Source organism: Uloborus diversus, chromosome 8 (assembly GCF_026930045.1).
Source record: "Uloborus diversus isolate 005 chromosome 8, Udiv.v.3.1, whole genome shotgun sequence".
Lineage (NCBI taxonomy): Eukaryota > Metazoa > Arthropoda > Arachnida > Araneae > Uloboridae > Uloborus > Uloborus diversus.
The window spans coordinates 29,232,818-29,304,906 of record NC_072738.1 but is presented as its reverse complement, the minus strand read 5'-3'; the positions used below and the strand labels follow the sequence as shown (position 1 = coordinate 29,304,906).

General features: G+C 33.3%; 1 protein-coding gene across 1 annotated transcript; it reads right to left on the bottom strand.

Moving 5' to 3' along the window:
- Nucleotides 1-31,770: 31,770 nt before the first annotated feature.
- LOC129228060 (tenascin-like) lies at nt 31,771-68,637 on the bottom strand. The gene is made up of 14 exons (XM_054862695.1): nt 68,347-68,637; nt 54,070-54,183; nt 53,835-53,948; nt 52,079-52,192; nt 48,427-48,540; nt 48,195-48,308; nt 47,979-48,092; nt 44,713-44,823; nt 44,485-44,598; nt 43,323-43,436; nt 38,754-38,867; nt 36,877-36,990; nt 33,780-33,897; nt 31,771-31,923 (listed from the first exon to the last, which is right to left on the bottom strand). The coding sequence occupies exons 1-14, from the start codon at nt 68,462-68,464 to the stop codon at nt 31,899-31,901; spliced, it is 1,512 nt and encodes a 503-aa protein (XP_054718670.1). The 5' UTR covers nt 68,465-68,637; the 3' UTR covers nt 31,771-31,898.
- Between the last annotated feature and the right edge of the window lie 3,452 nt (nt 68,638-72,089).

Genomic DNA, 72,089 nt, shown 5'->3' with positions numbered 1-72,089 from the left:
GAGAAACGTACAAATTGTTCATTACTTTCAGTGAATTTCTAAAGTTTTCCAGAAATTAATACAAGGTAAGATAAATGAACCTCTTTCTTTGGAGATGGCACTATATGAGTTGTCGTGGAGATAGTACCGATCGATAGCTGGTGCCATTTGCTGCAATGGAGCGGCGCGGTTAGTACTTTCGTGTGCTCTGTAGGAGTATATTCGTAATAGTGGTTCTTTGAGAACTAATGAGCGAGCATTTTTAAATCGATTCCAACTTGGCTGAGGTAAATCTTTTCCAGATGGAAAATGTATTCAAGTTTGTGTATCAGCTTTTAGAGTCACAAGATCTGCACTGAAAACAAAAACGCATAGCCACCTCAAACAGTAAAAACGAGCTGATGTGTGCCTCACATGACTTCCTTTTACTCCAGTTTAATGTCATTTTCCCATTACTGGCAACTTTAATGTGATTCAATAGTTTACTTTCTAAATATCACCAACAGTGGCCAAATTGAAACAGATTAAAAAAAAAAAAAAATCCGCCAAATTTGTTGCCAAGTTGGCGACAAAACTTGGCGACCAAATGACTGGCGATATATCGCCTAGTGTCCGCCAAATTGTAACACCACTTGAGTTTACATCGAAATTAACAGTAATATCTCCCCAAAGACGGGCAAAAGACCCACTTAGAAACACCCGAATGCAACCAAAAGAAGAGGTGCACAACTAGACCCCACTAGGAGTCTACGTACCAAATTTCAACTTTCTAGGACATACCGTTCTTGAGTTATGCGACATACATAAGCACATCCGCACATATACATACGTTTTACATTTATACATTTATAATGCTATGACCACCAAAAATGGAATATGGTCTCAAAATTCGGGACGGATGGCCCCCGGAGACCTTCCTTTTCTAATTCAAAGTTTCATTTTTATCAAATAAGATGAGAAAAATTCATTTATTTGTAAATTTTAGTTGTTACTTTGGCGGAAAAAACCAATCAACCCTGTAAAAATATCGTTTTTCAATTGACTACTAATTTTTATCTCTGAAAAGTGAGGTGGCAAGGCCCCTTTAATTTTGAAAGTGAGGGAGCAGTTGCCCCTCTTGCCCTCTCCCATCCCGTACGCTCTGCCAATGCTCCAGAAAATACCTCACTGTAAAAATATTCCAAGATGTTACTGAGTATTTCCGTGTGACGTTTCGGGATTTCAACGGTGTTTATCTACTTCCTGGAAATATCAAGTACCATTGTCAAAAAGTTTCCTGAATTGCTACAAGTTGCACGAATGCAGGCTTCTCTCTGTAGCAAAAAATATTTATAGCTCCCAGTTGAAAGATTAACTGAGAGTATTTATAAGGTGTGTCGACTGTTCTTTACTTACGGCTCATCCTGACTGATTAAGCTCCCAAAGGGAGCGAATAAGTCTTTGGCCAACGTAGCTTGGCAAGAATTGCAATCAAGTAAGATGCTTGATACTTTCGTGCAGTTTTGGCTTAGCTTTGGCCAATTCACTCTGAAGTTCTACAGACACGACTGGCTTTAAGCGGGAGGATTTATGAATTTTTCAGGATAATTTCAAAAAGGTTGCTGAATTTTAGCGGTAAACATTCCTGTTTTTTGCGAGATATGTTACTGGCTGAAATTGGGCACATCAGCTGCCTATTATTTTCAAGAAACGTTTTTTACAGTGCACGACGATCCATCTCCAAAAAGAAACTAAGAGTCCTACCTAGAAAAAAGAAAAATACCTTGAAAATATTCCCCCCCCCCCCGCTGAAAAAAAAAGAAAAAAAAAATCAATGGCTCAGTCTGTGCCATGCATCTTCTGAGTGGGAACCAATGCTGATAAAAATGTAAGGTAATAAAATTTTGCATGTGAATCGTTTTTCCTGCCGATCAGGTTTATGTAGGCACGTCATTTCCAATTTTCCTGGGAGGGGGGATGGGATAGAAGGCAAAGGGTACTACTTAATGCTAAGTTTTGGAAAAACAACATTTTTATTGCCACTAATGTGAAAAAAAATAATTTTTCATTGAAGGGTCTGGGGAATTTCAATATTTAAAGTTTTGTATTGCTTGATTTGTCAGGTAAACCAATTGTCTGAAACTTCAGACACATCAAGTACCTTGATACGCAACGCTTCAGACGCGTCCCCTCGAAAACTTAAGGGAACCGGGACGTTTTATACGTTCAAAAAATCGATTTTTCAATTTTAGCTACATAAAATAAAGCACACTTTCCCAATTCTAAAAATGTATACATTGTGTGGGTATCAAATTCCGAAAGCTAATTAATTTACTATCTAAAATGTAAACAAAAAAGCCACGCCCTTTTTTAAGGGATAGTATCTGAATTGAATGTTGATACAAACCACTGTTTTCTTTCATCAAATATTTCATGATTCAGTTACTTTTACTCTTTTTTTCTATTTACATAACGTAAACTTAGAAAATGCCTCGGCGTAAGCAGTTTGGGAAGCGTATTGCAAGCTTACCAGCATTGTCAAGGTCAACACGTTTTCCCATTTTTCAGAAAACACATTTTTTTAAACTTTAGGTACGCTTACATAAAATTCATATCAGTGCATGATTATGAAACTTTGTATTATAACATATACAAGCATTTTGCATGTGTTAAACATATTTTTACTTTTGTTTAGGTACTTTTGTATTTTTTGGAGGCTAATTTTAGTGAAAAATATTGTACCTTTTCGGGATTTTATGGAATACTATATTTTAACATTTTTTGTGGTTTTTTAATTTGAAAGTAACTGAAAACTAATAGGTTCACTGTAATTTGTGACCTTTTGCCTGTATAGTACTGAAGTTTAGAGTGATTTAATTCAGAATTGTATTTGCTAAGCGTACCTATTTGCAGTCATAAATTTTCAAATTATCGTGCAACTATGTGTTTTCTATTTACTATTCAAAAATATACTCTTTAAGGAAAAAAAATATTTTTACTGGTTTATGATGTGAAGATTACATTCTTTCTATACACAATAGTTTTTAAGTCACACTTGATTTTCAAACGAATAAACACCTTGTGATTTGCAACTAAAAATTTGACTCTTTTCGTTGCCGAGAACGTCCCGGTTCCCTTAAGGCAATAAGAGCAAAATTTATAGGTCCGGGCCTGATTAAACTTGTACGCTCTACTGAGACTGGCAATGATCTCTTTGGTGCCAAATGTTGAAAAACATTCAAATGAAATGCAAGATCAAGGAAGTTATTGAAGTAAAAATGTGGCCATTATAGGAATGTTTAAAGCCCATGGACTATACAGGTGACAGAAATTAGTTTCACTTAGAACTAATTCACAATTTTATTTTTCAATTTCAATCGAACTCATAAATTATTATGGACGTTTTCTAGATACGGTCTTGTTATGCTGTTTGGATAACAAGACCGTTTGAAATTAAACTGGGAGGGGGGGAGGGATTTAAACATCATTGAACGTAAATTGAACATTGTTAATATTGAAGTGTAGTTTTTTATAGTTGTAATTAAATTTAGTGAAGAAAAGTTTTGGATTCATCTCATTTCACCTAATGCAATTGTTGTGAAAATGATATTTCACAGTAAGCAGTTTCAATTTAAACTATTCACAAAAATGTTCGTTTTCCAATTTCAATCTCATAGCAATCGAGCAACTCATGAATTAATGTGGACGTTTTCTATTATTTATTTGGATAACAAGACAGTTCGGAAATAAACTGCGTTTACTTAACATCATTGAACGTTAATTGAATTGATATGTAGTTTTTATAGTTGTAATTAAATTTAGTGAAAAAAGTTTTGGATTCATCTCATTTCACCTAATGCAATTGTTGTGAAAATGATATTTCACAGTAAGCAGTTTCAATTTAAACTATTCACAAAAATGTTCGTTTTCCAATTTCAATCTCGTAGCAATCGAGCAACTCATAAATTAATGTGGACGTTTTCTATTATTATTTATTTGGATAACAAGACAGTTCGGAAATAAACTGTGTTTATTTAACATCATTGAACGTTAATTGAATTGATGTGTAGTTTTTATAGTTGTAATTAAATTTAGTGAAAAAAGTTTTGGATTCATCTCATTTCACCTCACGTTATTGTTGTGAAAATACTATTTATCTCGTATGTTGTCCGCTTAGGACTGGAAGCAGTACCAAGTGGCCCCAAGTAATGAAAAGGGTAAGAAGCCATGATGTAAATATTAGTTACCGTTTTACATAGTTGTAATCTCTTGCAGTTTAAGCCATGTATGAATAGCATATGTTGCGCAAATAAATTCATTTTGTTGTCTTGAGTAATATTTATTATAATGTCATTTATTACTTACCTTAACAAATCGCTGTGTAACTACATCTAACAAAGACATGTAAAACTTGACATCTAAAAAAACCGCTCCCAGAAATTTCAGCGAAAATGTTTTTCAGTTCATTAGTTTAGATAATTCTAGCAACAGTGGTTGCTGGAATAATAGTTTCTAATAATGGAAGATGACATGGATGTCCCCACATTGTTACGCTTTTGTAGTAAAACGTTGTTTTGTTGAGATGCATTGTTAAAATGTATACTCGAACTAAGCTAGTACTTTTATTCCACTACATGAAATGAAACTGAGGATCCATTTTTTAATTCAAGGTCCGGAAGAGATTTTCGTAACATTTAGCACAAGCAGCTTCTAACAAATCATACACTGTAAAAATATTCCGAAACATTACTGGTTATTTTTGTGAAACGTTTCGAGATTTCACAAGTTTTCATCTATTCCCCCGTAAAATCAAGTATATTGGCAAAAAAGTTTGGTTTATTAAAATAACCAGCTTAAATTCAACTACGGCTCGTCCCGTTTGACTACGTTACCAGTGGAAGCGAATGAGTCATTTTATAGCTGCAGTTTTACAAGGGATTGGATCCTACCTGATATTCTCGCATAGTTTTGGTCATATTTGCTTAAATGCTTCTGGAGCTTTACTGGTAAATCAGGAAAGTTCTAATCAATCGCATTAAACTTACTTAGATTTTCTAGAAAGTTCTCGAGACCTGACTGGCTTTAACAGGGGAGATCTCCCAGTTCTTCAGAAGGGGAAAAGAATAATTTCAGAAAGGTTACTGACTTTTTGCGGAAAACATCCCTGGTTTTTTGCAAGATAGGTAGAATTACAGTAACCGGGTCGCGTTGGCGTATTTTTAGAAAACAGTCAAATTTGGCACCTAAGACTCAATGTAAACAAAGTACTACATTGTAAACAAAGGAAATCATCCAATGGGAATAGACCTAAAGAAAAAGGGTGGAGCTTTCAATGGCTCCAACTTTCACCTTCGTAACTAGAACTGTTTATAACTTTCTCCTTTCTTTGATCAAAGCCGTAAGGAAGCAAAAAAAAAAGTAAAATCTGTGACCTACTTCCCCCAATTAATTCTAATTTGAATTCCGAAACTTTGAATTCAAATTATGTTTTTCGCAATCACGAGTTGCGACAAGACCCTACTGATTAGAGTTATTGTTTCTAGAAACGGCTCCCCCCCCAAGCATATCCCTCCTCCTGGGTGGTTACGTGTGTATAGTTGTGTGTGTAGGCTTACGTGTGTGCACGTAGGCGTGTGTATGTGTGTAAAGGCGTGCGCACGTAGGGGAGTGTATATGAGCATGCGTGTGCAGGACATGGACGCCACCGCCCAGCAAAAGTGGATTCCGGTGGACAGTGCTCAGGACCAGCCGCGCCGCCGCCGCACAGTGGAGTATTTGACTGAAAATCCTGGCCAAAACTAGTTTGAAATTTTCACTCTTCTGAAGGCGACACCCTTGTGTGCGTTTGTGCGCTGTACGGCGAAGCTATTCCACTTATAGACACGAAACTTGGTATACAAGTTGTCTGAAATGTCTGATGTTACAATTTGAAACTCGATTTTTAAAATTTGAATTAGAAAATGAAATATTTAATATTTTATCCACGGTTTAGACTTTTTCATGTTTACGACCGTAAAAACGATCCTAGTAAACGTAGAAAAAAATCCAATGCATCACTAGATAGGAAAAATAATTTTCTTCAAGATTATGGTTTGTTTGAAGTTCTAACGTAATTAACCGAATTTCTAAGAATTTACAAAGGGAGGTCACTTTTTCGACTTTTTTTCAATTATTCAATCAATGTAAACTAAAATTCTTGCATCCAATATTCTAATAATGTTATGGCTCTGAAACTTTTTAAGGAAATAATATAAACACCTTACCTTCATTTACAGCGAAAACGGTGAAGGTATGTTCTTTCACTGATTTATAATGAATTTTTTTCAATGAGTTGAAATAAAAATTTTCAATAATTTTCACTCGATCCGAAATGGATGCCACGGTTGGCTCTTTGCCAATAATGCTTAGGCAAGTGATAAGTAAACATGTTCGATGCGAATGGCTGTTTTCCTTTGAAGGTATGTAATTAAGTGTACTGTTCGAGGGGGGGAAAAAAAGCAAAAAGCGGTTAAAAAATCCTAGTACTCTGTACAAAACACTAATTTGAAACCAAAAAAATAATCAATTTTATTCTTTTCGTTTGGTTTCAATCATTAAAACCCTGAGTTAATCATGCACAAAAAGAATTAAAGACAAGGGTTTCGGGGTTACAAAGAACCTTTTTTCTATTGAAAAAATGAATAAATAAATGAACTAGGATATTATAACTGTAAAAATACTCGAAAATGGATATTCAAAAGCTCTTTGTTTTTGAATTGTATGTATTGTACTCGTACCTTGGGTCGATCCTTAGTTTTACATCGCGTGATGTGTCCCGCTAAAAATTGTACGAACAAACTTGGAACTAAAATTTTATATAACTTTAATTCCACAATGAGTAGGTAAAATGTCTTAAATATGGATAGCTCGCTAGCGTGGGAACGTTAGGAGACAATTACAATTGTCTCCTAACGCTAGCAAGTAGGGAGGGGATTTTCCCCCTTTTCCTACGTATAAGGGGGAAAAGACCCCCTCCCCCGGCACATTATTTGCAACAATGATCTGAAACAAAAATAAATATTTATTTATCTTATCTAAAATCTATCTCAATTTTAAGGAAGAGCAAATTTTCTTAGCAAGATCACAAAATAATTTAATTTATTAACTCATTAACGTACATGAGAAAATTAACATCACTGAACGCAAACACATATTTTAGGGATGCAATGAATCTCTTTAGCGATGCATAAAGGTAAGCGTTTTCGAAATTAATTGGATGATTCTCATTCCATAACTTACAACTTTACACATTGATGAAGCGGTTTCTCGTAACCCTGAAACTCGTGTCTGAAATTTTATTGTTGTTTGTGCGCTCAAATATGTCGATCTTTTCATTCAGTAGTACTTATGATAACCATTTTACAAATTTATTAAATCTTTGTAGGTAAATTCAGTTTAAAATCATGACTTGTCACAAAAAGATCGGATTATGCACTTTTTTTTTAAAAAATCATATAAAAAAAGGGCAGTTGTAGGCGGAAGATTTTTTTGCTGAAATTAGCACTAGAGGCTTTGCCAAATACGATGCAACATTCAAAACAGCCCGACCAAGCCCGACACCCATTTAAAAAGCTTTCTCTGGTTATGAATTAAGGCGAAAAGCCTTTAAAAATCTCATGTACCAAGTTTTCTTTATTTTTTTTCACAAAAAGAAAATAAAAATATTTACTTTGATTTATTATTAGCACTAAGCCCTGACATTTCTTTATACCGTAAAATTGGTTTGGTTCAGTTCCATTCATTTAGAAAGCCACAAAAAAATCTACATTGAAACGTAATAATTAAGCTGAAACGTAACAAAAAAGCGAAAATTCTTATAGAAATCTCATCTTTCACCGAGGCTATGATCAATCGTATGTGACTCAAGTTTCCAAAACAGGTGCTGATCGATGCACCAGTTAGTCAACTATCATGGAATAAATTTTCATAAAAATCGGGTAAATTTTTAATTTTGGACTTTTGGCCAGGATTTTCAGTCAAATACTCCACTGTGCGCCGGTGGACGGTGGTGCTGCAGCCCTGGTCCAAGCTGAAAAAGGAACCGTAACGTCAAGGACAGTCAAATGAAAGCAATAAGCAATCGTGATTGCTCAAAAAAAAAAAAAAAAAAAAAAATGAATTTTGACATCTGGAATTCAAATTATACTTTTCGCAATCACGAGGGTGTGTGTGTATGTAGGCATGTGTGTTTATATGTGTGTGTGGAGGTGTGCGTTTGTGTGTAGGGGGTATGTGTATGTGTGTGTAGGCATGTGTCTGGTGGGGAATGTGTATGTGGGTGTAGGCATATGTGTTTGTGTCTGTGTGCAGGCATGAGTGTGATGTGTGTGGGTGGGTAGTTGTTTGTAGGTGTGTGTGTGTATGTGTAGGTGTCTGTATGTATGTGTAGGTGTCTGTATGTATGCGTGTGTGTGTATGTATGTGTTTGAGTGTGTGTTTGTGTGTGTGTGTGTTTATATATGTGTGTGTAGGTGTATGTATTTTTTAGAATTTAATTGCTTTTCTTATTTTAAAATTAAGGTAGTAGAAAAGACAAGTGAGATGTAACGTTTTTCAACATGTTAACATAATGTGCGTGGGAACATAAAGAGCATAAAACGAAATGGTTCCTGACAAAAATGATGTTGCACTTTTTAAGTTTGATTTCTTAAAGAACATTAAAATGAAACATACATTTCTATTAAATTTAACAACATTAAAAGTTTGATAAAAAACGAAATTAGTCTAAAATAGTTTATTAAGTAAATAGAAAAAGCCCTTAAGTAGGTTTAATATTCAATTAAAATTGAAAACGATCTACTAAATAAGTAAAATCACGTCAAAAGATCCATTCAGAGAACATTATAACTAACATTTTAATTCAAACTTACTGATTAAGTTATTGTAATAAGTAATGAATTAAATTAAAAATGGAACAGTCAAACACAAAGGAAATTACTTACTGCGAACAAATTCCAGAAAAGTATCCGAAGATATGAATAACTGATTTTTAAATCCATAACTTAAAATAGTAACAAATATTCCGCGATGTAAAATTTTGTAAAATGTTTCGAAGATTTAAAAACTGAAGAAACACAATGCATGTTGCCATTTTTTGGAAAAAAAACCTTTGCGAAAATTAAAAATCTCTTTCTATAGAATTAAAAAAAAATGATTTATTAAACAAATACATTGCAATTTTGGGTAGTGAACTCTGCAATGGTTGATTAGCCAAACGAATAGCGAATAAGCTTTGGTGTAGAGTTCTCAACATTACTCCGTCGCCAAGGTAGCGGGTTGCCAGAATGAAATATTTATCGCCGTGACCCAGTTACTGTAATTCTACCGCAAGATATGTTACAAGCGGAAATTGAGCACACCAGCTGCCTATTATTTTTCAGGAACGTTTCCTAATCGGTTTTACAATGTATGATAAAATATACATTTTTTCCGTTGTATAATTTGATGTTACTAGTCGACCCGTGCGGAACTCCGCACTGTGCTTCAAATCGTTTCATAAGGCATTTCGCTCTTTAAGAATTTCAAAGGAAGAACATTATGAAGAAGAACCGAAAAAAAAGTAAGCGCAGAAGAGAAGGCATGTAATTTAAAGACATCAGTAACAAAACCTCGTTAAATACAACGTTGTGATAATTTGATCATAGCTCCCCTTTTAATCGTACATATTTTCAATGCAAACATAAATGTCATTAAAAGTGTGGCTGAGTGGTGACTCGTGAAAAAGCAATAATTGTGCATGTGAAAAAACAGGTTGTGGCAAATACAGTCCTGCACATGTCAGCATCTAACGGGAAAAAAAGAAACATTAAAGAGATATTTATTGGCACGTATTCGAATTGGCGCCATTCTGACTAACAGCCCGACACCCCAACAAACCTAGCAATTGCGCCTTCCTTTTCGAAAGCTATTCATTGAAGGAATGCGTAGTAAAAAACAGCAAAAAAGCTTTTTGCCAAAAAAAAAAAAATAATAATAATAATAATAAGATCATGCATCTGTGTTTTGTCATTAACCAGCATGATACGATTTAAAATTATTCGCAAAGAATGGAATTTGATTAAAGAATGACGAAGATCTCACGTAGCGATTAAAACAAACGTTCTAGAGAAGTAAGAAATTTGATTGAAAATAAGTGTTTTTATCTTTGAATATTGAACTATTTCACATAGAAGGTTGCTTTAACCGTTACGGCTTAAATGCCCTCACATGTTTCTCTTTTAATCGAACACTTAAAATTCAAAACCAAAACCAGTTGAACTGAGTCCGTTCTTAAGTGTAATTTTTCGAACGTAGACAAAATGTATTTTTTTTTTCAGCAGAAAGCAGAGGAGTAGAAAATAATTTCTTGCTAATGAAGTTGATAATACTTTTAATGCTTTATATCGTATTCGCGCGAATAAAAAATTAAAGGTTTACTGAGTGGAACTCGTAGTTTTAATCGGGCGTAGTATTTTTTCATTTGTACAAAAGGTCGAACACTGCTATTAGAAACATCTACATTTTAGCATACAATAAAAATGTTTTTCTGCACAAAAAGGATTTCTTTAGGTAAATCTAATACTTTTTTATGCTTACATTATGTTGAGTGGTCTGGATGTAGTCAAAGAACACAGTTCGATTAACAATCAACTTATCCGAATGGTAACTGTAGCCTGCATAAAGGAGTCGAAACACCAAGTAGCATTCCCACTGCATTTATTTTATTAGGTGTGTATGTTATGAGCACATGTAATGCGTAATACGAATATAAATTTGATATTATGTCGGACAGCCCAAGCTTGCCCGAAGTTCAGATAGTTTATAGCCGAACGCTCTACCGAAAAAAACTTATCAATTAAACCGAACAACTAAGTCCAGTGCTGTTAAGCTTTATTAAAATATGAACACACACAAAGGCTTTTTTTTTTTTGCCGAAAGCGACGTAAAAAATGGAAAACTGCATTAGAACTTTGCTTTAAAAAATGCATAAGAACTACAGGCAGCATCAAGGTTTTGAAACAGCAAGAGGCGATTTCGAAAACTTGAATTTTCGACCGTAAGTCTTTTTTTCGTCATTGGCCAGCCTGATAAGTTTTAAAATGAGAGGGGATTAATATATAAGATAAGATATTGAAGAAAAATGTTTTTATTTTTGAAAATTTTTACAATTTGATATCGCAGGCTGCTTAAACCGTTATAACTTAGATGGCAGCACGTGTTCATCATTTAACAGCACGGTTAAAATACAAAATAAATTGAACTATGCTCTTTTTTAAGCGTAGCTTTTCGAATGTAGTAAAAATGTGATAAGCTATTTGTTTTTTAGCAAAAAGAAGAAAAAATATATATTTTACCCTTCAAATTGAGGTAGTATTTTATTTATTTGTACAAAGAGTCAAAAACTCATTAGAAGAATATATATATTTCAATATACGATTTTTTATTTTCTTTCTGAACAAAAAACAATTCTATTGTAGTCTGAAATCTTAAACCTGTTACTTATATTTTCGCTTACATTATGCTTTAATTTTCTTTCCAGAGCCAAAGCTTCAAAAAAAAAAAAAAAAAAAACACGTGCAATTTCGAAGTAATTTAGCACAAAATCACTAAATGTTTTCATAACAGCAAGGAGCATTTCCTTCTCATTTATTCTATTCCCTCATAGTTGTTATTCAATTAATTTAGTGTTCATGTAATGCGCGATATTTCTCTAATTTTTTCGTTGCAGATTGTCCGGACGTGGGCCCGAACACGTAATCTCCTGGTTACGAAGAGAACGCTCTGCCGATCAAGCTACTCAGCTCTGTCAGCCATAGCGCAAATTAAATTTATAAGTTTGACCGAAAACCTTATTCTGGTTCTTTAAAACAGGTTTTTCGGCTAAAAGAAACAATTTTTAGACCTTGGGTCTATTTTTCGTCAGTAGCCAGCACCATAAGCTATAAAATTAGCCGTAAATCAAAGAAATCGATCAAGAATTGAGGGAAATTTGGCGTAGAAACTAAAAACAGGCTACAGAAATAATATATAAGGATTTATGTTATCTAAATTTAGATGCAGATTACGTAATTACAAAAAATAACCAAAAAAAAAACCAACCTCTTATGGACGTAGCTCAGAAAACGGAAAAATTTCTAAATTGTTATGCAGCTCACACTGTAAAAACGATTCACAAACGTTCCTGGGGAATAGTGAGCAGCTGATGTGCCCAATTTCTGCCAGTAACATACCTTGCAAGAAAAGTTACCAACCATTAACTTTTTCCGCTTATTATTCATTAACCTTCCTGATATTTTTTAGAAGCCTACTTAAAAATTCAGAAATCTTCGCGTTTGAAGCCAGTCGTGTCTTTGGAACTTTAGAGCAAACTTCGGTAGGTATAACATAATAGCTTGGTCCCTTCCTGATTTATTAAGAAAGTTCCAAAGCAGTACTGCAAACATGGTCAAAGGTAAGCCAGAATTGCCCCAGCAAATATGAATAGTTTTACTCGCCTGCTATTCTTGCAAAGCAGCATAGTCCATACCAATTCGCTCTCTTAATTTTAGCTTAATCAGCGCGGACGAGCCGTAATTGAAATAAAGCCAATTCACTTTATAAATACGCTAAGTTATCTCTAAACTGGGAGCTAAAAATATTTTTTAAACCTGAGAAAAGTGTGCATTCGTGCAACTTGTAGCAATTCAGCAAATTTTTTAACAATGATGCTTGATTTTTCCAGGAAGTGGTAAAAACCATTGAAATCCTGACACGTTACACAGAAATACTCAGTAACGTTTCGAAATTTTTTTTACAGTGCACATTATTCCTGTGAATTGTTCAAAGATTTAAAAAATATGTATTTTCACTACTTGTTCTAGAGACTTCAAGCTTTCTAAAACCCTAAAATTTTGCCTCGTGTTGTTTGTAAAATTACTGCTAAGGACGTAACGTTTCCGATATGCAAATTGCTGAAAGCAAATAAAAGCATTGATTACATTGAATTTTTGTTTATATAATGCAATGCTATAAATAAACGTATTATTTTCACATTTTGAGTCATACCTTAATAGTCTTCAGCGGGTATGGGCAATGCTCTCTGCATGTACTACAACGTAAACAAATGTGTAAGAAATAAATTGGTGCATCATAAGAAGTAGAATTATTTAAGGGGAAAAAAATAAAAGAACAGTTTCTAACTAACTTGTTGCAAATTAGTTCATCATATTTTTAATATAACGACCACTGAGGGAGTCGGGAAGGCATAAACCAACTGCCTGATTTCGTGTATAAATTTGACTCCATTATATTATAAAAATCAACCAAACGGGGATATTTTGATAATTGGGAATCTGGCGCGGTAATCTCATTTTTGGCGTAAATAATTTTATTTTGGTAACCAAGCAGTTTTATAGTAACCCTATGTGAATAGATGTTTCCGGTCTCTTGGTTTAGATTTGCAAAGAAAAATACCTCTCGCGCAGGCGCGGGAGCCAACAATTGACGCCAATAAAGAAAGATCGCCTGATTCCCAATTATCGAAATATTCCCAACCAAACTTCATTAACATCAGATATAACGTTGTTACACCTCAAGAAGTCGTCACTCAGTTTTTATTATTAATCTATTGAACACGATCTCGTGCGTGTTTAACTTTTTAACAACGAGGTGTTGTGATTCGGCAGTTTGTGTCAAATGAAATAAATAAATTTAACAACTTAAAGGCATTAGAAATATGGATGAGGTGTTTCCTTATATATTTCTAAAGAATAGAAATTATCATTCACCTCAACATTTCACCTAAAACATATGGGAAAAAAAGGGGCTTTTACATGCCTAACTCTGGTAAAGTCTTTTTCTCGTGAATTTGTGATTGATCCTGGGAGTACTTTTACAATTCGAGAATTTTCGATAATTACAGCAACATTCCCCATCATTGATACAACATACTTAATGCCAGATATCTTTGAAAAATTAATATTCTTTTGATTTTGACTGATTGTCGACAGAACTGGCACGTTGCTCATAAAGGTGGAAAATAAAAAGTGGAAACTCTTCTGGAGGTCATTTCACGTCAAATCGCCTAACAGTGGCGGATTTATTAGGGTGGCGGGGCGGGCGACCGCCCCCTCCATGACCGTCATTTTTTAAAACCAATAATCGAGGATGAACAGCGTTACCCACTTTTTCATTTGAACCTAAGCTCGCCCTTCCTCCTTTTGAGAACTTAAATAATTTTAATATCTATATATATAAAAATCTCGTGTCACGATGTTTGTTCGGGGTAAACTCTGAAACTACTAAACCGATTTTTATCAAATTTCATAAGTATCTGTAAATTGGTCCAACTTAAAAGATAGGATGGTTTTTATAATTTTTTATTGCAAATAAAATGTTTATAATACGTTAATAATGTGCATTGATTGTTTGGTTTTGTAAATTCTTACTAGATGGCGCTGTAAGTTAATTCATCCCCAAATATTTTATTCATATGTTGACTAAAATTTACAAATGATACTATGTTACGGATATTGACGGTAATTAACAATATCGTCGTAGAAATGAGGAGTATAGAGGCCACACTTTTCAACCTAAATGTCAAACTCTACAAATCAAATTGAAATTGATAAGCAGCGGGGAATTCCATACTCACCACTGCTTTTAAAAACGTATGAGGCTCATATAAATGTCGAGTGTTGCAGTTCCAAGAAACGCACTAAATGCTTAGTCAGAAGACTAAATGCAGAAAGACTTCAGGATAATTTTAGGAAGGTTTCTGACTTTTACTGGGATACGTTCCTATCCTTTTACAAAATACGTTACTGGCAGAAATTCGGCGTATTCGCTGCCCATTATTTTTCAGTACGTTTCGTAATTGTTTTTACAGTGTTGAATAAATCAAAAAAAAAATCACGGAAGCCCCGCAAACAAAAAACACAACATTCATCAATCTCGAGCATAATTAAGACATAAAGCCAAGACATTCGGACCAAAACTCCATCCAAAACAAAACTGTGCATCCAAAACAAAGTGAATGTTGTTTTTGCATTTGTTTTCCTTTAACATTCCTGAACAGACGGGAATATTTGCAGACCGTTAATTGTCGAGTGTTTAATACATATATCACGATGCATTTCGCGAATTGTAAATATTGGTAGCACACAATAATTGGGAGTTGCATTTTCTAAAGCTGGTTTTGCATAACGAGAAACAGTATTCGTCAACTGTTTAAGATAATTTTGACGACGTAATATCCAATACAATCATCATTTCTGTTTGGAAACTATATAAATTTTATGCTTGAAGATGTACTTCCTTAGAGTTAAACAAACACACCGATGTCCAAATCTAGATTTTACACCAAACATGTACAATAAAGCTTTATTGTTGATTGAAGATTTATGCATTTCAATTTCTAATTTGGTTTTTAGTCATTATGGTGTGATAGCACCGGATCAGTTGATCACCTAAGTTGACGCTGATTTGCAACGAGAAAAAACAGTGAAATGACGGTGTCATAGCTACGATTATTGTAAATAATGAGCTATTACTGACAGCTGAAAAAAAAAATCATCAGATTGTGCTGACCGTTTATGCTGAACAAGGCTATACAGTTGTCGATGAAAACAAAGCCGTGAACATTCCACTTGAATTTTTAAATTCTCTGGTAATACCAGGAATGCCACTAGACGATTTCCGATTGAAAATAGGTCCACCAATTATTCTTTTTCACAGGTTAAACCAACTAGATTATGCAACGTTACACGTTTCTTCATCAAAATTTCAACAATTTTGACGGAAAAGTTTAAAGGAAAAAATTTTGTGTTGGCACGTAAGCCATTAATAGCGTCAAAAATTTCAAACACATTTGGAAGGCTTCAATTTCCGATTTGTTTAGCGTTTGAAAAGACTATAAATAAATCTCAAGACCAAACAATGTCTACTTTTGGTTTGGACTTGAAACATGCATGTTTCTCTCATAGGGTAACTATCTATCGCTTACTCGCAAGTGGGAAAGTTATACCTATTCGTGTTAGCAAAATACAGATTAAGCAAAAACATTGTGCACAACTCAGTGCTTAGATAATTTTTAGTTTTCAAATAACAGAAACAATAGATCGAAGTCAATGTTATCTACCTCATTTATGAAATTTAGTTTTTATATGTTTTTAATTTAGTTAATGTATTTTGTAAAGAAGTTATTGATTACAAACTATAGAGAAATCTGAGGTAAATGAAACGTAAGAAACATTCTAAAAGGGTATGTTGGTTTATGCTTAATTTCTACGTTTCGATATTTTACAATCAGTTTCGTTATTTACTATCACTTTCAACTTATTTTGCTTTTATTTTTGGCCGAAGTTATGCTTGCAAAATTTACTAAGGGTAAGTATAGTGCTTTTACCGTTGCAAATTTAGTTACTACTTACTCAATTCAATAAGTACTTTATTCAGCCGAACACGCCCATTATCAATCTCATATGTATTAAAATTGGCTAGACTATTTTAAGCTTTACTAAAACTATTAATTAGATTCTATCAAAATATTAATTAAAAGAATATTTTAATCCAACTACGTTGCCACAGCAACGCGTGGCTGGGTCAGCTAGTTTCTGTATGTGTCTTCAAACCTTTTTTTTTTCCATGGACTACACTATACTGGTATTTTGTCGTAAGTTACCGCCCTAAATCCAGGGCTAAGGGCAGAAATACTTAAAATACACCGCCAGCTCAGTTATTCCATCCGAGGACTGCAGTTTCGTGCTTTTTAGCACTCATCAGTCCGGAATAGGAATCACATGTGCTGGAGGCGAAAAATCTCTTAAAGGAGCCAAGAGAGCCAAACAAACTGGTAGCTAATGCAGAGTTAGCAAACCTGGTAGAGGCAGAGTTAGCAATACTGGTATGATAATACATTTTGCTATGAGTTAGGATTAAGGAAGGATCAAGAATATATAACCATGTTTCAGTTGAAAAATTGTTCAAATTTCCCGCTTGAAGGAAAACTGCAGTCTCTGGGATGAGATTATTGACCTATCTTGCATATTAATCGAATGCAATTTCGATTTTTTTAGATAACCTAGATGATTTAGCGGACCTATTTTGGCATATTTTTTTTACGCATTGCGGCAAGGATTAAGAATATGTAACCATATTTTGGCTTTAAAAAATCTGCGAAATTCCTGCCTTTTTACATTGGAGATATTCGATTTTTTCCCGGTAAAACTAAATTTCTTAGCGGACAGATTATGATATATTTTTTTACACAATGCGGCAAGGAATAAGAATACATAACCATCTTTTAGTTTAAAAAATGTTCGAAGTTCCTCCGTTTTTACATTGGAGATATTCGATTTTTCCCCGTAAAACTAAATTTCTTAGCGGTCTGATTTTGACATATTTTTTTACGCAATGCGGCAAGGATTAAGAATATAAAACCATATTTCAGTTAAAAAATTGTTCATAACTCCCTCTTGAAGGAAAACTGCAGTCTCTGGAATGAGTTACCGACCTATCTAGCATATTAATATCATCCAATTTCGATTTTTTCGGATAATCTAGATGACGAAGAGGACCTATTTTGACATATTTTTGTACGTATTGCGGCAAGGGTTAAGAATACATAACCATCTTTTAGTTCAAAACATGTTTGAAGTTCCTCCGTTTTTACATTGGAGATATTCGATTTTTCCCCGTAAAACTAAATTTCTTAGCGGTCTGATTTTGACATATTTTTTTACGCAATGCGGCAAGGATTAAGAATATAAAACCATATTTCAGTTAAAAAATTGTTCATAACTCCCTCTTGAAGGAAAACTGCAGTCTCTGGAATGAGTTACCGACCTATCTAGCATATTAATATCATCCAATTTCGATTTTTTCGGATAATCTAGATGACGAAGAGGACCTATTTTGACATATTTTTGTACGTATTGCGGCAAGGATTAAGAATACATAACCATCTTTTAGTTTAAAACATGTTTGAAGTTCCTCCGTTTTTACATTGGAGATATTCGATTTTTCCCCGTACAACTAAATTTCTTAGCGGTCTGATTTTGACATATTTTTTTACGCAATGCGGCAAGGATTAAGAATATAAAACCATATTTCAGTTAAAAAATTGTTCATAACTCCCTCTTGAAGGAAAACTGCAGTCTCTGGAATGAGTTACCGACCTATCTAGCATATTAATATCATCCAATTTCGATTTTTTCGGATAATCTAGATGACGAAGAGGACCTATTTTGACATATTTTTGTACGTATTGCGGCAAGGATTAAGAATACATAACCATCTTTTAGTTTAAAACATGTTCGAAGTTCCTCCGTTTTTACATTGGAGATATTCGATTTTTCCCCGTAAAACTAAATTTCTTAGCGGTCTGATTTTGACATATTTTTTTACGCAATGCGGCAAGGATTAAGAATATAAAACCATATTTCAGTTAAAAAATTGTTCATAACTCCCTCTTGAAGGAAAACTGCAGTCTCTGGAATGAGTTACCGACCTATCTAGCATATTAATATCATCCAATTTCGATTTTTTCGGATAATCTAGATGACGAAGAGGACCTATTTTGACATATTTTTGTACGTATTGCGGCAAGGATTAAGAATACATAACCATCTTTTAGTTTAAAACATGTTTGAAGTTCCTCCGTTTTTACATTGGAGATATTCGATTTTTCCCCGTACAACTAAATTTCTTAGCGGTCTGATTTTGACATATTTTTTTACGCAATGTGGCAAGAATTAAGAATATATAACCATATTTCAGATAAAAAAATTGTTCAAAATTCTCGCTTGAAGGAAAACTGCAGCCTCTGGGATGAGATAACTGACCTATGTGTTATATTAATCGTACCCAATTTTCGTTTTTTTCGGATAATCTAGATGAGACGAAACGGACCTATTTTGACATATTTTTGTACGTATTGCGGCAAGGATTAAGAATACATAACCATCTTTTAGTTTAAAACATGTTTGAAGTTCCTCCGTTTTTACATTGGAGATATTCGATTTTTCCCCGTAAAACTAAATTTCTTAGCGGTCTGATTTTGACATATTTTTTTACGCAATGCGGCAAGGATTAAGAATATAAAACCATATTTCAGTTAAAAAATTGTTCATAACTCCCTCTTGAAAGAAAACTGCAGTCTCTGGAATGAGTTACCGACCTATCTAGCATATTAATATCATCCAATTTCGATTTTTTCGGATAATCTAGATGACGAAGAGGACCTATTTTGACATATTTTTGTACGTATTGCGGCAAGGATTAAGAATACATAACCATCTTTTAGTTTAAAACATGTTTGAAGTTCCTGCGTTTTTACATTGGAGATATTCGATTTTTCCCCGTACAACTAAATTTCTTAGCGGTCTGATTTTGACATATTTTTTTACGCAATGCGGCAAGAATTAAGAATATATAACCATATTTCAGATAAAAAAATTGTTCAAAATTCTCGCTTGAAGGAAAACTGCAGCCTCTGGGATGAGATAACTGACCTATGTGTTATATTAATCGTACACAATTTTCGTTTTTTCCGGATAATCTAGATGACGAAGCGGACCTATTTTGACATATTTTTGTACGTATTGCGGCAAGGATTAAGAATGTATAACCATACTAGCTGACACACCCACGCGTTGCTGTGGCAACGTAGTTGGATTAAAATATTCTTTTAATTAATATTTTGATAGAATCTAATTAATAGTTTTAGTAAAGCTTAAAATAGTCTAGCCAATTTTAAAACATATGAGATTGATAATGGGCGTGTTCGGCTGAATTAAGTACTTATTGAATTGAGTAAGTAGTAACTAAACTTGCAACGGTAAAAGCACTATACTTACCCTTAGTAAATTTTGCAAGCATAACTTCGGCCAAAAATAAAAGCAAAATAAGTTGAAAGTGATAGTAAATATCGAAACTGATTGTAAAATATCGAAATGTAGAAATTAAGCATAAACCAACATACCCTTTTAGAATGTTCACTACGTTTCATTTACCTCAGATTTCTCTATAGTTTGTAATCAATAACTTCTTTACAAAATACATTAACTAAATTAAAAACATATAAAAACTAAATTTCAGAAATGAGGTAGATAACATTGACTTCGATCTATTGTTTCTGTTATTTGAAAACTAAAAATTATCTAAGCACTGAGTTGTGCACAATATTTTTGCTTAATCTGTATTTTGCTAACACGAATAGGTATAACTTTCCCACTTGCGAGTAAGCGATAGATAGTTCCCTATGAGAAAAACATGCATGTTTCAAGTCCAAACCAAAAGTAGACATTGTTTGGTCTTGAGATATATTTATAGTCTTTTCAAAAGCTAAACAAATCGGAAATTGAAGCCTTCCAAATGTGTTTGAAAATTCTGACGCTATTAATGGCTTACGTGGCATTACAAAATTTTTTCCTTTAAACTATTCCGTCAAAATTGTTGAAATTTTGATGAAGAAACGTGTACCGTTGCATAATCTAGTTGGTTTAACCTGTGAAAAAGAATAATTGGTGAACCTATTTTCAATCGGAAATCGTCTAGTGGCATTCTTGGTATTACCAGAGAATTTAAAAATTCAGTTGGAATGTTCACGGCTTTGTTTTCATTGACAACTGTATACCCTTGTTCAGCATAAACGGTCAGCAAAATCTGATGATTTTTTTTTTCATCTGTCAGTAATAGCTCATTATTTACAATAATCGTAGCTATGACACCGTCATTTCACTGTTTTTTCTCGTTGCAAATCAGCGTCAACTTAGGTGATCAACTGATCCGGTGCTATCACACAATAATGAGTAAAAACCAAATTAGAAATTGAAATGCATAAATCTTCAATCAACACTAAAGCTTTATTATACATGTTTGGTGTAAAATCTAGATTTGGACATCGGTGTGTTTGTTTAACTCTATGGAAGTACATCTTCAAGCATAAAATTTATATAGTTTCCCCACAGAAATGATGATTGTGTTGGATATTATGTCGTGAAAATTATCTTAAACAGTTGACGAATACTGTTTCTCGTTATGCAAAACCAGCTTTAGAAAATGCAACTCCCAATTATTGTGTGCTACCAATATTTACAATTCGCGAAATGCATCGTGATATATGTATTAAACACTCGACAATTAACGGTCCGCAAATACTCCCGTCTGTTCAGGAATGTTAAACGAAAACAAATGCAAAAACAACATTCACTTTGTTTTGGATGCACAGTTTTGTTTTGGATGGAGTTTTGGTCCCAATGTCTTGGCTTTATTTTTTAATTATGCCCGAGATTGATGAATGTTGTGTTCTTTGTTTGCGGGGCTTCCGTGATTTTTTTTTGATTTATTCAACACTGTAAAAACAATTACGAAACGTTCTGAAAAATAATGGGCAGCGAATACGCCAAATTTCTGCCAGTAATATATTTTGTAAAAAGATAGGAACGTATCCCAGTAAAAGTCAGAAACCTTCCTAAAATTATCCTGAAGTCTTTCTGAAGAATTCCAAAGCCTCTCCGATTCGAGACAATCATTTCTCTAAAACCTTTAGAGAGAACCGAAGTAATATTAGAAGTAATAGCTTGTCACATTTTTCGACTCACCAAGAAAGTACCAAAAGCATTGTCGCATCCATAGCCACTAATGAGAAAGACTTGCAAGTGAGTTTAAAGAATTCTACTTGCTAGTTACTCTTGGGAAAAATACGGAATCCAGAGACTCACTTGCTCCTATTGGGAGTCACGTCAATAATCTGGACGGTCCATGACGAATGTATTGAAGTCAATTCATCACTAAAATTCATTAACCTCCCTGAAATTATCCTGGAATCTTTTTGAAGAATTCAGTACTATACTAGGCTTAAAGCCATTCGTGTCGCTGGACCTTCAGAAAAAACGTTGGTAAGTTGAACACAAAGCTTGACACCTGTCTATTTTTCCAAGAAAGCTCCAAGAATAATGCTGCAAGCATTGCGTATGGTAAGACAGAATTGTAAGAAAGTACCACATTGCGTGGGTGGTCTGCGATTCCTGCAAAGCTACGGAATCCAGAAGTTCATTCACTCTCTCTCTCGGAGCTTAAGTAATGCAGCCGGAACGTAATTGCCTTGAAGCGGATACACTTAATAAATACGCTCAGTTAATCTTCAAACTGGGAGCTAATAATATTTTTCGCAACAGTAAGAATTCTGCATTCATGACGTTTGTAGCAATTCGGGAAACTTTTTGACCCAGATACTTGATTTCCAAATGAAATTGTTGAGGACCTGTGAAATTCCAACATGTTCCTAGGAAATAATCAGTGACATTTCGGTTTTTTTTACAGTGCATGTAAAATAGCGTGGAACATTGATAAATAATTTTATTTCAGAGAATCGAGCCATACACATTAAGTTTTTGAAAATGTAACAAAAAAAAAAAAAAAAAAAATCAGGATCGTTTTTGGTGGTTCAAGTACTCTTCGTAGAAAATATCTTCGGTAAAATATACTCGTTAACCGTTTTCAAGATATACTGCAAAATGCTGTACATAAGGGTCTCCTTCGTATATGGGGAATCTAAATTATGTGAGATAGCTTAGTTGCTGCTTACATATCGACTCATCGCTCACTGTGTTATTTCGTCAATGTTATCCATATCTCGTACCTCACATGCGACCTAATAAGGAACTTTAATACCATATTTAACAAAGTATTTATTGTATTTCACGGAACTGCAAAACTCGACATTTATATGAGCCTCATACGTTTTTAAAAGCAGTGGTGAGTATGGAACTACCCGCTGCTTATCAATTTCAATTTGATTTGTAGAGTTTGAAATTTAGGTTGAAAAGTGTGGCCTCTATACTCCTCATTTCTACGACGATATTATTAATTACCATCAATATCCGTAACATAGTATCATTTGTAAATTTTAGTCAATATATGAATAAAATATTTGGGGATGATTTAACTAAGAAAGAACCATCTAATAAGAATTTACAAAACCAAACAATCAATGCACATTATTAACGTATTATAAACATTTTATTTGCATTAAAAAATCATAAAAACCATCCTATCTTTTAAGTTGGACCAAATTGCAGATACGTATGAAATTTGATAAAAATCGGTTTAGTAGTTTCAGAGTTTACCCCGAACAAACATCGTGACACGAGATTTTTATATATATAGATTATAGTAAAAAAAATGTTCGAAATTCCTGCCTTTATATAATGGAGATATTTGATTTTCCCCTCGAAAAATTAAATTTCTTAGCGTACTGATTTTGACATATTTTTTTACGTACTGCGGCAAGAATTAAGAATATATAACCATATTTCAGATAAAAAATTGTTCAAAATTCCTGCTTGAAGGAAAACTGCAGCCTCTGGGATGAGATAACTGACCTATGTGTTATATTAATCGTACCCAATTTTCGGTTTTTTCGGATAATCTAGATGAGACGAAACGGACCTATTTTGACATATTTTTGTACGTATTGCGGCAAGGAACCGTTTACCTGCCAATGTTCCAAAAATGGAACATCATATTTAAGTGAAAATTTTCCCAAGAAATAACGTTAAAATAAAGAAGTTTTTTTTAACACAGTTTAGTCTTATTTCAAAGTATTTTTTGATTTCCTGCTTGATTGTTTATATGTTTTAAATTATTTATTGCGATTTTTCAAAGATGAGTTTTTTTTTAGCTTTTTGCAACTTTTTCTTATAAAATTTACCAAAAATTGGCTTTTTCAGAAAACGTGATGATATTTATTATAGTTGTGAAAAATACTTCAATGTATGATTTTAAAATGCTTATAGAAATGTACAATGATATTTCCGAAAGGTGTACCCCTTCAAAATAGCATGTTCCAATTTTGGAACATTGGCGTTTTAGGGAGTCAAATTTCCAAGAAGTAAATCGTTCGACTTCAAAGGGGAAATTTCATTTTTTGTAACGTGTTTTTTTTTTTTTTTTTCTAATTTTGAATGTACTCTGATGTAGATGTTGGCAAAACCAAGTTAGTTTATATTTTGAAAGGATATGACGTTTCGTTAGCAAAGAAAATAATAACAGTCTTCTGTTTGACGGACTATATGGCGACGAATCCACACCTGCTCGGAAAGCTACATTGTTACGTAATAATAAAAAATAATATTAGTGAGCGTTTTATTCTTCATATTTTAAATGCAGTTCAATAATTTGCTTGCTTTGTTTTCGAGCGAAACGAAGTTCTATTTGATGTATACCAACTGTTCATAAATGTTAAAAAGTGTCTACAAGATTTCTTACTGTAGAACAAGCTGTGGCTTATTTAGATAGATTGTCAGATTCGGATTTGCCAGATGTATATATATGCCAAATACCCCCTGATGAACCAGGAAATATCACTGAGGAAGAATAGCTGTTGACAGAGATGAAATCCTACAATTTTTTGGTTTGCTGCTATTGAGTGGGTACCATTCTGTACCTTCTGAAGATATGTATTGGAGCAGTGCAGAAGATACATCTGTGCCAATTGTACCAACAGTTATGCCTCAAAATCGTTGCCGAAAAATAAAAAACAACTTTCATTTGATGGACAACCATGAATTAAAACAAAATGACAAACTAAGAAAAGTATACCCTATTTACGAAGAATTGTGTAAAAACCTTCAACAATTTGATGTATTTCATGAAAAATTGAGCGTAGATGAATCTATGGTTCCCTACTACGGTCGGCATTCATGTAAAATGTTTATTAGATGAAAACTAATAAGATTCGGCTTCAAAATTTGGATGTTGTGCTCTTCAAGTGGATACCCATATTCGATGGAGATTTATTCAGGCAAAAAAGAAGGATCCCCTGATGTGCAATTAGGATCCAGAGTTGTAAATGATCTATTATCCGTTTTGACTGACACGTCTAAGCATGAAGCATACTTTGATAACTTTTTTACATCATATGACTTAATTTCTCAGCTATCAAAAAAGGTGTACGAGCAACAGGAACAATTCGTGAAAACCGAACTGGCCATTGTCCACTGAAATCTAAAAAAGCCCTTTCTAAAGAAGATCGAGGAAATTTTGATTATCGATCTGATGGATCAGTGTACCTGTGCAGCTGGAATGATAATGCAGTGGTTACATTAGCATCTAATTTTTATACACATGAGCCACTTGCATCTGTAAAATGTTACTCAAATGCGCAGAAATGCAAGATAGATGTGACACAACCTCATCTTATCAAGAGATACAATGAAGGAATGCAATTTTTCCTTTCATATCATGGGCATTAGATATTTCTGTATTGGATTTTCTGAATTCTTATATGTGCATAAATGCAATTTAAAGTATTAATTTATTTTAATTTTATTTATTTATTTTAATTATTTATCTATTATCTATTTTAATTATTTAAAATTTATTTTTAAAGTATTAATTTATTAGTTTAAAATATTAATTTATAAAGTATGCTAAGATAAAAACCGCATTCAAAACCTCTTAGTTTAAAAAAATTCTCTGAAAAAAAAACTTCATGCAAAGCGCCAATGTTCCAAAAATGGAACACACTGAAAAACATAGTAAAAATTTTTTTTCTGGAAATTTTATTTTATTTCTGTATTTACTAGACATAAATAGATATAATTTCAAAAAATTACTCAAATTTGATCATCCGTCAATAGTTCGGCGGTTAAACGGTTAGAATACATAACCATATTTTAGTTTAAAAAATGTTCGAAATTCCTGCCTTTTTACATTGGAGATATTCGATTTCTTCCCCGTAAAACTAAATTTCTTAGCGGACTGATTTTGAATTATTTTTTTACGCAATGCGGCAAGGATTAAAAATATATAACCATATTTTAGCTAAAAAATTGTTCAAAATTCCCGCTTGAAGGAAAACTGCAGTCTCTAGGATGAGTAGCTGACCTATCTGGCATATTAATGGTATCCAATTTCGATTTTTTCGGATAATCTAGATGACTAAGTGGACCTATCCTTACACATTATTTCTGTAGCTTTTTTTGGTTTCTACGCGAGATCTTTCTCAATTCTTGATCGATTTCTTTGCTTTACACCTTATTTTAAAACTTATCGTACAGGCTACTGAAGAAAAATAGACCCACGGTGTAAAAATTGTTTTTTTTTTCCTGCCAAAAAACCTGTTTTAAAGAACCAGAATGAGGTTATCATTTAAATTTATGACTTTAACTTGCACTATAACCGACCGAGCTGAATAGCTTGATCGGCAGAGCGTTCGACTGATAACCAGGAGAATGAGTGTTCGGGCCCACGTCCGGATAATCTGCGTCAATAATTAGAGAAAATTTGCGCATTACGTGAACACTAAAAAAAAAAAAAAATACTTCTGAATAGTATTTTTTTGTTTGTTATTAAAGCTTTGGCTTCAGTAAAAAAATTAAAGCGTAATGTAAGCTGAAATATAAGTATCAGGTTTAAGATTTCAGATCGCAATGGAATGGTTTTTTGTTCAGAAAAAAAATAATAAATCATATATTGAAATATAGATTCTTCTAATGAGTTTTGACTCTTTCTACAAATAAAAAAAAATATTACCTCAAATTGTAGGATAAAATAGCTTCTTTTTTCTTCTTTCTGCAAAAAAACAAATAGCCTATCACATTTTTACAACGTTCGAAAAGCTACGCTTAAAAAAGAACTTAGCTCAAATTATTTTGTATTTTAACCGTGCTGTTAAACGATGAACACGTGCTGCCATCTAAGCCATAACAGTTTAAGCAGCCTGCGACAACAAATTGTAAAAATTTTCAAAAATGAAATCACTTCTCTTCAATATCCTATCTTATATATTTTTTCTGTGGATTATTTTTCTGTCAGTATGCGAGATCTTTCTTATCTCTTGAAGAAATTCCGTCCTCATTTTAGGCCGGCTAATGACCAAAAATAGACTTACGGTCTAAAAATCAAGTTTTTGGAAACGTCCCTTGCTGTTGCAAAAACTTGATGCACCCTGTAGTTCTTATGCAGATTTTTTTTTTTTAAAGCAAAGTTCTAATACAATTTTCCAATTTTTTGCGTCGCTTTCGGCAAGAAAAAAAATTAAAAATAACGTGTGTGAGTGTGTATTTTTCTTTTTTTAATAAAACTTAAAAGCACTGGACTTAAATGTTCGGTTAAATTGATAGTTTTTTTCGGTAGAGCGTTCGGCTATAAACTATCGAACTTCGGGCAAGCTCTGTCTGTCTGACATGATAGAAAATTTACATTAATATTACGCATTACATGTACTCACAACGTACAACAGATAACCCACGTAAGAAAATAAATGCAGTGGGAAGGCTACTTGGTGCTTCGACTCGTTTATGCAAGCTACAGTTATCATTCAAATCAGTTTACTGTTAATCGAACGGTGTTCTTCCTTTTTTTTTTTAAAGCTGTGACTCCGTCCAGACCACTAAGCATAATATAAGCATAAAAAAGTATTAGATTTACCTCAAGGGAATCCTTTTTGTGCCGAAAAACATTTTCATTGTATGCTGAAATGTAGATTTTTCTAAAAGCAGTGTTCGATCTTTTGTACAAATGAAAAAATACTACGCCAAATTGAAACTACGAGTTTCACCCAGTAAACCTTTAATTATTTATATGAATACGATATAAAACATTAAAATTATTATCAACTTCATGAGTAAAAAATCATTTTCGACTCCTCTGCTTCCGGCTGAAAAAAAAAAAAAAACATTTTGTCTACGTTCGAAGAATTACACTTAAAAAACGGACTCAATTCAGCTGGTTTTGGTATTGAATTTTAAGTGCTCGATTAAAAGAAAAACATGTGCGGGCATTTAAGCCGTAACGGTTAAAGCAGTCTACTATGGGAAATTGTTCAATATTCAAAAATAGAAACACTTATTTTCAATCGAATTTATTACATCTCCAGAATGTTTGTTTCAATCGCTACGTGAGATCTTCTTCATTCTTTAATCAAATTCCATGTTTTACGAATAATTTTTAATCGTGTCATGCTGGCTAATGACAAAACATAGACGAATGATCTTATTTTTTTTCTGGCAAAAAGGTTTTGTGCTGTTTTTTTTATTACGCATTCCTTCAATGAGTAACATTCTCAAAGGAAGGCGCAATTGCTGGGTTTGTTGGAGTGTCGGACTGTTAATCAGAATGGTGCCAGTTCGAATCCGTGTCAATAAATATCTCTTTAATGTTTCCTTTTTTTCCGTCAGATGCTCACATGGTCAGGACTGTATTTGCCACAACCAGTTTTTTCACTTGCAAAATAACTGCTTTTTCACCAGTCACTCAGCCACTTTTAATGATATTTATGTTTGCTTTGAAATACGTACAACCAAAAGGTGAGCGATGATTAAATTACCACAACGTTGTATTTAACGAGGTTTTGTTACTGATGTCTTCAAATTACATGCCTTCTCTTGTGCGCTTACTTTTTCCGTTTAATTTTTTCGTTTCTTATTCATAATGTTCTTTCTTTGAAATTTTTAAAGAGCGAAATGCCATATACAGTGCGGAGTTCCGCACGGGTCGACTAGTTTTGACATATTTTTGTACGCATTGCGGCAAGGATTAAGAAAATAGAACCATATTTTAGTTTAAAAGATGTTCGAAATTCCTGCCTTTTTACATTGGAGATATTCGATTTTTCCCTCGTAAAACTAAATTTTTAGCGGACTGATTTTGACATATTTTTTTACGCAATGCGGTAAGGTATAAGAATATATAACCATATTTCAGTTAAAAAATTGTCCAAAATTCCGGCTTGAAAACTTCCGGGTAACGTTTTGGGATTTTGAGATTTTAAACCAGTTTCCTCTGAAGAACAAGTTATTTTTGCTATAAGGTTTCCAGAATCGCAGTACATTTCAGGAATAACGATTTTAGGCAGTGGTGAAAAACATTTTAGCTACTAGTATAAAAATGTATTAAGCATTTCAGGAATTTCTTGTCATTCCGTTTTAGCTTTGGCCATATTTGTTGTGGGAGATTTCCTGGTAAAGCAGAACGATGTCAAGGAGTTATGATACACATACATTGTAAAAACGATTCAGAAACGTTCCTATAAAATAATGGGCAGCTGATGTGCCCAATTTTTGCCAGTAACATATCTTGCAAAATCTAGGAACGTTTTCCGCTGAGATTCAGTATTCTTCCTGATATTATCCAGGAAGCCTCCTCAAATATTCAGAAATCTTCCCATTAAAAGTCAGTCGTGTCTCTGAAAAATTCCTGATTTATCAAGGAAGTTCCAGGAACATTATTGCAAACATGGCCAAAGCTGAGTCAGAATTGCAAGTAAGTAACGAGATTTTTACTCGCCTGCAATTCTTGCAAAGCTACTTAGTCCACACTTATTCACTCCCTTTAGGAGTTTATTTAGCACGGACGAACTGTGATGGAACTGAAGCCTATACACTTTATAAATACACTCAGTTAATCTTTAAACTAGAAGCTAAAAATATTTTCCCCCACAATGAGAAGCCACAATGAACATTCGTGCAACTTGTCGTAATTCAGGAAGCTTTTAGTCAATAAATCTTGACTTTTTCAGGAAGTTAATAAAAACAATTTAAATCCCGAAACGTAACACGGAAATACCCAGTATCATTTCGGATTTTTTTCACAATGTATCTATAAGTATTTCTGAAGTTTCTGAGTTAGTGCAGAAACGTGATTGGCAATGATTTGGAAGGTTTCTGATAATTTCAGAAAGATTCGTGGTTAATTTCAGGAAGTTACTCACTTTTAGCGAGAATCTATAACTTTTTTTTTTTTTTGCAAGATTTGTTAGTGGCACATTAGTGGCCCATTATTTTCCTAAAACGTTTTTTAATTCCTTATGCATTCCACATATACATAAGCCAAATCATGTTTCTCGTTCATTTGATGCATGGTAATACAATAGTAGGAAATGTACAATAACTTAATAGTCTTGTTTAAATAAGCAAATAATTTTCGACTTAAACATTATTTCAATACATCGTCAGATTCATCAATAGCTAATCTAAAATGGATCATCACTCTTAGATGAAATCATCAGTTATTCAGAAGAATATCCCTCAGTTTCGCTGAGTTGCAATCATGCATCTCTTGGCAGATCTCTTTTTAAATGCCTATTGCTCTTACTTTGTTTTCTATATTCCAAGTTTTTCTTTTTGAGCAAATTATTAAACCTTAGAAAGAATTTCAGAACAGCTTATCCGTCTGGATCCTACTACATTCCAAATATCTGAATATGCGAATAGACAATTTCGATCGCTTTCAGAAGCGCTTTAAACAGCATTTTATTTGATTTTTTTGATCTGTAGGAGTTAAGGGAGAAAAAAACACTGTCGTTCATTTCAAACAGAGTATTTTCAATTGAAGTACCAAAAGAAATTTTTCCCAATGTTTCTACATCTACTAGTATTTAAAAAGGGTTCGTTTTATACGATCGCGGTTTTTTTTTTTTGTTAAACGGTTTGTTTTTGCGTTTACGGCTTTTCCACAATTTCCTGAAAAATAATTGTTTTCGGTGGCAGAATTTTCTGAATATTAAATAAATTAAGTCCTGTATGAGTTTTAATTACGATCTACATTTAGTTATAATTACGAACATTGTATTACACTTGAAAAATTGTAAAATATATCCTTTTTATGCATGCTTATATCTTTATGTTAAAAATATATCCAGTGAATTTTTGTTTGTTGATTTTGGAGTATGATAATCTTTCAACTTGTTGCTATTATTATTAACGGCGAATAGGGTATTTACTTTTTGCGCCGCATGTCTTTTTTTTTCTTTTTCTTAAGTGCAAATGCGGTTACCGTTTTTTGTTACTTTGGTAGCCAGTAGCTACTATTCAGAATTCCTAATCTAGAGCTTTAGGCGGTTCCCAACCCATGGGCCGCGGCCCATAAATGTTCTGCGAGCAGCGTGGTACTGGGCCATGGAAGCTGGTCGAGAACCAGTATAAATCGTGTAGTCTAGTGTATGTTTTTCGGACGGTTCATAACAGAGATGTGGCGTCAATCAAAATCTTCGCGAAAAACATAATTAATTAGTAAGATAATAGCATGGGCGCCCATATGCAAAGTTAAAAAGGGGGGGGGGGGTCAAATATTTTCCTTGTGGTTTAGCTGGATATTTTCCACGTGGAAACCGATTTCAGGGCAGATAAGAGTCATAAAAATTTGACATTTTTAATAACTTATTCATTAATGGCTGGAGAAGAAATGTTTTTGCATTTTTGAAAAGAAAAAAGTACTAAACTCAAGGAAGTTCTAATTTCAAAAGGGGGGGGGGGCTCGAGCCCCCCCCCCTTGCTCCCCTATATGGGCGCCCTTGGACAATAGTAAAACGGGGAAAACGAAGCTTTCAATACATAAAAGGATTTTCTACTCTGAACCCAAGAGTTGTGAGTTAGTAACTCGATGTTCATTCTAAATTGCTGAAAAATAGGAAGGAAATTAAAAACATTTTTGTAAACATAGCCCTGATTTTTTAAAATGAGGGTTTGTTTTTTCTGGTTTTAAAGAAGGGCTTTAGTGAGTGTGTGTGTGTGATTTTTCTCGAAACGGTATCCAACGAATGTATAAAACTCTCCAAACGGCGCCTATCAATGAAAGATCCGTAATATGTAGGAATTTTTATACTTTTTTCAAATAAAAAAACACGAAATGTTTCCCTAAATTGGAACATTTTGGAAGTAAAACCATCTAAAGACATGAAAAATTTCTGAAAAACTTGCAAAATAAACAAAAATGTATCATATCACAATTTAAGTGTTTCAAATCGAAATCCAAAATAAAAACACAAAACCTTTTTTTAACAATTTTTATTATACTACGTAAAATACAAATGCGTTCACTTTACAAACGCCGATGAGCGTTTAGTTTAGTTTTTAGTGCAGTTGACATTCTTTATTTAAACGCAATCATTTGATCTTCTTTGAAGCCTTCTCTCCCCCTGAGACAATTCCTCGTTTCTTTTATGGTAGTAATTTCTCTTCTAACCTGAAATTAAAGTAATAAATGTAATTAGTATTAGTTAATACTATTTTTTACTAATGAAATGGAAAGCAAAGAATCATTTGGAAGGTAGTACATACGTCGCAGATATTTTTCGGACATGTTACTTGAAGGTATTTATGCTAACCGTTTCATCTCATTAGTTTAAAAATGAAGTTATATTATTGAAAACTAATTCTCTGTTTTGAGTATTACACTATCCTTATACAGGGTGTTCCGTTTTAACCTGCAAGACCTTTATTTTCGCAACTGATAGTCCTAGACGCATAGCTTCAATTTCAAAAATGTTCAAAATCAGATGCGTAATTAATGTATTGAAAGAGTGAAGTGAAAATAAAAATAAGACAAAAAATACAAAATTTAACTTTTTATACGGGCCCCAGGTCCTCTAACTTATATTTAGGGAAATAATCTACATTGAAAGATAATTCCAACACAAAAAGTTTGAAAGTTGTACGACCAGTATTCACCGAGATATGAAACGCAGCGTTTTGTGACTTTCACCACTTTTCACTCGCCGTCAATTAGCACCTTTTGGGGGAAAATATAGCGGTTAACAAGTGCTTAAAATCATATGTGTGTATAGAGTGGTTTTCAAATTGTTCGAGTTTTTATAGTGTGTTTTTGTGTATTACGGCATAACATTTACATTTATTTTTGAATAGCAAAGAAAAATTTAAATACCTTGTTTTTCTAAATTCGACGACCTGTCGTTCTGAAAGGGCGATAAGTTCAAACCTCTTCTTTTGTATGGTTCCTTAAAACTTTGAACTGGAAAATCTCCTTCAGTTTTGGTCGCAAATGTCACGTTTTTTGTGTCAGTCATAGTATTCATTGACTCATTTTTCGTTTTGCTTCAAACGTTGAATATTTAAACTCTGCATCTGATCTTGAACATTAATTGTAATTGAAAGTATACATATAGGACTAACGGTTGCGAAAATAAACGTCTTGCAGGTTAAACGAAAACACCCTATATATTGACATTTCAAGCAAAAGTAAAAATGTAGTATACTCCTTCTCATGTTTTTGACAATATCATTGGGACGCTAGTTCCTGATTGCAGAGACATTACAAGCTCTGAGTACATGGTAAGTAAGTCTCAAAATTTTGGCATCTGCTTCTCAATTACTACCAGATATTTACACTGGGCTTAAAATAATATAAACACTAAGTTTTTTAGAATAAAAAACAAACCAATGCTACAAAATATACTAAAGACTTATCAGTGTTAGTAACGGAACAAACCATTTTATTATATAACAAAGTACTGTTCAAACATACACTTTATATACATAAAAAACTGCATTTTTCCTCTGTTGAGGTGCTACATAATAATGTGAACATGGGCAAAAAATATGGATTAGTAGCTATTTTACACACCAACATTTTCTAATTAATTCAAAAAGCACGGTTAGGCATAGAGTGGATATGATTTTAATGTGGTTATTGCGACTCAACTTTTTCGACAAAAAAAAAAAAAAAAAAATAAATAAATAAATAAAAACCTTGTTTTTTACCCTTGAAATCCCGATACGTTAACCGGAAGTAATCAGGGACGTTTTGAAGTTTTTGTTACTCTGTGTAAGATTAGTAATTAACTGGCATTTGAGCTGATGTGTTTCTAACAACGTTGTTGTAACAACGAGTTAGGCTACATTAAGAGTGCGAAAAGAGACACTAGTATTCTTTTTTTTTTTTTTTACTAATTGATAATCGTCGTAGTGAAAGTATTTTGATGAATACATACAAAATTTCCTAATCGTAGATAAATTAGTAAGGCAAGGATGTTTTTACACGCCTAAATTGTTAGTTAAGTAGCATCATTTGTTGAAAAATACCTTTTATTCCGGCACATTAGGACAATTAAACAGATGAAGAACAATATGGCACAAGTAGTTATCACAGCAAACATCAACAGCAACCACAAGTTGGAATAACGGTTTTCAGTTGCGGTTTCTGAAAAAAAAAAGTGTATTGATTAGTTGATGAATACATACCTATTTCACCTTTACTATGTGTGTATTTTCTGGCAAAGTCGCTGTCAAAAATAACCATAGGAATTGCGCTTGTTGGCGAAGCTCTTTCCTGCGGCCAAAGATGAGTGGAAGCTTATTTCGGTAGCCCATGCTCATTTTCAGGCTTTCAGTTTTATAACCGCTGTATATTCAGTTTTATAACGCCTTCTGGATGTAACATTATCACTGTTAAGGAATTACTGAAACAGGTCATTTTCCTTGGTGTTTTAGTTATATTTCTTTACTGGTTTGATGAAATCTCTCTCAGGAGTCTATTTGTCTCATATAAGAATTCTAATCTGCCGTGGGAAGTTAAAGCGCAGCATCTACAGAAGCAAAATTTTGCGATATTTGACGAAACACACTTTGGATTTAATACTAACAATAGAAAATGTTGAAAATTAAAACTTTTTTTTGTGTGTCGTGCCGGATAGGGACATTTGAAGTCAAAAAGCCCGACTAATTAAAAGTGAGGCCCAAGGCCCACAATAATTTGGAGGCTCCCTGAAGGCTATTATTTTAAAAATGTGTGTTTTTTGTATAGTTGTAATGCTATGCATAATTCTTTAAGTAATTTGGGGCACCTTAGGAAGAGGGGGGCCCAGGCCCAGGCCTAGTAGGCCTGTGCAGTAATCACGCCCTGTTTGAAGTAGATTTATAATATATTTTGTTCAAAAATGCAAATAAAACAAGCTAGAAATTTTATTCTTGATCGCAACAGCTATTAAGATTTAACTTAAGAACAATATAGACCATTAATAATTAATCATTCATAAGAAATACTAGACCTTTATGCAGTAAAATGCCTGTGACAGAACGAGACTTAAACGAGTCCCGTTAAGTCACAGGTATTTTTTTACATACTAAAATATTTTTTTTTTAAATGATTTTTAACGTGCTACGTAATTCTCATGCCAATTTTTTACTGTTGCTAACAAAAACAAAACTTCTACCTTGTATTTCTGAAACAAAATCTATTGAAGAAACTACTTAAAATATCCCATTCCGTCAGATGGAATGGCCCTTTATTTTTAGGAGAAACCAAGAAAGCAAGATTATGTCATCAAGCTAAAGTACAATAGAGGACAGAAATGCTAACTGCGTTTTACTATCTCACGACAGTAATGTTTTCGCTAATGATATACAAATTCTTTAAACTAGTCCAAAAAAGAGTTTAAATTTGAACCTTCAGAAGCAAAAGGATAGTGTAAATTTTTGCATTTCCACAGTATGCTTTTTACAGCTAAAGGTTGGCGAATGCAAACACAAAGATGATCGAAAATTAACTCACAGCTCTGTATTGGCGTTATTATTTAAATCGAGCGGCAAGAGATATTTCAAATTCTGTACAAACCAGAGAACCACTAGAGTAGCACAATAATTATCAAGAAATGAAGTAGGTAGAAATCTAAGGAGCATATTGAGACTTTTTTGGACGCAAATTTATTTGCCTTTGTGCCCTTGTTATCGAGATACAAGACCTTAAAGGCTGCCAAAACTTCAAGAAAAGTGTCAAACTTTAAGGTTGGCGAGAAAATTCACCGTGAGCATGTGGCAGAACCTCCATATATGCAAAGCGTGTGAAAGATGCTTTTTGTTATTCACTGCAACTTGTTAAATTTGGATTTTTATTTTTAAAGACTTTGTCATTTGGTAACGGGAACACGGAGAAAAACAATTTTTGCGGCCAGAAACGTGTTTTACAATGCTGTCTTGATTGCTACTAATTTAAAAAATTTTCATAATCAAATTATCGTTTGATTTCCTGGTAAGGACTGTATGGACATTTATCTTTCTTCCTTAGAATAAGATTACGCGCAGCGGTAATATTTTCGCATAATGGAAATACTCATGTCACGTATAAGAAAAAATAGACAAATATCATTTCCTATTTAGTCACATTAGTTGCAGTAAGATCCTCTTTTACTATACCAAGATGTGAGGGGAACGTTTTAGGTCCATCACACCTTAAACACTTAGTCTTATTTTGCATTTCTTTGTATGGGAAATGAAAAAAAAAAGCCTTTTGGAACTGAAAAACTAAGTTTCTTATAAACAACATTTTGGGAATAAGTCTAAAACAGAAAAGAAATTTATCTCTGATTGCATAAAAGAAAGACTGCGAAGCAGAGCAAGAGAGAAAATAAACTTTGACGCATTTATTAAAATTGAAAATGATTTACGTGTTCATCTGTTAGAGCGGGGAAAGAGTACAAATGGCCGCTATAAACATAATAACTCTCTTAAAAATTAACCAAATGAAACATTTATTTTAATATTTTACTTCAATAAAAATTGAAGCCGATTTCGGGGCGTATTACTCGCACATTTGAAGTCAATGATTTTTTTCCACCACGCTTTGCTTTAAATTCTTCAGCTATTCGTCCTCAAGAATGTAGAGTAGAAGCCAAAATAATGAATAACATGCAAGATGAAAACACCCGAGTTTCAATTTTGAGTAAGTTGATCTTTTTTTCTTTTTTTGCTTTTCGCAAACTTCGGAATCAATGTTATGCTGAAAAATCCTAACCCGATTGAGAAAGAATAAACCTTTTTTGAAACAGCTATAAATGAATGAGACGGAAAACGTAAAAATAAACCAATAGTAGGGTAGTATATTTCTCCATATTATTGTAGTATTTTATGAAAGTAATGTCATCCGTTTAAAAAATACAAAGAAATAAAAATTAAATTAATAAATAAACGTTTTGTTAACAGAGGAAAAAAAACGTGTATTTTAGCAACGTTTTGTCGCATTTTATTATGTTTAACCGCAAAATACTAATGTTTCGTAATAAAAAGCTCTTCATATTTTTTTTCGCTAGGTTTTAAGTTTGAATTTTTGTCATACCATTTTATTTCAGAAGTATTTATCGAAACATTTTTCTTATTTCATTTACAAAATCGTTATTTCACTTACTTAACTCACAATCTTTACCAGCCCAGCCACTTTTGCACATACACACTGGGGCTTTTTGAGTTTGATCCCACAGACAAATTCCATTCTGGTTACAATCCCTATATTGGCAAGCATCTGCAAAAAGTAACATTGTTTAACTAAGTTATTCAAAATAAGATGAGTAAACAGTATAAAAAGGAAACAAATGCTATTGCATGAGAGCTAATTATAAAAACAAGTTTTAATTTTTACATTAAAAAATATTTTCATGAACTATAATTTCTGCAATTAATTAGCTTTATTTTTTTTTAAGTTAATAATTTTTCACAATTTATTCAACTAAATACATAACTGAGAAATAGCAGAAATTGAGCTGTTAAATCGCAAATATTTACATTACACTCAGTGTATTTCAACAATTCCAACTTAAATTAAAAAACATTCCTTGCAAATAATTAAAATTTTGCGTTTTAGTAAGTTTCATAAAACTCTAACAGCCAGCATTCTTATAAATGTATGGTTTATCATCATTTAGTTAAATTTAGACAATGAAAATCGTCGTTTTTGCTAAGCAGCGCAAAATATTTGCAGTTAATTTCATTTTTTGTTACAAATGTAGTTCAATTTTTATTTTTCAAGAACTGCACCTTCTTTTCCCAGCGTTTTGAGACAAATGACGTAATTGACGACTTGTTTCTTTTTTTTTCATTGCTGGCGTAAGAATCGTTTTGGGTAGTGTAGTAAACCTTGCTTACATGCTAAGAGCATGAGTTAGGGCCTGACCTTTAGAGAAAATTTGTCTAATTAACATACACCGTCAACTCAGTCAATTCCAGCCGAAGACTGCAGTTTACTGCTTATTTGCACTCATCAGCCCGGCATCGGAATGACTACGCTTGAGGTGGAAAATCTCTTAATGAAGCCTAGAATGCCAAACAAACTGGTAGCTAATACAGAATTAGCACTGACCTGACAGTATAATAAGTAATTATACTGTAATAGTAATTCTGTATTAGCTTCCAGTTTGTTTGGCACTCTTGGCTTCATTAAAAGGTTTTCCACCTCCAGCTCAGTCATTCCTATGCCGGGCTGATGAGTGCTAATAAGCACGAAACTGCAGTTCTCGGCTGGAATTGACTGAGATGGCGGTGCATTTGATGTAGTTCTGCCTTAGCCCTGGCTATAGGGCGGTAACTTACTGAATACGTCGAATTGTTTTATTTTGTTCCGGAATAAATTTCTATTTGTGCGGTAGTTACTAAAGAAAAACAAAGCACGTCATAACGCAATTTAACTTTCATATGCGCGCTCTTTAAGGTTGCTATTACCACATGAACTTCGCACAATTCAAAAATGTATTTCAACTTACATGGAGGCGTTAAATTTTCATGCACATTTGAAAACAAATCGTTCGTTTCGGGTTTCTTTGTTCTGTTCAAAAGTTTTTGTAATTCTGCCTACATTTCAGTCAGACTCAGGATTTAAGGAAATTAATGAAATAGTAAGCACGTAATTGAAGAAAAAATGTGTAGTCAACATTTCTCGAATAACTACTTGGAAACTTATAAAACTGAAATTGTAGTATCAAAAAAAAAAAAAAAATAAATAAATAAAATAAAAAAAATAAATAAATAAATAAAAAAAATAAATAAAAAATAAAAATAAAATAAACATTTTAATATGCTGCAAAAGGACATTCGATTTAACAAAGCTGATTTTTTAAAAAAAGTTAATTAGTAATTGCAGAATACAAACAAGTGATCTATCGTAATGCATGGAAGCGTGGAAAGGCATCCAGCTGATTCCGGTCCCTGGTATCGTCCTGGTATTGCTACAGAACAACGTTCACATTCTAAAGATATTACGATTTTATACCAAAGAAATGCAACCTCTTTTACTTAATTGACAGTCTTTTCCAGTCCAGCCAGTCTCACACAGACACCGAGGAATTTTTTCAACAGGATCCCACAGGCAGACTCCATTTTTATTGCAGTCTCGTTCTTCGCAAGCAGCTGAAACACAACATTGATTAAAACTAGGGTATAAAAACAGTTGAGGTATCCAAACACTAAATGTATATTTCTGTTGAAAATAAACAGAAAATATATGTTTTGATTTTAATCAATAATTTTTAGCAAGCATGTTTTTAAGGATAATTAAAACTTGTTGATCATTTAAAGCTCTAAATTTTTTTTAACAACATTGAACACCTAAGGTATAAACAAACCATTTTAAAAGTTACTATCAAGGTTTTCGGATAATTTAGATGGTTCATGTTTTTTCTTAATTCAAAATAGAAAGTACAAAGTAAGTTATATTTAAGGTGATACATTTTCTCAGATATCTACCAACAAATGTAGTATTCCCAAAACAGAGCATTTATTTTCATTTCAAGCTCTTTCCAATAGAAATAAATCACGATAATACTAAGCTTGTCAGAGTTCTGATAATTCGATCCTTTTTTTTAATTCGCAGTTAGGAGTAGTTTTTTTGTTATCACCACTAAATTATTTACTTGAGTTAACCGTAAAAAGTCAATTAAAGCTAAATGTTGCTTAATACAAATTGTAACCATAGAGACAATACCTTTCGTTTTAAGGATGGTCAGCAAATATTATTAAAAATATATGAAGAAATAAATCAAATTAATTTTTACAGCATCTGAAATGCTTAAAATGCTGCAAGAAAAACAAGTATTGAAAAGTTAAAAAATGTAACATTTAAATCCAACGTTTTTAAAGCTTCAGCCCGTCTTGTCTAGTATTAAGATAAGTCTGATTGCGATGGGAAGTCCTGGGTTCGAATCCTGGGTTGGGCATGGGTGTACTTTCGCTATCGTGCCCTTCTCCTTTCCTGAATGTGCTGCGTGAATGATTGCCTACCCTAATGTTACTTCCTTTGTGTAGTGTGGAATTTTGACGCCACACCACATTACGGTTACAATTGGAAAAGTGAAACAGCTTACCCCAAATTTCCAGCCTAGTTGGCACAAGACAACAACAATAAGGCTTTAGTACTATTCTATTCAACTCAAAATTACGAGTAATCTCTTCGGCAAACGAGAAGTTTAAATGAAAAAAATGTTTCTTTTTCAGACACCCTACCTCCTTTCGGTCTGATTTTAGCAGGAAATGAATGCATCTTGGGCGATGGCATTATGTTTAATTAAATTACTTGCTTCTTCTGTTCCATTTCAGACTGTTTCAGATTTTTGAGACCTTTTCAATTTGAACCTTTTTTGGGCTGTATATTGTATAAGTTAAATTTTCTGAAGGATGTGATGAGTTGAAAAATATTTGTGTAGAAACCATTTTTACATAAAAATTCAAATTAAAAAAAAATTAGTTTATATTTTGTAGATTTTTGTTCCAAAATTAGTTTTGAAGACAATTACCTATATTGATCGATATATTACTCATGATTTTTTTTACAATGTATACCTGTTTGTTAAAAAAGAGAGTTACATCTTTGAACTTTTTCTGCCTTGGGAAAAACAAAACTGAAACATCTGGAGAAATACAAAGTTACTTCATTTTTTAATCCTTTGGGAAACAAGATATACATGCATATGTACAGAGCTTTAATTCAGCGTTTAATTATTCATATACTTATGCCTGTAGCTAGAATACATCACTGTAAAAAAATCCGAAACGTTAATGAGTATTTCCGTGTTACGTTTCGGGATTTCAATGATTTTTATCCACTTCCTGGAAAAGTCAAGAATCATAGTCAAAAAGTTTCCTGAATTCCTACACGAATCCAGACTTCTCACTGTTGTAAAAAATATTTTTAGCTCCCAGTTGAAAGATTAATCGAGCACATATATAAAGTGTATCGGCTTCTGTTCGCGTGTGGACCGTACATGCAGACTAAGCTCCGAAAAGGAGCGAATAAATATGAACTGCGTTGCTTTGCGAGAATTGCATGCTAGTACGGTTCTTGATACTTACTTGTAATTCAGGCTGAGCTTGGGCCATGCCTGCGTTACTGCTTATGTAACTTGCTTGATAAATCAGAAAGGTACTAAGTTAATATATTATATCTAGTTTACTCTAAAGTTCCAAAAACACGATTGATTTCAAATGGAAAGATTTCTGAAGTTTTCAGGAAGTTTCCGGGATAATTGCATGAAGGTTACTAAATTTTAGCGGAAAACGTTCCTAATTTTAATAAGGTATCTTACTGGCAGAAATTGGGCACATCAGCTGCCCATTATTTTCCAGGAACGTTTCTGATCGTTTTTACAGTGTGTTTTGTGCCGTACATTTTTTACTCAAACCATATTTCATGTTTTCATCACACCTTAAGAAAATTTCGAAACGACACAGGTTTGTTTCAGGCATCGCTCTAGAATTTCACTGGTTTTCATCAATTTTCTGCGATAATCAAGTATTTTTGTCAAAAAGTTTGATGCATTGCGACAAGTTTAATGCACGAATGCACACTTCTCACTGCTGCGAATATATTTTTAACCTCCAGTTTAAAGAATGAGTGAGCGTATTTACTAACTGCATCGCCTTCGGTTCGGCTACAGATCGTCCTGGCTGATAAGTCTTTCAGTGGCAGGTAAATGTAAGTCATTGGCTTCCATTTTCACTAGTAGCAATAACGATGAATAAATCAGGAAGGTGGCAAGCTATTATTTTAAACTAACTTTAGTTTTCTTCAAAAGGTTTCTAATTTGTTCCATAGATATGACTGGCTTCTACTGGGAAGATTTCTGAATTCTTGAGAAAGATGAAAGAATGATTTTAAAACATGAAATAATACAATATGGAACATTGAAAATAGCTCCCCAAGAAGGAAGCGTTGGATTGAAGTGAAATTTAATGTACAGAGTAATACAGATGAGAGGTACACTGGTACACTTGATCCCAAAATCTAGACAATTAAACAAAATACAGGCTAAGAAATGCGATAAATACAGTGGTATTTCAATAGCGCGTTGGACCACTTTTTGCTGCAATACATGCCACAATACGGTTCGACATTGAGCTAATTAAACTTTTGATGTTGACCTGAGGCAGATGGACCCCCAAATTTTGTGAAGCCACTTCTAAATCTTCCACAGAGTAGCACGGAGACATCTGGCGTTTCAGTTGATCCCATACAGGCTCTTTTGGGGACAAGATGGGAGAGCGGGCAGGATATGGAAAAGTCTGAAAAGGAAGTAGGAAATCTTGAGCAACTCTAGCAGTATGCGGGCGAGCATTATCTTGTTGAAAAATTGCTCTTGGGAGGTAATTTACGAACGGTCCTAGATGTGGTTGTAGAATGTTATTAACATAACTTTGGACCGTTAAGGTTCCATGTGCCACAACTAGAGTGAACCGGTTGTCATAGGCTATACACTCCAAGACCACTATGCCCGCTGTGCGGGCAGTGTGTCGTGCGATAGAATTGGTGGAGTGGTCACTTTCTCCAGGCCGCCTCCACATCCGTGCGCGGATTCTATCTGACCCCAAAACGATTAATCACTGAGCACCACCTTTTGCCAATCAGTGACATCCCACATCGCTCTGGCATCGCACCATTGCAGACGGAGTTACCATGCTTTGGTGTCAAAGGGAGTACTCTAAAAGGGTGCTTGGACGGCAGATTTACTTCCGAAAGACATTTAGAAATGCTTCGGGGAACAACTGCTACCCCTACGTCTGCTGGTATGGTGAAACGAGTCACTGTGGGATCCACGAGTGCTTGCCGGACAATCCTTTCTCCGCGTGGTCTTCCCGGTCGGTCCTGACCCGGTTTTTTGCACGTGGGCACCATCTCATGTCTACTACCTCCAATAGTTTCTAACAGAACACTCTGAACGGTTCACCTAGGCAGTAACACGGCTCGTCGACCAGCCTGCAATTTTCGTGTCGATTATCAAACCTCCCTCAAACTCGCTTAGCTGTGAGAAACGCTTTCTTACTCGTCTACCTGACATCCTTCACTCATTAAGGTTCTCTGACAATCCGAATGTAATCGTAACATTTATAAATCTTAAATTATGCACTGATTTTTATAGAACTTTTTTCCCGATTTCACCGATACTGTAGGGTAAACGGTCATGCGCATTGACACCAAACCTGGATCATTTGCATATTAGATGTCACTCTTCTTATATGCAAAATTTCGCGATTGTACCAATCTTATTTCTTGGGGTGCAATTTTCAATGTTCCTGAGTGTATTTTTAAAGATAAATTATTCACTAGGTTTGTATTTGTTTAAATGGAGTAATAATGCTTCTCTATGTTGTTATTAATGTCTTGTATAGGAGTTTTTTCGTAAATATAAAAAAATTGCGCAGCAGTTTAGGACTTTTTTGCTTGCTGGTTGATATCTTTCAGTTTTTAAAAGTAAACTAAGTTTATTTGATAAATATGCAATGAAAGTATTGGGTTTTACCGCTTTATGTTTTTAGTAAATATACACCCTTTCAAGGAAAAAAAGCAAATACAACCGAAGGGAAAACACTAACTTGTTTGGCAGTTTGGACCAATCCATCCATCTTGGCAAATGCATCTAGGCCGTTCATATTGCGAATCCCATTCACAATATCCGTGACCGCTACAGTTCCTACCCTGGCAGGGACCTTTATATAAAATGAAAAGGTATGAAATATTTTCAATTAAACTTTCTACAAGTTGTTAACGTAAACATTATCCTCACTTAAGTTTGGGAACCCAGGCAGCATAAGAAGTCGTTTATTTTAGAAATGATTTCAACAATGCTAAAAATCGTTATGCTTAGTCATGAGAGGGCTGAAGGTTTCTTTAAAAAGTTAGATGCAGATGTTTTAATTCCAGTTAATGGAAAAACTAATTCTTAGGGTGTTAAAACTAAAAAATTACATTTTAATAGCTGTGATTTTTTATAAAAATTTCATTATGATGTATATATATATATATATATATATATATATATATATATATATATATATATATATATATATATATATATATATATATATATATATATACATTAAATTTAACAAATTAAAAACTGATTCTTTTGAAAGAATCGTATAAGCAACAACGACAAAACAAAAAAAAAAAAAAAATAAATAAATAAAATAAATTACAAGAATTATTCCAATGCTGAACTTTTTATTTATCTTTTGCCATTTTTTTTGTTATCAGTCCTAATGACAAATTTTGAGTAAGAATGGCGGAAAAACTAGTTTTTGTCATAGTGTGAAATAAAATAGTTACTTTTAATTGTCTAGTTATGGACGCTTTAGCTTGGAAGAATCTCAAACAATTTTTTAATGGCAAAATTATAACTGCATCACAGAGAAAAGAGTCAAGAATGAGTGCATACCTATAAAATTGCGATCTGATGAAAAACAGCAACGTCATGTCCTTGAGAAAGAAACCCTTAAAACATTTAAGTATCCCTGAAAATTTACTATTGGCGACCGAGAAGCATTAACACTGTTGATTTTAAAAAATCGGAAAAAACGTGGTGGGAGTGTCAGTGAAAGATGCTATTTTAGAAATCTACTGATGGTGCTCCTGAAATATCGAATAAAAACTTGATTATGATAGTAAAAGACAAAACCTGATCATTATAGGTTGGCTGCCCATAACTACTCATTTACATCACATAAGAAATTTTTTTTCTAATAAAGATGAACGTACTGATATGGCAGTTTAAACCACTCCAACCGTTGAAGCAGAAACATCTTGGTTGTTCCCTCATTTCATCCCATACACAACGTCCACGACCGCTGCAATTTCTTCCTTGACAAGGATCTGTAATTAAAGAAATAAAATATTTTCGGATATTTAGATTCCGTTTGTCTTTAACAAGTTGTCGGAAACAGTCCAACATATATGACAAAATAACATTGAAGAAAAACGACCTACCGATATGGCAGTCTGTACCACTCCAGCCGTCACTGCACACACAGTGTATTTCGCTTGAAGGATACCAGTCACAGTATCCATGGCCGCTGCAATTTTGCCCCGCACAGGGATCTTGCAAAACAAAAGTAATCTATATCTATATATTTATAAATATGTACATACTTTTGAATTAGCTCCTCAAATCAAGAGAACTTTTTAACTCTTTGAAATAGGACATGTTTCGTTTTTCGAACACATTAAAGAAAACTTTAAGAGATACTTTTAAATTTCAGATACTTTTTGAACACGGACACTTATCCACTCCTGACACCCCACAGCTTTCAAAACACTTCTACTAATGGTTTTCAGAGCACTAATTTAAATAGAACACTTTTGTGTCCTTTTGAGAAATCATATGAGAATATTTTTAAACACTGGCACATGCCCCTTCGTTTGAACACTTTGTGGTGCACTTTTTAAAGCAATTGTTGGAAAATTCATTTGATTATACTAGTAATTTTTGCTGTAAATTTTACAGCTATCTCGCAGTAAAGCTGTCAATTGCCGGCAAGCATGAAGGGCCCTCGGGAAGGACCTTTTTCGGAAGATATTCGTGACGCCGACCAACAGCGTTTTATTGCAACAGAAGTTCTAGAGGTTTCTGAGAGATTCCATTGAGTGATTATTGAAAAAAAAGCTGCTGAAATCGCATTTGCACAAAAGAAGGCGATAATTTTATTAGCGTTCCTACACTAAAAAAATTCGAAATGTTATTGGTAATTTCCATGATACGTCTCGGGATTTCACAGATTTTCACCTATTTGCAGAAAAAATTAGGTATCTTTGTCAAAAAGTTTCCTGAATTACTCCAAATTAACTACTCAATGTTGGAGGAAATATCTTTATCTACCAGTTTGAAGATTAACTGAATGTATTTATTAAAAGTATCGACCCGCAATCGACTATAGTCCATCAAGCTTGACTACACTCTTATAGTCCATCAAGCTTGACTACACTCTAAATGACTGGGAGTAAATCATTAAAATCTGCAGCTTTGCTAAAGTTGCAAGTGAGATGCCTGGAGCTTGAAATTATGTCTTAGTGTTGGCGCTAGTTGCAATCCTTAGGTTTTTTCGTCAAAAGGAAGTAAATGCCAATTATTTCACTCTGATAAACGATTTACTTACCATTTCCCCCTAAAAGTAGTTAAAACAAAGTTGTTAGGGTCCACCAGTGGAGCAAGAGTCAGCGCCCCTGCGGTGGAGAGCGCAGTAAATGCCATTGAAGGTTAGTGAAGGTTAATTATCTTGGTTGGTCCAAGCTCATAATACAAAAAATGGAAAACGCAGTAATTGCCACAATCCGCCTGGAATCTTATTTTGGATGATCTATAAAAATTTTTATTTGGCACTTACTGCGTTTAGCATTTTTAGTCTTCAGATCTCCGAAGGTTCCAGAAACATGACTGGAATTAACTGGAGATATTTTTGTAATATTTAGAAATTATTCAAGGATGATTTTAGGAATATCACTGACTTTTAACGGAAAACGTTCCAGTTTTTTGGACGATACATTACTGGTAGTAATTGGGCACATTAACTGCCCATTATTTTCCAAGAACGTTTCTGGATCGTTCCTGGATTGGTACGGTGTAAGGTGTATGCAATCTGTTCTCAAATGAGTTCTTAAGGTTGAGCGGGTCACATTCGGAACAACTTCCGAGAACATTTCGGCTCACTTATTTCTTGACGGAGCACATTCGGAACACATTTTAGTGCCCATTCGGGCAACTGGAACACTTTTTGTGAATTCCCAAACATTTTCCAATGTGTACTAGAAATATGAAGTAAGCGTATCAGACTTATTTTTGGTAGAGGTAGTTAGTTTGTTGAGGTAGTTACTCTCAACACAGTTTATACAGCAAGTGTGAAAATTGGAACTAAGTACTCAATTTTAGTTGGTTGTAGAGTGATAAACATTTCAGGGGGGGGAGGGGGTTATGAGAAACATTTCAGAAATTGCGCTGTCATGCAAAAGGACAATATTGTCTCAAAAGATCTTAGAGTACACTCTAAAAAGTAGTTAATTCTAAAAAGTAGTAACAGTCCCTAAAAACAATTCAGAAACGTTCCTGGTAAATGATGGGCAGCTGATGCGCTCACCTTCTGCTAGTGACGTCATTAAAAAAATCAGAAATGGTTTTCTGCAAAAACCAGTAAATCGTCCTTAAATCTTTCTAAATCACAAAGAGATATCTTCCGTTAATGGTAGTCATGTTTCTGGAAATTTTAGAGAAATATGAAATATGTTTTTAAGTAGCAGCTTGAAGCGATCCTGATTTGCCAAGAAAATTCCAATAGCACTATTGCAACGCTAAGACATAACTACAAGTACTAAGCACCTCACTTGCTTACAATTCTTGCAAAAACTGCGGAATCCAGAAACTTATTTGCTCCCATTGGGAGTTTAGTCAATCTGGAAGGGCCGTAATCGTTCGTAAGCTGACACACTTAATAAATACGTTAAGTTAATCTTTAATCTGGGAGCTAAAAATATTTTTTCCCACAGTGAGAAATCTACATTCGTACATCTTGGAGTAATTCAGAAAACTTTTTGATAAATGTACTTAATTTTTACAGGAAATCCCGAAATGTTCAATGGAAATTACCAGTAATGTTTCAGAATTTTTTTACACTACATGAAAATTATTTCAAAACCAACTATCACTGGGATGGGTTTTAAAGTATTTATCAACTTTAATTAATAATATTATATTTTATTTCGCTTTCAACGATATCATTATTAATAAGGAGAATTCGTTTTAGCAAAGTCTATATATAATAAAATTTCTCCGAAATAACGATGCACAATTCAGTTTAATTATTGCAATTTGTAGTGATAACTTATTTAGTATTTTATGCAAAAAAAAAAACCTTTTTTTTTTGTCAAAGAGAATCCTCGAGAAAACACATGATTAAGAACACAATGTTCAAAGAGAATTTGTGCTCAGTTTTCATTTCAACATAGTAGAAAAAAGAAAATAAATTAAGCAAGTGACACCAAATTTATTTTACACATTAAATATATGTTTTACTAAACTGTAAAGTATCACTGATGTTTAATACTGCTACATATTTATTTAAAACTCCTTCAGCTTTTCAATTTTCCTTACAGATGTTATCCAACCTTTTAATGCTGATTTGCTAACTAAATTTTGTCTGCAAAAGTTTTTCGATAAAAATAGTTCCAGACATAAATTGCAGTTCAAGTTACATATTAGTGCAAACCTTTTTCGCATTTTTCTCCAGACCAACCCTTATAGCACCGACACTGCGGCAGCTCCTCCTTCTCATTCCATACGCAATCACCATGAACTCCACAGTTAAAGCCACTACATAAGTCTGAAACGAATTCCAAATAGTTTCGCAATATTTTAATTTTTTTTTTATAATTTTTCAACAGAAATGAAGAATTTAATTTTAAATGCGAGTCTTAATACATACCCGTTTCGCATTTGTTACCGGACCAACCATCCTTACACAGGCATTTTGGCTTCATATCTTGTTCATTAAATATGCAACTTCCCATTTCACCACATTCAAGTTCTTTGCACAAATCTAAAAAGATTTCCTAATATGCAATTTTTATTTTGTTGGTAACGTTTTTGCCGGTATAGACTTCAAATAAAATTGATATTAAAAAACAAATGAGTGTATTTATCATATCTGTACAAACCTATTTCACATTTTTCACCGGACCAACCATTCTTACAAAAACATTTCGGCTTCATTTCCTTTTCATTCCATACGCAATAACCCATTTCTCCGCAGCTAAATTCACCACATAAATCTAGAAATAAAAAAGATTTCCAAATTGTTTTTTCATGAATCAATTATATTAGTACTTTTTTTCTAACACATACTTCTAACTAAAAATGAGCGGTGAGTGCATGCATCATCTTTGTGCGATATATTTCAAAATGGCTTGAGCAGATGTCAACTAAGCACAAGCCTGTTTTGCGAATTTTGTCAGATCAACCATCCTTACACCAATATACCGGCTTCATATCGTCGGCTGAGTACTACAACTGGGCAAATACAAATTTGGTGAAAAATTGAATGATGTACTTATATTGACAATTCTTGTTCGAAAAAAGACATGATTATTTTTAATTTAATAAAACTTAGAAGTGGTAGTTTAACAACATTTAATTCAAGCCTTCACATTACCCCGAAATCGCAAAAAAATCTTAACTTAAGGAGTTTCCCCCAAGCAATGTTAAAAACTAAATTGTATTTACCTACTCGTAGCATTCACCCCACGATACCATCACCATTCCATATGCACTTCGATTTTTTCTACATTTGATTTTGCTACTTTAGGGGGTCCGGGACACAAAAATCGTCAAATTTTGAATTTATTTTTAATTATTTAAAAACAAACATCTGTTATTTTCTGCTCAAAATGACGTTTGAATTTTGTTTGTATCTTAAATAGAACGAAAATAAATAAATAAATATTTTTGCTGCATGCATTTAATTAATATTATTTTTGACTTTAAAACTTTAAGCTCGTTTTTCTCCATGATGCAATGTTTCCCGATTTTTTGCATTGAAACACTTTTAGTCAAGAACTGATAAGGTAATAAAAGTTGTCCAATAATTTACAATAATTTTTATTTGGCAAATTTGAAAAAAAAAAAAAAAAGAAGAAGAAAAAGAAAACGTAAACTGACAAAAATTTGATTTTTTTTTAAAAGTATTTTTGAAGTTTTCGAAATTGTTCTTCAAATATTTTCTATTTTTTATTTAATTAAATACAGTCGAACCCCGGTTTAAAAAACCTCTATTTAACGTATTTTGCGATTCAGAGAATTTTCTTTTTCCCCGACTAAATAAAGGCAGAACCCACTATTTACCGAATAACGAAATATTTCAACAGCCAGGGGTAAAAAATATTGGTTAAATTGAGTTACTAAATGTTGGATTGTTTTCCAAATGGCTTAACCTATCTTGTCCGAAGTAGAAAAAGACTTTTCTTGAAATCGGCAATTTTCGACTGGCAGTTTTTGACCGATCAATAGCGATTCTGATGCAGAAAGCAATAATGAAACTCCCATTAAAACTATTACTTTTTCTAATGCTTTACATGGTCTGGAAACTGTAAAAACATACCTCATGCAGCAGGCTGTAAATTACTCAGCATTTTCTTCTTCCCATAAAGTTGAAAGAGAAGTATTTCGAGTAAGGTATCAAGGAAATTGTCAAACATTTATTGCTCAGTCTTAGGAATTTAAATTTAACTTGTGTCGCGGAATGCTGAATGAAAAATGTACATTTTCTAACTATGGATATTTTTGTGCAGTTGCTTATTAGAGCGTTTATATAAGATTAATGGTACCCGCACGGCTTTGCCCGTAATAGAAAAGTTAAAGGACTTTTGGTTCGCTTGTATATTTACAAAAAATGTATGGTGAATTTTCTCGCCATTTGGCTTGTACCCATGTTACGGTTCCACGTAATGATAATTTCGTAATTTACTAGTCCATCGTATGATAGTTTTGTTCTTAAAATTGGAATAGAAAAAGAACCACATCCAATTTTCGAAAAATCGCTTCGAGGTGCACACTCACATGCTACAAACTAACTTTGCCAAATTTCATGAAAATCGGCCGAACGGTCTAGGCGCTACGCGCGTCACAGAGATCCGGACAGACAGAGGGACTTTCAGCTTTATTATTAGTAAAGATAAGTGCATCATTTTTTCTCTCCCCCCCCCCTATATTACCAGTAACCCCGATTTAACGTATAAAATTTTGTGTCCCAATGAATTCGTTAAAGCGGGGTCCTATTGTATTTTTAAAATTGCCGAATAAAAATTAAAGCTTAGGTATTTGCGCACAGATTTTTGGGGAAAAAAAAATGAGGATTGATCAAGAATATTTTGAGTTTTAGCGATTTAAAGCAACCCTATTGAACAAAATTAAATAAGAAAATTGTTTTTAATATTTACGCTACACTAAAAAAAATCAGAAACATTACTGACTGTTTCCGTGTAACCTTTCGGCATTTCAAGGGTTTTTATCCACTTCCTGGAAATATCTAGCATCATTGACAAAAAAGTTTCCTGAACTGCTACAAGTTGCACGAATTCAGACTTCTTTCTGTCGTAAAAAATATTTTGAGCTTCCAGTTTAAAGATGAATTGAGAGTATTTCTCCCAAAGAGAGCGAATAAGTATGGAGTTCGTAGCTTTGCGAGAATTGCAAGAAAGTGAGATGCTCGATACTTACTTGCAATTCTAGCTTAGCTTTGGCCATGGTTGCAATACTGCTTTTGGCACTGTTTTGATAAATCAGGAAGTTGCCAAACTAATATTATCCCTACTCAAAATAACTTTGAACTTCCACGGACACAACGGCTTTAAACGGGAAGATTTCTGGATTTTTCAGAAAGGTTACTGAATTTTATCGGAAAATTTTCTTGGTTCTTGCGAGATATGTTACTAGCAGAAAGTGGGCACATCAGCTGCCTATTATTTTCGAGGAATGTTTCTGAATCGTTTTTACAGTGTATGATTTTACTAATAAAATAGATAGCTAAGCAGTGCAAAAAATTTCAAAGCTCTAAACTGTTTAATAAATAATTTTTTCAAACTGTGTCTCGAGCCTCCTTAAATCAGAAGCATTCCCAATGGTTAAGTGAACGTTCTGTTTTCTAGTTAATTCATAAATGAGGAACTGAAAAAATTGAGAGTGGATTTGTTATCTCACTGTAAAAACGATTCAGAAACGTTCCTGGAAAATAATAGGCAGCTGATGTGCCCACTTTTTGCTAGTAACATATCTCGCAAGAACCAAGAAATTTTTCCGATAAAATTCAGTAACCTTTCTGAAATTAACCTTGAAACTTTCTGAAGAAGTGCGAAATCTCCCCTGTTGAAGCCAGCCATGTCTCTAGAACCGTTCCAGAAAAATTAAGTAGGTTTAGTGTTATTGATTAGAACCTTCCTGATTTTCCAAGAAGGCTCCATAAAAATCAGAGCGACCATGGCCAACCGTATCTCCTGCATTGCGCAGCTATCTCATTGACTTTTGTCGCTCTCATTAGGAGGTTCGTCAAGGTTGCTCAGTCCTGGATAGGCCGTAAGCAACCTTAAACCGATACACTTAATAAACACGCTCATTCAATCATTAAACTGGTTGCTAAAAATATTTTCTACAACAGTGAAAAGTCTGCACGCGTGCAACTTGTAGTGATTCAGGAAACTTTTTTTGTTAAGATACTTGATTCTACGGGGAAATAGGTGAAAACGTGTGAAATCCCGAGACGTTCCACGGAAATAACCAGTAACGTTTCGGAATTTTTTTACAGTGCTGAATCCATACCTGCTTCGCATTTGTCGCCGGACCAACCATCCTTACAGAGGCATCTCGGCTTCATGTCTTGTTCGTTAAATATGCAACTTCCCATTTCCCCGCAGTCAAAGTCACTGCATAAGTCTGAAAAGATTTTCAAAGTTTTTATTTCGCTTCTAGCGTTTTTTCTTTGAGTAGAAATTCAACTATAAACTGAAAACAGAAAAAAAGTAAGGTGAGAGTGCCAAATAAGGCCATGTAGTCCTGTAAAGCCAAACCACCATTTTTTTAGATAGGACCATATCCTACTCTAAAATATAGGATAGCAAAAATTCACAAGATCGAACTCATGGTAAAGCGTTATCAACAAATAAATTGTTGTCGACAGGCAAAAGCGTAGCAACGATTACTACAAAAGAGTGTTGTAAAAATTACCTGATCTTATTTTACAGTTATTTCGTTTCTTCTAGGTTACCTGTATTTAACTATCATAAAAAGCGCTGCTAATTATTCCAAAAAGTATAATTTATCTATTTGGCGAAATCAAAAGGAAAAATTTAGTGTACCATGAATTTGTCCTGTGATTTGATAATGCTAGACCATTAAGGTTAAAATAATTGTCTTTTTAGGTCTCTGGCGTATTTATTAAGATACCAAAGGATCAGGTGGAGGATATGATACTGTGATGCATATGTTGCACATATGTGCATTAACTATGCACTGTAAAAACGATTCAGAAACGTTCCTGGAAAATAATGGGCAGCTGATGTGCCCAATTTCTTCCAGTAACATATCTTGGAAAAATCAGGAACGCTTTCCGCTAAAAGTCAGTAACCTCCCTGAAATTAGCCTTGAAACTTTATGAAGACGTGCGAAATCTGCCCTGTTAAAGGCCAGTCATGTCTCTAGAACCTTCTAGAAAAATTAAGTAGGTTTAGTGTAATTGTAGAATCTTCCTAATTTACCAAGAAGGCTCCAGAAAAATCAGAGCTAACCACGGCCAAGACTATGCAAGATGGAACGAAGCATATCTCTTACCTGCAATTCCTACCTTGCCAAGCTGTAGATATCCATTGACATTTTCGCTTTTACTGAGAGCGTAATCAATCTGGACAGGCCGTAGGTTGCCTTGGGTCGATACACTTAATAAACACGCTCATTCAATCTTTAAACTGGTTGCTAAAAATATTTTCCACAACAGTGAAAAGTCTGCACGCGTACAACTTGTAGCGATTCAGGAAACTTTTTTGTGATGATACTTGTTTTTACGGGGAAATAGGTGAAAACGTGGGAAATCCCGAGAAGTTCCAAGGAAATTACCAGTAACGTTTCGTAAAATTTTTACAGTGTGCGCAGGAGTGACCAAAAAGGAATAATTAACGACTTAACATCTCTCCAAAATTGAGGATTCATCTTTCTAATTTCCATTGAAGTAAATATGGAGCTTTCGATTATGTTTATGAGTTCGTCAATTGTGGTTTTACATGTTTTTTTTTAAGAACAAAGAATTTTAAATTTTTTTCAGTTAAATGGTACTTTTTGCCGTTTTTTTAATAGTGGATCTTATTCGGGACCCGTGCTCCTAGTGAGATAAATGCACCTTTCTGTTTTTAATCTGTTGAAATACAAAATTAAAACTAAATTTAACATTTTTTTTCTATGATTCATGTCGTGAATATGAAAAATTTGGGGTATTGAATCATGAATAAACGAGACATGTGGTCATAACCATTATAAGTTCTTATTTGGCACTTCTCGTAGCGTTAATAAAGGTATTAATACAAACCTGTTTCACAATTTTCGCCCGACCAACCGTTTTTACACAAACATTGTGTCTTCCTCTCCTTCTCATTCCATACGCAATAACCCATTTCTCCACAGTCACGGGCACCACATAAATCTAAAAAGAATTTCAAAATATTTTGAAGTTTTGATTTTGTTAGTTTTTTTTTCTGGAACAAACTCTTAATTAAAATTCATTTATCACCTTAACACTAACTTGTTTCGTTCTGTGCACTAACCTGTTTCACATTTGTCTCCTGTCCAACCATTCTTACACCGACAATGCGGCTTCATATCATCATTATTAAAAACGCAATCACCCATTTCTCCACAGTTGAAGGCACTACATGGATCTGAAAAGACTACAGTTTAATATAAGATGACGATGAGATAAGTAATTCATACTCTAGAACATTGAAGCAAAAAGTAAATAAACGAAGCATACATTTTCTCACTTGGATCACAGAATTTCAACTGCGTTTGAAAAAGTGAGGTAACAAAAGCTCTGATGGTGAACAGACATTTTATATGAATACAATCCAATCTGAAGATAACAAATATAATCAGAGCTTTCAAACAGTTTCAATGGATGCAGCTGGGTGTCAACCTGCTGGCCTGCTAGCCAACTGAACGAAATGTCAGTTAGAAGTGGTCGCGAGATGCAATTCGTAGGAAACAAACAGGACTTCTCACAACAGGAGTTTTGTTGTTGCATGATATTGCCCGTCCAAATGCGTCCCAAACTGCGCAGAAATAAATACAGCGTTTCCACTGGGAGGTATTGGACCACTCTTCTTTCAGTTCCGACTTCGCACCAAGTGATTTCCATCTCTTTGAACCTTCAGAGAAACACTTGGAAGGGCAGTATTTCAGACCCGAAGCAGCGGTTCAGCAAGCCATCTTAATGTTGTTTTTTATTTTCGTCGCTGATTTCTTCTATGCCGGTTTCGATAGTTATTGTACCTCTGCAACCTCGATAAATATGGTGGATGCGTAGAGAAGTAATATGTTCTTTTCCCACCTTACATTTCATACCTTTTTTGTTCTGCCTGAATAATCTTTTAATGTCCGTTTAAACACAAGTTTTTCGGTTTTCATACAGTCTAACATTTAAAAAAAATCGACACAGAAAAATGGTGCTGTCAGAATGAAACATTTACATTCGTAAAGAAAGCTTTTATAAAAGAAAGTGATTGCAAAATAAGAGTTAACTGATCATTTATTTAAGAAAAAACCCTTAAATGAATCGAAGTTTTAAGACTTGGTTAACCTACCTCTAGCTTGAGTACATAATGTGATATAAACAATGGTTGTTTCTTAAAAGTGTCGTACGTTGTCCCATCGTCATCCTGTTTCACATTTATCACAAAACCACTACTGCGATCAAATTCTAGGTCGTCCAACTTACCGTTCAAAGTAACCTCAGATATGCAAAATCTATGTAAACTCATGCGATCTAACAAGTCAGAAAAGACAACAGTGAGGGAAAGGAAATGCCCTGACACTATTGGTGCGAGTAGCCGAGCATTGTTCTGTCTATAAGGACAAGCATCTGTAGCTTAAGCGTATTACATTCATACGAGTAGCATTAGGCTGTAATGGTGTTGTGGGTCAATATGAAGGGTCTACATGTTTTGTTTACTGAAATAACCCATAACATCATACCAGCTGTGGGCACGATATGTCTCTGAAAACCAATGGTACTATTAGAACATTCCCAAAATGCAATACTGCTTCAAATAGAGGCAACAGTGTGAAAGTCTTAATCCTGCCCTAGTTTTAATCAATACACCAACTCTTCAAGTGGGGTTGATACTATCGGGTACCATGGCAAATGATACATGATCACCACTAATATTAATCCACAACATCATGAAAGCCTAACGAAACGTTTGTGTCATGCATCTGTCACTTGTATTGGTCCTCATGACAGAGCTCCCAGTAACCAATTTTTGACAAAACAATATCAGTCTCACACAGTCAGAGGACTTCTTCTTTCGCGTAACCACCTTTTCTGGCCTGTTCGATATACTAATTTGTTACAAATCGAGCATATCTGGGATCACTTGGAAGGGCAGTTTAATCAAATTAGTGCCGCGTGTACAGTAACTGTAGAACTACAAGTCGTAGGACAGTAGTTCCATAACCCCAATTTCACCATTTCTCTCGCCGATTGTTATAGATGTGCCCGTCGCGGAGTGACGACGATAAAAATATTCCAGTTCCAAAAAAAGCTATGCGAAAATTTTCTCATTTTGTGTAACTAGTTCCCCCCCCCCCCCGAAAAAATGACATAAAATATGTAAGAACAATGCGATGTACCTTTTCTCTTTGTGTGCCAAATCTTAGCTAACCTAATTTTTCATATCCTTATATGTTATTTCTGTAGCCTGTTTTTTGTTTCTACGCGAGATCTTCCTGAATTCTTGATCGATTTCTATGATTTATATCTCATTTTAAAGCTTATCGTGCAGGCTAATGACGAAAAATAGACATACGGTCTAAAAATTGTTTTTTCGCTCTCAAAAAAAAAAAAAAAAAAAAAAAACCTGTTTTAAAGCACCGGACTGAGTTTTTCGGTTAATTTATAAGTTTAACTTGTGGTGGAACCGACAGAGCTGAATAGCTCGATCGGCAGAGAGTTCGAATAGTAACAAGAAGAACCAGTGTTCGGGCCCGGCCTAGACGATCTGCATTCAAAAGTTAGACAGATATCTTGCATTAGCACATAAAAACAATAATTTCAGAAAAATTATAGATTCCTACAAGCGAGGTAATAAAATAAATGTGATGGATACGCTGCTTGCTGTTATGAAAACTTGATGCAACATGTAACTATATCGATTCTTAATTGTAATTTTTTTTAAAGCTTTGACTCCGGTTAGAAAGCTAAAGTATAATGTAAGCGAAAATATAAGTATCAGGTTTAAGATTTCAGACTAATGGAATAGTTTTTTGTTCAGACAAAAGAATAAACCATATACTGAAATACAAATTCTTCTAAATGACAGTTTTTTACCCTTTGTACAAATAAAAAGCTTTTTAAACACAAATTGAAATTACGGTTTTCATTAAGTTAAACTATGAATATTTATTAGAATACGCCATAAAAAACGGTTCAAGTAGTCTGCGATAACAAATTGTATAAATTTTCAAAAATAAAAACACTTCTCTTCAATATCTCTTTCTATATATTATTTCAGTGGATTATTTTTCTGTCGGCATGCGAGATCTTTCTTATTTCTTGAAGAAATCCCCCCCCTCAACTTAAAGCTTATCGGGCTGGCTAATGATGAAAATTAAACTTATGGTCTAAAAATCAATTTTTCGGAAACGCCCCTTGCTGTTGCAAAACATTAATGCAGCTTGTAGTTCTTATTCAGATTTTTTTAAAGCAAAATTTTAATACAATTTTCCAATTTTTTGCGTCGCTTTCGGCGAAAAAAGGTAAAATTAACCTGTTATTTTTTTAAAATAAATCTTAAAAGCGCTGGAGTAAGTTGTTCGGTTATTTTTTTAGGCACCCTAATAAAAGTGCACCCTAACAGATCGTGCATTCTTTTTCAATGTACAACTAACCTAATGTAGGCAGTAACTACTTTCTCCAAATTGGTTGACGAACTTGACGGAAACAGATTGGCCATATATCGGCAATTTTTGCTGAAAATAAAAATGGAAAAATTGAATGACTCCGCTGTATTTAGTTCTACGCCATATTAAATAATCAGTCTTTTTAATAGCTCATAAAAATGGATGTGCGTACTCATGAGCATGAGTTAATAAATCTTAACTGTATAACTTTCAAAAATATCTTCCACTTTTAAAACTGTGGTAGAATTTAAAAAAAAAAGCAATTTCAAAAGTAAATGACTGCTTTTGTTTTCGCCTGACACCTTTAACTCACTTTTTCATAAAAAATAAATAAATAAAAATAATAAATAAAAGAACGTATATAGAATACAGGGTGGGGCAGAGCTAATTGCTTATTTGGATATTTAATAAAAACAATAGAGGTAGAGTTAAAAATTTTCTTCTTTAAACAACAGAAAGTTTAACATTAAACTGGGGGCTAAAAATATTTTTTAAAACAGTGAGAAATCTTCATTCGTGCAACTTATAGCCATTCAGGTAACCTTTAGACAATGATACTTGATATTTCCAAGAAGTGGATAAAAACCACTGAAATCCCGAAACGTTACACGGAAATACTTAGTAACGTTTCGGAATTCTTTTTTAAGTGTGCTTTAGAATAAGCAGTAATAAAAAATAAATAAATAAATATAATTTCTTTTCTACTAGCTGAGCCAGGGCAGAACTTCTACTTTCTATTAAGGCCGTGCTCTACTGTGAACTATTAAGACTGCGCTCTACTGCGAACCAATAAGGCTGAGACCTTGTTCCATAGCTTACATCTTCCTGTTTAACCGCTGCAGTAGCGAACAGCATTGCAAAGTTTAGCTATTCCAGCCATCTTGTTATCGCTCGATAGTATTGGCACTCGATGGTTATAGTTGAGCACTTAGAGCAGTCAAACAGTTCGCATTGCTTATTTTTTAATTGCATACCTTGCTACTTTTTAAAATTTCACTTAAGGAGGGCGAATTGCAGACTCCGGGTACTGTAGCTCTGCAAGATGCAAGCAAGTAATGGTTTAGCTAGCTCTTAGCTTGCAATTCTGCATTAGTCTTGGCTTTTCTTGTTTAAATAATTTAGGAATAAGGCCTCTCTAAATGGAACTGACTTATCCGACATTTACGGTCCAACTTGTACGCGTGAAAACATTATTACGCGTACAGAAACCACGTTGCAAAAAAAAAAAAAAAAAAAAAGCAACTAGTGTCTATGATAATGCATTTACAAATACTTGCAACAAGGCTTGATCCAAAACTGTCGTGGAACCAAAATGTGGGATAGGTCGGCCTGTCCTCTAAAGGAGTTTTTGGGTGCATGTCTAGAAACGTTCAGGATGGTGCCAAGTTTTTATTACAAACATATATCAGTTTTTATAGGAAATACTTGATTTAAGCAAAGTATTTGAATGACTCTATTGAAAAGGTTTCTGAGTTCTTCAGAAAGATTCTAGGTTAAGTTATGAAAGTTTACTTTATTTTAAACGGAAACTTTTTTTTTTTTTTTCAGATATGTTACTGAGCGATTTCAGGTACATTAACTGCTCATTAATAATGTTTCTGATTTTTTTACAGTGTATATACAGGGTAATTATAATTAAAGTTCCACCTTCAAAACGCTGTAAAAAAAAAAAAAAAAAACTGCTGGTAAGAATGACATCAAATTTTAAAGGAATATTAACGAAGGGAGAAAACGAACGGCAGAAAAAAAATAAATAGTTGCAATTTTTTGCAATAGATGGCGCTGCAAGTGTCAGCATATGTAAATAAAAACACCTGTCATGCGCACGAATAATTGAAGTTGCCATTTATCCAGAGCCTGGCTGTCCCAATCATCTGATGATCCATGTGAAAACCACTGACTAATCACTCACCAATCACTGACCCGTGAGACTTTTGGCTACTGGGCTATCTGAAAGCTGTTATGTTCAGTTAGGGATTGCAATACCGGTATACCGGTGTACTGAATACTGGTATTTCAAACAATTTCGCAGTTTCGTATTACCGGTATTGCTGAGTAAAATACCGGTATTTTCGTTATTTGCTGAAAATAATAAATAGTTTTAATTCAAGAATTTTCAATTTAACTTAGTAAATATCTACTTATATTTTAAATGTACATTTATTTTCCCATGATACAGAACCGAAATCAATCGATTGATGTAAAAATTTAGCTTCAAAAGCATGAACTAATAGAATATCATTAAACAAAGTATTTTGTGCACCATGTATTTATTTTTACCATTTCCCTGATTGCTTATTTTCCTGTTTGGAAAAGTTAATTTCGAGTATAATTTTGAATGCCCCCTCCCCTTTGTCCGATAAATAATTTATTCAAACCATCAATTGAAGGAATGCTTTATGATTTTTTTTCTTAACTATTTGTCTACACTGTACTAAATTTTGACAAAAACTGTTTTTTGTTAGCATTACAAATGGCAATTTGATGGCACCAGTATTGGTTTGTTGTCTCGCTATTTGGCTTCATACTTGGCAAGATAATATTTAGAAATATATTTATTGCCTTGAAAATTTGTATAGAGGAAAAGCATAAATAAGATCCACGAATTCATAGATATTTTCAGATATTTAAATAATTATGATTGCAAAGAATTTTGAAAAGAGAGCTAAAACAAATAAGAGAAATCAACAAGATCAAATTTAGTCAAGTTTATCGTAAATTTCAAACCAAAGGGCTAATAAAACGTAAACCCCTCCTCTTCAAGAAAAAATTATATTATTATTGGGAAAGTATCGTCTCTCAGGAAAGAAATTTTAACTAGCTTTAAATTAAAAAAAAAAATAACAGAAATACACACAATACGAAAGAAACACACACACAAAAGGGCTTATCCAAAAATGACCTGCAACAGACCGAATATTTTTGAAGATAAAATACTTTTAGGCAATTAAATTAGAGGAGGCGTATCACGCATTGTTAACAGTACCACCGACTGTGCGAATTCAGAAAGAGTATTTTCAACTGTAGGAAAGTTGAGTACCAAAATAAGTTCCAGGCTTAGAGACAATTCAATAGCTGAATTATTTTTTTTGCTAGTATTGATTTTTTTCATGACATTTGTTCCTTCATTTTATATTTGTTCACAATACGTTTTTCTAATAATACAATTTTTGTACAAAATTATGAAATTTGGCAACGAAACAATATATTTTCAAGCATTTTTTCATAAATTTCAAATACCGGTATTAATATCGGTATTCCGGCATCACGTTTTAAATATGCCGAATACCGGTATTGAATTTTAGGTCCGGTATTGCATACCCTATAATTCGTAATAATCGTAGCATGTTCAGTGCTACGATTGCAAACTTTACTCAGCTGAAAGCACGCATTGCGCAACCCATTCTAAACGTGATCCCGGAAAAACTTTGATCAGTTGTAGAACGTGCTGTTTCTCAATTTCAACTTGTTTCAGAAAACGGGGGAGCACATTGAACATCTTTTGCGCCTGTCTCATAAAAATGAACTAGCGATTTGATTCATTTTTTGGTGCTTTTTATGCGGTTTTTGACCTCAGGACAATTAAAACCAATTTAATTGATGCTTTTTATGCGGTTTTTTGGCCTCAGGACAATTAAAAACCAATTTAATAAAATTATGATGCTTACAGCGCCATCTATTGTTGAAAATTCTAACCATTTATTTTTCTTCTTCCATAGGTATTCACCTTTGTTCGAAAATATACAGTTGAAATTTTACGTCATTCTGACCAGTGATTTTAATTTTTTCAGCGTTTTGAAAGTGGAAGTTTAAACACCCTGTATTAAAATAAAATGAATTATAGAACTCAGATAAAACGTTCATTTTCCCTAGCATTGATTTTTAAAACTTCTACGCGTGCAAAAACAGGATTTACAAATTGCAGAATTGAAAAACAGCAAAATATTTCCAAAAAAAAAAAAAAATTTAAATAAATAAATAAAAAATTCAAAACTTATTTTACAAAAAAAATTACAATAATAATAATAATAATAATAATTAATAAATAAATAAAAATAGTATTATATAAAATATGTTGTAATAACGCCTAGCTTAGGACGGAAAACGTTGAAGTTACACTCTTCATTTTATCAGAACCCTGTTTTACTTTTCAAACGATGACAAATCAAATAAAACGTTAGAACTAAATTTAAGAAACTCATCTTAATATTCATTTAAAACAAAACAAAACAAAACCGTATGAAACTTTAAGTGAAAACATAGCTTTAAACTTCTTCAATAGTATCTAATCTTTGACAATAGTAAGTCTACAGCGAAAAGGTAATCTTTTATTTTCTTGATTTTTTAGGACAAAAAAAGTAAAAACATGCCGAGAATCCCTGAATTCTTGATCGATTTCTATGATTTATATCTCATTTTAAAGCTTATCGTGCAGGCTAATGACGAAAAATAGACATACGGTCTAAAAATTGTTTTTTCGCTCTCAAAAAAAAAAAAAAAAAAAAAAAACCTGTTTTAAAGCACCGGACTGAGTTTTTCGGTTAATTTATAAGTTTAACTTGTGGTGGAACCGACAGAGCTGAATAGCTCGATCGGCAGAGAGTTCGAATAGTAACAAGAAGAACCAGTGTTCGGGCCCGGCCTAGACGATCTGCATTCAAAAGTTAGACAGATATCTTGCATTAGCACATAAAAACAATAATTTCAGAAAAATTATAGATTCCTACAAGCGAGGTAATAAAATAAATGTGATGGATACGCTGCTTGCTGTTATGAAAACTTGATGCAACATGTAACTATATCGATTCTTAATTGTAATTTTTTTTAAAGCTTTGACTCCGGTTAGAAAGCTAAAGTATAATGTAAGCGAAAATATAAGTATCAGGTTTAAGATTTCAGACTAATGGAATAGTTTTTTGTTCAGACAAAAGAATAAACCATATACTGAAATACAAATTCTTCTAAATGACAGTTTTTTACCCTTTGTACAAATAAAAAGCTTTTTAAACACAAATTGAAATTACGGTTTTCATTAAGTTAAACTATGAATATTTATTAGAATACGCCATAAAAAACGGTTCAAGTAGTCTGCGATAACAAATTGTATAAATTTTCAAAAATAAAAACACTTCTCTTCAATATCTCTTTCTATATATTATTTCAGTGGATTATTTTTCTGTCGGCATGCGAGATCTTTCTTATTTCTTGAAGAAATCCCCCCCCTCAACTTAAAGCTTATCGGGCTGGCTAATGATGAAAATTAAACTTATGGTCTAAAAATCAATTTTTCGGAAACGCCCCTTGCTGTTGCAAAACATTAATGCAGCTTGTAGTTCTTATTCAGATTTTTTTAAAGCAAAATTTTAATACAATTTTCCAATTTTTTGCGTCGCTTTCGGCGAAAAAAGGTAAAATTAACCTGTTATTTTTTTAAAATAAATCTTAAAAGCGCTGGAGTAAGTTGTTCGGTTATTTTTTTAGGCACCCTAATAAAAGTGCACCCTAACAGATCGTGCATTCTTTTTCAATGTACAACTAACCTAATGTAGGCAGTAACTACTTTCTCCAAATTGGTTGACGAACTTGACGGAAACAGATTGGCCATATATCGGCAATTTTTGCTGAAAATAAAAATGGAAAAATTGAATGACTCCGCTGTATTTAGTTCTACGCCATATTAAATAATCAGTCTTTTTAATAGCTCATAAAAATGGATGTGCGTACTCATGAGCATGAGTTAATAAATCTTAACTGTATAACTTTCAAAAATATCTTCCACTTTTAAAACTGTGGTAGAATTTAAAAAAAAAAGCAATTTCAAAAGTAAATGACTGCTTTTGTTTTCGCCTGACACCTTTAACTCACTTTTTCATAAAAAATAAATAAATAAAAATAATAAATAAAAGAACGTATATAGAATACAGGGTGGGGCAGAGCTAATTGCTTATTTGGATATTTAATAAAAACAATAGAGGTAGAGTTAAAAATTTTCTTCTTTAAACAACAGAAAGTTTAACATTAAACTGGGGGCTAAAAATATTTTTTAAAACAGTGAGAAATCTTCATTCGTGCAACTTATAGCCATTCAGGTAACCTTTAGACAATGATACTTGATATTTCCAAGAAGTGGATAAAAACCACTGAAATCCCGAAACGTTACACGGAAATACTTAGTAACGTTTCGGAATTCTTTTTTAAGTGTGCTTTAGAATAAGCAGTAATAAAAAATAAATAAATAAATATAATTTCTTTTCTACTAGCTGAGCCAGGGCAGAACTTCTACTTTCTATTAAGGCCGTGCTCTACTGTGAACTATTAAGACTGCGCTCTACTGCGAACCAATAAGGCTGAGACCTTGTTCCATAGCTTACATCTTCCTGTTTAACCGCTGCAGTAGCGAACAGCATTGCAAAGTTTAGCTATTCCAGCCATCTTGTTATCGCTCGATAGTATTGGCACTCGATGGTTATAGTTGAGCACTTAGAGCAGTCAAACAGTTCGCATTGCTTATTTTTTAATTGCATACCTTGCTACTTTTTAAAATTTCACTTAAGGAGGGCGAATTGCAGACTCCGGGTACTGTAGCTCTGCAAGATGCAAGCAAGTAATGGTTTAGCTAGCTCTTAGCTTGCAATTCTGCATTAGTCTTGGCTTTTCTTGTTTAAATAATTTAGGAATAAGGCCTCTCTAAATGGAACTGACTTATCCGACATTTACGGTCCAACTTGTACGCGTGAAAACATTATTACGCGTACAGAAACCACGTTGCAAAAAAAAAAAAAAAAAAGCAACTAGTGTCTATGATAATGCATTTACAAATACTTGCAACAAGGCTTGATCCAAAACTGTCGTGGAACCAAAATGTGGGATAGGTCGGCCTGTCCTCTAAAGGAGTTTTTGGGTGCATGTCTAGAAACGTTCAGGATGGTGCCAAGTTTTTATTACAAACATATATCAGTTTTTATAGGAAATACTTGATTTAAGCAAAGTATTTGAATGACTCTATTGAAAAGGTTTCTGAGTTCTTCAGAAAGATTCTAGGTTAAGTTATGAAAGTTTACTTTATTTTAAACGGAAACTTTTTTTTTTTTTTTCAGATATGTTACTGAGCGATTTCAGGTACATTAACTGCTCATTAATAATGTTTCTGATTTTTTTACAGTGTATATACAGGGTAATTATAATTAAAGTTCCACCTTCAAAACGCTGTAAAAAAAAAAAAAAAAAACTGCTGGTAAGAATGACATCAAATTTTAAAGGAATATTAACGAAGGGAGAAAACGAACGGCAGAAAAAAAATAAATAGTTGCAATTTTTTGCAATAGATGGCGCTGCAAGTGTCAGCATATGTAAATAAAAACACCTGTCATGCGCACGAATAATTGAAGTTGCCATTTATCCAGAGCCTGGCTGTCCCAATCATCTGATGATCCATGTGAAAACCACTGACTAATCACTCACCAATCACTGACCCGTGAGACTTTTGGCTACTGGGCTATCTGAAAGCTGTTATGTTCAGTTAGGGATTGCAATACCGGTATACCGGTGTACTGAATACTGGTATTTCAAACAATTTCGCAGTTTCGTATTACCGGTATTGCTGAGTAAAATACCGGTATTTTCGTTATTTGCTGAAAATAATAAATAGTTTTAATTCAAGAATTTTCAATTTAACTTAGTAAATATCTACTTATATTTTAAATGTACATTTATTTTCCCATGATACAGAACCGAAATCAATCGATTGATGTAAAAATTTAGCTTCAAAAGCATGAACTAATAGAATATCATTAAACAAAGTATTTTGTGCACCATGTATTTATTTTTACCATTTCCCTGATTGCTTATTTTCCTGTTTGGAAAAGTTAATTTCGAGTATAATTTTGAATGCCCCCTCCCCTTTGTCCGATAAATAATTTATTCAAACCATCAATTGAAGGAATGCTTTATGATTTTTTTTCTTAACTATTTGTCTACACTGTACTAAATTTTGACAAAAACTGTTTTTTGTTAGCATTACAAATGGCAATTTGATGGCACCAGTATTGGTTTGTTGTCTCGCTATTTGGCTTCATACTTGGCAAGATAATATTTAGAAATATATTTATTGCCTTGAAAATTTGTATAGAGGAAAAGCATAAATAAGATCCACGAATTCATAGATATTTTCAGATATTTAAATAATTATGATTGCAAAGAATTTTGAAAAGAGAGCTAAAACAAATAAGAGAAATCAACAAGATCAAATTTAGTCAAGTTTATCGTAAATTTCAAACCAAAGGGCTAATAAAACGTAAACCCCTCCTCTTCAAGAAAAAATTATATTATTATTGGGAAAGTATCGTCTCTCAGGAAAGAAATTTTAACTAGCTTTAAATTAAAAAAAAAAATAACAGAAATACACACAATACGAAAGAAACACACACACAAAAGGGCTTATCCAAAAATGACCTGCAACAGACCGAATATTTTTGAAGATAAAATACTTTTAGGCAATTAAATTAGAGGAGGCGTATCACGCATTGTTAACAGTACCACCGACTGTGCGAATTCAGAAAGAGTATTTTCAACTGTAGGAAAGTTGAGTACCAAAATAAGTTCCAGGCTTAGAGACAATTCAATAGCTGAATTATTTTTTTTGCTAGTATTGATTTTTTTCATGACATTTGTTCCTTCATTTTATATTTGTTCACAATACGTTTTTCTAATAATACAATTTTTGTACAAAATTATGAAATTTGGCAACGAAACAATATATTTTCAAGCATTTTTTCATAAATTTCAAATACCGGTATTAATATCGGTATTCCGGCATCACGTTTTAAATATGCCGAATACCGGTATTGAATTTTAGGTCCGGTATTGCATACCCTATAATTCGTAATAATCGTAGCATGTTCAGTGCTACGATTGCAAACTTTACTCAGCTGAAAGCACGCATTGCGCAACCCATTCTAAACGTGATCCCGGAAAAACTTTGATCAGTTGTAGAACGTGCTGTTTCTCAATTTCAACTTGTTTCAGAAAACGGGGGAGCACATTGAACATCTTTTGCGCCTGTCTCATAAAAATGAACTAGCGATTTGATTCATTTTTTGGTGCTTTTTATGCGGTTTTTGACCTCAGGACAATTAAAACCAATTTAATTGATGCTTTTTATGCGGTTTTTTGGCCTCAGGACAATTAAAAACCAATTTAATAAAATTATGTTGCTTACAGCGCCATCTATTGTTGAAAATTCTAACCATTTATTTTTCTTCTTCCATAGGTATTCACCTTTGTTCGAAAATATACAGTTGAAATTTTACGTCATTCTGACCAGTGATTTTAATTTTTTCAGCGTTTTGAAAGTGGAAGTTTAAACACCCTGTATTAAAATAAAATGAATTATAGAACTCAGATAAAACGTTCATTTTCCCTAGCATTGATTTTTAAAACTTCTACGCGTGCAAAATCAGGATTTACAAATTGCAGAATTGAAAAACAGCAAAATATTTCCAAAAAAAAAAAAATTTAAATAAATAAATAAAAAATTCAAAACTTATTTTACAAAAAAAATTACAATAATAATAATAATAATAATAATTAATAAATAAATAAAAATAGTATTATATAAAATATGTTGTAATAACGCCTAGCTTAGGACGGAAAACGTTGAAGTTACACTCTTCATTTTATCAGAACCCTGTTTTACTTTTCAAACGATGACAAATCAAATAAAACGTTAGAACTAAATTTAAGAAACTCATCTTAATATTCATTTAAAACAAAACAAAACAAAACCGTATGAAACTTTAAGTGAAAACATAGCTTTAAACTTCTTCAATAGTATCTAATCTTTGACAATAGTAAGTCTACAGCGAAAAGGTAATCTTTTATTTTCTTGATTTTTTAGGACAAAAAAAGTAAAAACATGCCGAGAATCCCTGAATTCCTATGAGTCTATTTACACTAAAAATGATTACTGCAACGTTGTTTTTTTTTTTTTTTTTAATGTTTGAAATTTTATTGCAGTTTTCAGAAATAATGATTATTGTTATATTTGTTATTATTAAGTTTATTAATAATGATAATAATAATAATTATTATTGTTATTAGTACCTTATTAGTATTAATATTTTTTGAATTGGTCAAAGAATACACTTAAAACAATAAAGCCAAAAGCGTATGTTTTTTAAACATATTATGAGCCTTAAGACACAAAATTTGCTAATATAAAAAAATCACAAAAGTTACTCGTTTTGGCAAGGTATAAAGTTAGCAGAATTTTTAAAAGTTTACATAACGGAAATAAATATTGACAAATGGAAATATAATGAAGAGTGGGACAAGCAAAAAAAAAAAACTCGTTGCAAAAATTAATTTTTAAGAAGTATATGTCGAAAAAGCTACATTTGTCCCTTAAAAACTTCTGCTATTAATATAAGGAAAAGTTTTAAATTAAAAAAAAAAAAAAAACCTCAAAATTTTTTAAATGTTTTTTCAGCTAAATTTGTTAAATCTGAAAATCAACAAAAGTTACTCGGTTTGACAAGATATTAAGTTGAGCAGATTAGCAGAACTTTAAAAAGTTTACATAACGGAAATAAGTGTTCAGATACGGAAGTATAATGAAAAGTGAGATAGGCAAATAAATAAATAAATAAATAAATAAATAAATAAATAAATAAATAAATAAATAATAATAATAAATAAAACTCGTTGCAAAAACCAGTTTCAAGAAGTATGAGTCGAAAACGCGAGATTTGTCCTTTAAAAACTCTTGCTATTGCTGTAAAGGAAAGTTTTGAAGTGCAAAAAAAAAAAAAAAAAAGAAAAAAAAAGAGCCCTATTGACTGAAATCTTTTTTTGGAAAGTACTTTTGCACACCTAATATTTAAATGCAAACGTATATCTAACTATATATATATGAAAATTAGCAATACCTTCAAATCCTCGTGCGCTTTCTGTATTGTCTTCTTTCATATCTTTAAATTGAGCTTCCACAGAATAGGTTAAAAAGATCACAATGAAAAACATAAATTGAACGAAAATCCTCTCCATTTTGGAAGAACACCAGGTTATTTAACAGTTTTTTTCTATGATGAAAAAAACTTTAGCTCACTGAAATTTCTAAATACCTGATAATTTAAAAATTGTTCTTCTTAACTATTTCCATTTATAGGTAGATTAGTACAGGAAATAAAATATTTGAACAAGAGAACTGTTTGAAAATATTTCTTCCTTCGTGGAGTTCAACATTAAATTACTTTTCTCCTTCTTAAAATGATTGAGTTTCGATTACACTTAAATGTAAAATTATCGAGCAGTTTGGTTGTGAAGTGGTGTAGAGTACTTTTCACGAGTAGTCGGCTGATAGAGTCAAAGAAAACACTTTCCTGATACGAGGAGGTAAAGATTATTCAAACCTTCTTCGCAGGAAAAGCAAAATAATTATCTACCTTGCTTTTCTGATTAATTTCGCTTGAAGAGGAATCTTATTTTTAAAGATTCCTAGTATTTCTCATTTCACTTTCTCTTTCATAATCCTACATTTTTCTTCCGGTTTTAGTTGTTGCCAAAAACAATGAAAACTACTTTTAATTATAAAATTATCATACGTCTGCTTTTTTATTGTTGCCATACACAATGGAAGAATGAATAAATGAATTGTCAATTAATTTAACAAATCAGTTTCAAGGCTGAACTTAAGCAAGTATACAGTTGTGGTCGTTTTTAAAAGTTTTCTTTTTTCCATTATACTTGTTCAAAAGTACTTTTAAGTTTGAGAATACTAACCAGAAATACTGAAAAAGATATTTGGTAAAAAAAAGCTGTTATCCCTTTATGCGCTATACATTTATACTAAACGAAAGTCTATACCGTTTTTTTTTTTCTTAATAAGCATAGGCAACAAGAAAATAAGTTTTGAATTTCAGAAAAATTTCAACTCATATAAATTTTAATACCTAAAAACCTGTAAAATAAAATATAAAGAATATTTTTTAACTCTAAAGACTATTTCAAACTTTGCTTTCCCTAAAAAGTATAAAAAATTAAACAATCCTCATAATACGTGAAATACTTTTAAATATATAGCGTTCGAAAACAAATGAATCATTTGTTGAAAGTTTGTACCATAATTTAATGATGATGTTTTTATAGCCCTTTCAGAACTGTTACTCCAAGATTGATCATGCGCTTAGTTCAAAGCGTGACATGAGTCAACAGTTTTGGGTTGAAGGCAGGAAAATTGTGTAAATCTTACAGTTAATATGAAACTCGTAAAGAAGCTTGATTGAGTTTTTCGCGGTAAATATCTTTTTGGCCCTTTTTGTGGATAGCAATTCGATAGTAATTTAAATTCATGATTTAAGAAAGTTTTTTTTTTTTTTTTTTTGAGATATCTACTTTTGCTGCCATAAGCTTCAAATGTAAACCATATTTGCCGATTATTATCTTAAATCTAATCGCGCTATTTATTTTTTCTTCTCAATCATAAATGATGGAAGAAATGTGTTTCATGATAACAGCACTTACATTAATCGCCCAAAACAATGTGGAAAAAAACCTAAACTACATCAATTCTCAAACAGAAATCGAATTAAGAAAAACAAAAGACAAACGGGTATTTCAACATAAAACTGGTGTAAACCAAAATCGTCATTTATTGTTTTACTGAAGCGGTTTTTACAGAATTAAACAAAGGGTTGTTTAGGTAGATACAGACACATTAATGTTGAAGAAAATATTTGATCGGTGATAAGAGACGACCATTCAACGTTGGTTCTATCTTTGACATCTCATATTTTAAATAGGTTTTCAACAAAATACTTACAAAACTTGCCAGTTATGTAGAAATATCTTTAAATCGGTCTTCTTTGACGAGTTCGAAGTTTGCAGCTGCAATGATAAGATGGCGAAGACGGTGTCCCTTGCTGTTCAGTGTTTGGGTACTTGGATACTCCACTTGGACTAATAGGAGCAACTTCCCCTGGAAGGGGTCCTATTTTGATGATTTTAATAAAATGGAAGGTAAGTTCACATGTGTCGATGTCATTAAAGAGTGTTATCTCAATTGGAACTTCCATAATGCTCGAACTTTTATAAATGTTCTTCAGCGTTTGAAACTAAACGAATCAAATCTTGTTCACACCTGCATCGCTGCTTCGATTCAAAAACATTAATTGCCACACATATTTGGACTGATATTTCTTCGCAAGACTTTTCATAAAATGTTTTCGGAAATATGGCTCATAAAAGTGGGTTCACTGGTTTTATGCTAAAAAATAACTGAAAAAATTTAACCCCTAGGAAAACATAATTGGTTTGATTATTTTTTAAGTATTTAAGGGGTGGGGGATATCCCCATGACTCTCCCAATCTGCTCCAAATATTCATGATTTTAAACTTTGCACCTGTCTTGCGCCTCAGAAGAGTGTTAAAGGCTAATATCTGGACCTCAGAGCAAGAAGGAAGTAAATCCAAAATTTGCGATTTTCTGTTTATTAGTGCAGTCCCGCATCGAGTCATATGAACGAAATTCCTGGAAAAAAAAATATTTTTCAACTGCTTACCAAGGTTAAAAGAACGCGTGTCCCATCCTTTGCATGTGCCAGGAAAAAGTTTTTCCTCCCTACACTGTAAAAAAATTCCGAAACGATACTGATTATTTCCGTGGAACGTTTCGGGATTTCAGAGGTTTTCACCTATTGCCCGCAAAATTAAGTATCTTCGCAAAAAAGTTTCCTGAATTGCTAAAAGATGCACGAAAGCAGACTTTTGCACTGGTGTGAAAAATATTTTTGCTACCAGTTTAAAGGTTGAATGAGCGTGTTTATTGAATGTATCGTCTTTAATTTGATTGCTGCCCATCCGGATTGACTAAGCTCCCAATGGAAGCAAATTAAGTCGATTGGATAGCTGCAGTTTTAAGATGCAGGAATTGCAGGCAAGGAAAATGCTTGGTTCTTGCTTACAATTTTCGCGTAGCTTTGGCCATGGTAGCGCAAATGCTACTGGAGCTTTCTTGGTAAGTCAGGAAGGTTCTAATCAAATACATTAAACCAATTTAATTTTTCTAAAATATTCACGACTGGCTTTAACAGCAGATGTTTCCAATATTTCAGAAAGGTTACTGACTTTTATTGGAAAACGTTCCTGGTTTTTGTAAGATATGTTACTAGTTGAAATTGGGCATATCAGCTGCCTATTATTTTCCAGGAACGTTTCTGAATCGTTTTTACAGTGTACTGTAAAGTTATTCTAAGGTGACCTACGTTCCTCTGGCTCCGAGGTACAGATATAATGGTCCTTTTTCCTCCTTTGTCCTACACACACGCGCTCTCATACCCACTCACACACACGCATCCCTTCACACACATACATTCACGTCTATGTGCATCCACGCAGGTCTACGCACACACACAAGCCTATCCTACACATGCACGCACACCTACACACACACACACATACAACTATACACACGTAACCGCACAGGAGGAGGAGCAGGCTTGGGGGGACAGGAGCCGTTTCTAGAAACAATAACTCCAATGAGTAGGTTCCTGCCGAAACTCGTGATTGCGAAAAACATAATTTGAATTCAATTTTTTTTTTTTTTTTTTTTTGGGCCTCATAGTAGTTATTTACAAAAAAAAAAAAAAAGAAAGAAATCATTAAAGTGAATAAT

Coding starts and splice junctions, on each gene's coding strand:
- LOC129228060 (XM_054862695.1), bottom strand. CDS start 68,464: ATGGAGAGGATTTTCGTTCAATTTATGTTTTTCATTGTGATCTTTTTA. Junction 54,184..68,346: donor AAGCGCACGAGGATTTGAAG/GTATTGCTAATT, acceptor TAGTCTTTTCAG/ATCCATGTAGTGCCTTCAAC. Junction 44,599..44,712: donor TGGTACAGACTGCCATATCG/GTAGGTCGTTTT, acceptor CTTTAATTACAG/ATCCTTGTCAAGGAAGAAAT.